The following is a 72,089-nucleotide window of genomic DNA, read 5'->3' as shown; positions in this document are numbered from 1 at the left end:
GATGAAAGAGAGAATTCCAAGCAGGCTCCACACTGTCAGCATGGAGCCTGACGCAGGGCTCAAACTCACGAACCGTGAGATCATGACCTGAGCCAAGATCAAGAGTTAGACGCTTAACCAACTGATCCACCAGGTGCCCCCATCATCGTTTTTAGAATGAACCTTTTTAGTTTACATGTGGCACCAAGAGCACTAAATGCCCTGAAACCTGAATGATAGACCTCACCTCACTTCTTTGTATTCAGATTCTCCTTGGTCTTAGACTAGATTATAGTGAATCTTCCCCATCTTCCTTGGACTTGGTTTTTAATTCGCAGTTCTAATGGAGAAGAAGCTGACTCTGTTGGCCATGGTCTTCTTCCTCAGCTCCTAACTTTGTTTTGGTCTGGCTTCATTCCTTCTCAGTGAAGAGAGTGCCCAACGTACCATGTCATCAATGAACTCATCTTTGAGACTTACTAATATTACTTGTCCTGTGAAGTCTGTGCTTCCTCATTAGCAAAAACTTGGTGGCTTCATTTCATGTGCTTCATATATCTATTCTGCATTTATTATATTGTATTATAATTACCTGTGAACTTCACAGGGCGGTGACTAGGTATACTTGAAAATTGAATGATTTTAGTGAAACAGTCCTATTTTCATTCCTTCTTATCTATTAGAGTATGCGGCAAGACGGAGGAACTCAAAAAGTTTCTTGAGTGGGTGAAATATTTAGTTCAGTGCCCTACACTTCCAGATGAGAAAACTGACTCTCAAAGAAGTTTAATGACTTAAACAGACCCTCAGTGAAATCTTTGAGGACAAAGACCATGTCTGATTTATCTTTGCACTTCCGATGCCCAGCCCAGCTTCTGGCACACATTAGACAGTCAATGTATATGCGTCATATTGAGTTAGAAAAGAATCCTGGAGACCACAAATCTAGTTAGTGGCAAGGTTAGGGCTGTAAACAAGTATCCTGACTTTTAAACCCTTGGCCTATAGTCAGATTAAATAAAAGCAAAGATGCTCAAGGTATATGTATATTTATATGTATATGTATATGTATATGTATATGTATATGTATACACACACACACACATTTTTTTTTAAAGGTGACATGACAACATCTCTTAAATTTTAGTCTTGGCAGATAGCTCTTATCTATTTTTCCTTTTTACCGGATATCCTTCTTTATTGTCCTGTCCAAATCATGCAACACTTAAAATATGTGGTTGGCTTAACACTGAGAAAACCATTTCCTTTCTTTCTGATAAATATTCCAGATTTTGAAAAATATCAAGCCTACAAGGAGATTTATTCAAGAGAGGGCATATACAAAGAGTAAAGGTTTCTCATGTCTCCTGGATGATTATTTCTGAAAGCACTAGATGTACACAGTTGCTGAGAAATGCCTCAGGTGAGCAGAGTTAAACGCCATGGTGAGAGGTGCTGGCCTAGCAATGAACCATCAAAAACCAAGGATGGATTATTTTGCTATATCTCCTCCTGTACACCAGAGGGCTCTGTGCAAATTGTGGCTGCCTGTTTTCTTCCTGTAGATCCAAGGGCTAGTTAAGAGACTGTCAGTCTTTTCCTGTAAAGGGCCAGTAACTGTCTTAGGCTTTGCCAGCCACGTGATCTAGGTTGCACTGCTCAACTCTGCTGTGTGAAAATAGCCATAGGCCATGTGTAAATGAATAAGCATGGCTGTGTTCTAATAAAATCTTATCTGACCTTTGATTTTACACTATTTTTATGTATCACAAAACAGTATTAGAAAAATCTTAAAACCATTTAAAAATGTGAGAGTCATTCTTATCTCACAGACTATATAAAAATAAGACAGATTTGATTGGGGGCTGTATTTGATGATCTCAGGCCCAGTTGATGATGATAATGATAATAATAATAATAATAATAATAATAATAATAATAATAATAGTAGTAACAAGTATTTCCAGTGTCTGATAGCTATTATGTGGCAAGCACTATATACATTTTACCACCCGTTTAAAAAAATAAACTTTTGTCTCTTGGAATCACCCATTTTTCAGATGAGGAGACAAAGCCTCAGAGAGGTTAGTTTGTTCAATGTCACAAATTTAGTAAGTAGAAGAACTAAGAATGAAGTCCATATCTGTTAGTCTTAGAATGGTGGTCCTCACCACTCTTCCATCTTGCCCCTTAATTTAAAATAGGCAGTTTTAGACAGCTCTTTTGCTGATGAAATTGTAGTTCAGATTTGCAGGCTTCGCTGGGGAGAGCACCCTGTGGGGAATTAAGATGCCTGAGTCTTGGTACGAGCTGCGCCCATAACTCCTCATAACCTTGATGAAACTTCAAATTTCTGAGTCTTAGTTTCTTCATTTGTAAGACACAGAGGTTGGTGAATGGCAGTGATGATTTTGTCCCGCAGGGGTTTTTGGTACTGTCTAGATACATTTTTGCCTCTATTTTGCCCCACATGACTGTGGGGTATGTTATCGGTGTCTAGTGGGTAGAGACAAGGGATGCTGCTAAACATCTTCTAATGCACAAGACGGCGCCCGCAACAAACAATTATCCAATCCAAAATGTCAGTAGTGCTGCGATTGAGAAACCCTGGACTGGGGGACAAATACAGCTCCTTCTGTTTCTGAGAATCTAATTTTTTATTCATTTCACTGAAATATGTTAAAGTCCACGTCACTTATCTCTGGATACAGATTCTTCTTTTGTAAAGCAAGAGGATTAAACCGTATGATCTCCAAGAGTCTTCGTAGGTTTAAAATGCTCAAGCCTGTGATTAACCAGGGAATTTTAAAAATAAATGTTATGCTATTAAATCCAAGATAATACAGAGCATTTTATATTTTCGTCTCGATCAGCAGTGCTGTCCCACTCCCTCATCCCTACAGGGCAAAGGTTGCAAGCTTGCAGCTATGGACTGAACCCAGCCTGCAGATGTATTTTCTTTGGCCCTACAGAGTATATTAGAGCTTTGCAAATTAGTGGCCAACCTTTAAGACTGGATATTTCCAGTAAACATCCACATTTCTGGCTTCTCTTAAAAAATCAGAAGGCAGAGCAACACTGGGCTTGATTTTTGCGTTTTAATGGTGACCTGAAGCTGAGTAGAAGCTGAGTCCCTTTAGATGGGGCTGAGTTTTCCAGCTCACCAGAGTTCCCACCTCACAGGTTTGAATTATACCTGGCCACCTTCCTTTACTAACATGATCTCTCTCCCTCCCTGCCCGGCCCCCGTAGGTAGGTGAGTTTGCTACTCCTGCCCTCGAATTCTCATTCCTTGATGGAATATGCCCAGAAATGTACAGGGTTGGCCACTTAGAATTGCTGATTCTTAGAATAAGTAAGATATGTGTTAAGTCCTGAGATTGGGTCTAAATAAAAGCAGTTGAGAGCAGAGTGGGAAGAAAAGTCTTTGCAGCAGCTTATGAAAAAAAGTATTAAGAGTTTTAATGGACAGTATGAGGCAATGGTGTTCTGTGCTTGCCAAGAGGCTAATGTGATCCCTGGCTGTGTTGTTAGGAGTGCAGCGTTCTGACGGGGAACAGGGTAGTCCTACTCTCCTCTCTGCTGCTCAGACGCCTCTGAATCATCATGTTCATTTCTTGGCACTAGGCTCTTAACGTGTGATCGTAACAAGGAGCTGAGCTGTGAATTGGTGGAATGACTCGGAATGTCCTTCTCTGGGTGAGATTTGCGAGAGCTCAGGCCATCGGTTCTGGAAAAAAGAGGACTCGGGAGGCACAGCACGGATCTTTTCAAATGTGGCATAGTGGTCCTGAGGAAGAGGGTCAGATCAGCTCCATGACCTTCAACGGATGCCTCAAACCCCCCTCTGAGCTCCAATTTTCTCACTTCTGTAATAAATGGATTTTATCTGTAAGCTTCCTCCCCATCCTCAAGAAATCCTTTCTACAAAGGAAAGTTCATCTTGAAACAAAATATGTAACTAGGTAAAATAAATCTGTTCAAATTTGATTTGATCATTCAGCTGAAACTAAATCACATCAGTGCTCTGGTGGGGTGAGTGCCGAATGTGTCCAGGGCCCCATCTCTTCAGCTCTTCCCTTCAGCCCTCTAAGGCAGCACCCGAGAGCACCTTAGAGAGCCTCTGGGACCCCATGGCCTGCCATATGACCAAACCTGATCTAGGTTTCTAAGATCCCTGCTAATTTTAAAACCTTCGATTTTCTGTAGCCTATGTTTCCCGGATGTGAAACCTCAGGGAAAGCTTTTGAGATTAGCTGGCGAATAAGATGGGCCATCAAAGGCAGGGATGGTGCAGAGATGGCCCCTGGGGTAAGAACAAGAGCCATGGAGAAGTGTACATTTGAAGTGAGTCAGGACCTCATGACAATTGTCTAAGTAAGAAATGTAGACGGCAGCTTGGCCTTTGTGTCTTTAGGAACTTTGGAAGGCTGTCTCTTGTAGACATTATGGCTTTCTCTTTAACATCCAGTTTGCCTCTTCATTCCATCTCCATTTTATAGTGATGCAGTTTGAAGATTATCCCAATGCTGGAAGTGGGCCCTGGTTGTATTAAGTGGTGGTGATCCCTCCTTCTTGCCAGTGATTGGTCCGGGAACCCGGGCTTCAGCCAATCAGTGTGCATAACGTCCCTTTAATGGGGACTGTTGAGGAATGGACACATTGCCCAAGTTGGGCAATGAGAACTGCAGGGGGGTGTGTGCTGAGGGGCCCTTTAGGAAAATTTATGAGAGAAAATCTAATGGAGAAAGTTTATTTCTTCATCTGGATATCTGGATGTGGTCATATGTGGGTGAGAGACTTAGAATTACTGAAGTCACTTCACTATCAGCCTGAGTATAAAATTGGCTCATGGGGTGCCTGGTTGGCTCAGTCGGTTAAGCTGTTGACTTGGCTCAGGTCACGATCTCACTGCTCTTGAGTTTGAGCCCCACATGGGGCTCTGTGTTGACAGCTCGGAGCCTGGAGCCTGCTTCGAATTCTGTGTCTCCCTCTTTCTCTGCCCCTCCCCTGCTCATACTCTGTCTCTCTCTCTCAAAAATAAAAAAACGTTAACAAAAAAAAATTGGCTCATAGAGGAAGGCTTAGCCAGGAGAACTTGAGGGCCGTGGAGCTGAAGTCACACAAATGAGTCAAAATCTGAAACTTGCCGACCTTTTGGACTTTTAAGTGTGTGAGCCAATGCCTTCCCTTCTTTTCTTAGTATTTTAGCTAGTTGCATCTGGGTTGTCTACTTCTTAAAACTTAATTAATCCCAACTGAGGGATCATCCAAACCAGAGGGTTTCCTTGCAGTGATGGGGAAGCATGTTGAAGAGTAGATCAGACACATTTTATGTCCTACCTAAGATTTTCGTGACTTCCCCGTCTCCTGAACCTCTGATTACCTGCTCCATTCCAACTGCGGCAGCTGTCTGACTCTGTGCTGACCCATGGAGTTAAACTACTCGAGGTCAACCAACAACAGGCCTGAAAGCATTTGTGTCTCATGGCACTTCTGGGCTCAGATGAAGACCAAGCTGTAGGTGTGAAACCTGGCTTCCTGAGCAGCGGCTGCAGGGGCTGAGTAATGCAATCCGGGAGTGTGGAGGAGCTCAGTCCCTGAAAGGCAAACTCAGAGCAGTCGAACTCGGGAGATGTGAAGGATCTGGCAAATAGATTTCCTCTCCCTTCTTCCCTGCAGTAGACTGAACCAAGGAGCATCCCCCCTCTGAATAGCCTAGAGACATCTCATGTAGCTGCCTCTTACAGGCACCTTGCTGGAATGCATCATCACCTTGCATTATTTTCCATTTTTCTGCCTCACCTCTCTTTTTGCTCACTTTGCATTCACACTAATCCTTGCCTCAGGCTCCATTTCTAGGAAAAGTAGCTAAGATGGAATGGAAAAACCCAAAGAAGAAATAATTGGTGGAGAGTTTAGGGTATTGCCTGGTATGAGTTTCATATTTAGGAAATCTGATCTTTTATGCTTTTATGAAGATCAACAATCCAAGTGGAATGCACCTCATACAGTATAGTGGTTAAGAGCTCAGACATATATTGTGTGTTGAAGCTCCAACTCTTCCCTCTGACACTTAAGTGATCTTGTTCAAATTATTTAACTCATTTGGGCTTCACTTTTCTCTTTTGTAAAGAACGAGGATCTTATCTACCTCACAGGGCTATCGTGAAGATTAAAGAAGATAATGCATACAGAAATGCTTATCACAGAGTTTTCAAACCTCAACACTATAGACATTTTGGGCCATATAATTTATTGTTGTGGGAAGCTCTCCTGTGCACTGTCTCATGTTTACCAACATCCCTGGCTTCAGACCATGACATGCAAGTAACCCCCACCCAATTGTAACAATTAAAAATGTAGAAATCAGATCTAAAGGAAGGGGTGAGCTCTTGCAAAACCATCAGAAGAATGACCTAGCCAAAACAAAATTGTGAGATGTCTTACAGCACTGTCATTTTAACCCACTGAATCATGGATGATTTGTTATGCAGCAATAGCAAACTGAAACAAATTGGTAACTAGATGTGTGATGCTACCATAAGAAAAACCTCAACTCTGTGGCATTGGCTTTGGACCTAGATGGTGGGTAGAGACTGGAAAGCGAAGAGAGGGTAGAGGAGCAGAAAGAAAATGATTATTGAAGACAAAGAAAGAAAAGACCATTCTTGGTGTATGCTGGCAGAATTGTAGGAACTTGGAAGAAAAGTGCAATATGCCTCATAAACTTGTTGGATCTGGCTAAGGAGATACTAAGTCAGAAGGATAAAATCACCAAATAATGTCTTCAACTGCATATACTAACGTATGGCAAGGGAGATGACCTAATGAGATAACTGTAGCATTTGCAAGCAGAATTTGGAGAAAATATAAAAGAACAAGTGGGGGGGGGGGGCGCATGTGCCTGGGTAGCTAGTTGGTTAAATATCCGACTTTGACTCAGGTCATGATCTCACAGTTTGTGGGTTCGAGCCCCGCATTGGGCTCTGTGCTGACAGCTCAGAGCCTGGAGCTTGCTTCAGATTCTGTGTCTCCCTCTCTCCTGTGTCTGCCCCTCCCATGCTCCTGCTCTGTCTCTCAAAAATAAATGAAAATTTTAAAAAAAAATTAAAAAAAGAAGAACAAGGACTTGTAGATTGGAGAGTAAAACTGCTTTGTATTTTCTGCATCTGCAGCTGGCAAAAGATTACCAAAGTGAAAAATGGCTTCTAGGCAAAGAGAAAATATATGGCTGTAATACCTTTTGTTAAGATCTCGTAAGATTTAAGGTGCCCAGAAAGCACCTTTTACTACAAAATGGGGCTTCTAATAGTCTCAGTGGCATGGTCTCAAAGAAGTGAATGTTTCTAAAATATAAAGAGGTTGCAAAAAGAATGATGGATTTGGCTTTGGGGGGCATGGAGGGAATGCTGAGGAGATAATGGGAAACCCACAAAGATTTTAAGAGAATTATCATGTCAGTAGCATTGGTCACTTGAACTTTGCTAACTTGAACTGAAAGAGATAGAGTTGGTTCAGATTAGAAGAAGCTTGTGGAAAGCAGCACAAGATCCCGAGGAAGTTACTCAGATATAAGTACAAACCATTTCTTCTTTAAAGAGAAGAGCCTTTTAGAAAGTTAGAACAAGAGCTCGGAAGGTAGAGTGAAGAGCTGAGGGGAGCAGTGAGACAACTCTCAGGTAGGAGAACGTGTTCCTAATCCAGGAATACTTCCAATCACCAGGGTAGGGAGCCGACAACTTGTGACATCTGGATTTCACAATTGCATAAAGGACTTCTGTGTTTGTGCCCCTGATCCATTCCGAATGCGATTGTCTATTGTCGATCATTTCCCCATCTCAGTGTTGTATGTTGAGTGTGCCTGGGAAGATGTATTGTCTTTTTAGTTCCCCTGTCTTTGGAGTTGCCGGTGTTGGACAGTTGCTGCACCTGAAAGCCACACGTATGGAGACTCATTCACATCCAGATTGAAGCAGATTGAAATTCTGGACTTCAAGTTTAAATTGGTGTGGTGCCAGCCTCCAAAATGGCCCCCCTCCCGTACTGAATGGAGCTAGCCTGAGTAATAGACCAAAGATTACAGAAATAACTGCACATACCTTTAGGGGTGCCTGGGTGGCTCAGTCAGTTAAGCGTCTAACTTCGGCTCAGGTCAGGATCTCACGGTCCGTGAGTTCAAGCCCCGTGTTCGGCTCTGTGCTGACAGCTCGGAGCCTGGAGCCTGCTTCGGATTCTGTGTCTCCCTGTATCTCTGCCCCTCCCCCATTTATGCTCTGTCTCTCTCTGTCTCAAAAATAAATCAACATTACATATACCTTCCAAGGCAAGGTCACAAAGGGCACCTCAGTTTTTTCCTTACTCTCTCTTGCATCACTTGCTCTGGGGAAAGCCGACATCCATCCTGTGAGAACACTTAATCAACCTTATGAGGAAGTCTGTGTAGTGAGGAACTGAAGCCTCTCGTGCACAGGCGTGTGAGCAAGCCATCTTGAAAGTGGATCCTCTGATCCCCTTCAAGTTTTCAAATGACTACCGCTCTGGTTGACATTTTAGCTAATGAGAGACCACATGAGAGACCCTGAGACAAAAGTGTCCAGCTAACCTCCTGAATTTTTGACTCCCAGAATTGTGCAAGATATTGAATGCTTGTTTTTGCTTTAAGCAGCTGAGTTTGTGGATAACTTGTGAAGCAATAGATAACTAAAACAATTAGGATGAGACTCTTAGAGGTCTTAGTTTGGAAGTAACAGCATTTTGTGTGTAGGGGGAATATGAATAACTTGTGGCAAGAGGGAAGACTCTAATAGATTGTTGAATGGCCACAAATTCTTCCCATCCCAGTGTACCTGCTTCTTTTGCAACATACCTTTGCTGTTCCTCCCATCTCATGCTCGTGTGTGTGTGTGTGTGTATTTCAAGAAAGATGTATTATATATAGATATAGATATATAATGCTCTTGAATCTGGGTATTCTAGTGACTTGATTTTATCAGTAGAATATGGCAGAAGTGAAGTTACATGACTTTTGAAGCTAAACCTTATAAGACCTTTTAGAATGCTACCTTGAAATGTCATCTAGGGAAAGTCCGTCTAGTCTTCTAGAGGATGAGAGGCCATGTGGAGGAGAACTGAGACCCAGCCCATAGCCAACACCAGCTGCCAGCCTTGTAAGCGAGGCCATCTTGGACCTTCCAGCCCAGCCAGACCCCTAGCTAAATGCAGCTGTGTGAGCAAACCTGTGCATATCCATCTGAGGAACCCTCAAGCCCACCTACCAAAGTAGTTGCCATTGTTTCGGGGCTGTAAGTTAAGCAGCAAAAGATAACTGAAACAAACTTTATTCAGTGGGATTTGTTATAGAGTATAGTTGAACTCACTGATTCGCAACGATATCAAAAGCTGAGTTTCAAGAAATAGTTGTCAGTGACTTCCTGGAATGACTTCCTGTGTTGAGGAAGATTCTAAAGTTGTGTAGGTGCTCATTTGAAAGATAATTGTTATTAATTAGTAGTGTCTTCCATAGGCAAGGATAAGGCAGAATAATGGCATCTATGCTCTGTGTAGGCACAGCTTTAAAAGTGAGAGTAACTGACCTTATCTCTTTGGAAGCTGCTGCATGCTTTGTGTTGATCTGGACACAAAGAAAAACATTTCTAAATCTCTATAAGTTATACATTTTACAGGACAATTTATTTAGAGTTGAGTTGATAAAATCCTGAACTACACTCACAAATGTTTGTATTTGCTTTTCTTCTCTTACATACACACCTTTATACTTGGATTAAAGTAGACCATCACAGAAGCATGTATAATATTTGATTTGATTCTCACAACAATCCTAGTGTGTAAGAAGGGGGGGGGTCTTTTTTAAATCTTCATTTTATATACGAGGGCCATTCATATAATGTTCTTCAACTAAGGATGTACATTTAATGTAAAGGGATTTACTCCCATGCATTCAGTCTTTGAATCTGGTTCCCTTTCCGCTCTAACATACGAGGCGTCTAGATGATTGTTAAGGTCCTTTCGGATCTAACCTTCAGTGACTTGAACGGACCCAGTGTGTATACCATGCTATAATTCATCTGGTGGGAAACTGAATGCCAAGATCGTGCTAGCTTTAACAAGCGGTTACTGAGTTGCTTGGTTGCCTGGCCAGTTTGGTGGTGGGAGATCCTGTTTCAAGATCTGTCCGGGGAGGCAAACAAACCAAGCTCTAAACCCTGTTGACACATGTGTCCTGGGTGACTCAGATTCTGACAGAAAGATAATCGCCTGAGTCCAGTTACATTATGACTGGAGCAGTGTTCCACTTGACGTGGAATTCCTTGGAGAGGAACAATGTGGTTAGTTAAATTGTGGACACCATCTTTATGATGCAGATCAGGAGGGCTGTAGGCTCAAGGCAGTCACTTTGGGGAATGGGTGGTTTCAAAACACCCTGCCTGAGTCAGATCTAAGGGCGATGGAAGATGCAGACCAGGGCAAATTATATCATGTGTTCCGTGAAGTGAAAAGCAAAAGGATACGTAGACCACCTTTACGTTCTTCCCTCTGCCACATCTCCAAATATGTACTTGTAGATATAACTTATTTTCCACCTTACAGGGCTCTTGCCATTCTCTGAACGTAAGTTCTCCCATAAAGTATTTCATAGTCTAGATAAGAAATATAATAATGGCGCTGCCATTCGGTAGCCATACCCAAGGTAAATCACTTATTTTCTGAGCCTCAATTACCTCATCAGCTCGATGGTGATGATAATATCGTTTATTTTACAAGGTTTTGGTGAACAATAAAATATTTAACAAATACATTTAACAAATGTATAGCATGTAATAACACGCTGTAAATATTCACTGCTTAAAATGAAATTACTTGCAAAATCTAACATCTGTGAAAGATAGTACTAGGACCGTGCTCCGGTGAATGAACTGTACCTATTGAGTCCCAATTATGTGTGAAGTGCTTTGCTAAGTTTTTTCACGCACGTTTGTCACATGCAACCCTCATAAAACCTCCAGGACACAAATATTTTTCAAATCAAGGTTCAGAGAAGGTAAATAACATGGGTAAACCCATGATGATGTGTCATTTTGAAGAATACCTTAATGACCACAAGAAAAATAATTTTTTTATGCAAGACGCAGCGCGCACACAATTGATAAGTTCTACTTCATTGCAATTAGATACTTCTATTGATCAAAAGATGCCATATACAGAGCTCAAATTAAAACCCAAGACTGGGCGAAAATGTTTGGAGTGCATACACATGACAAAGGATTAAGATCCAGAATATGTATCTTTTTTTTTTTTTTAATTTTTTTTTAATTTTTTTTTTCAACGTTTATTTATTTTTGGCACAGAGAGAGACAGAGCATGAACGGGGGAGGGGCAGAGAGAGAGGGAGACAGACACAGAATCGGAAACAGGCTCCAGCCTCTGAGTCATCAGCCCAGAGCCCGACGCGGGGCTCGAACTCACGGACCGCGAGATCGTGACCTGGCTGAAGTCGGATGCTTAACCGACTGCGCCACCCAGGCGCCCCAGAATATGTATCTTTTAAAACTCCTGTGAATTCATAAGAGGAAGATGAACAACTTAGGGGGCAAATGGGCAACATTTTAAATAGGAATTTTATAGAAAACACACATGTCCCATAAAGTTATGCGAAGATGTTCAAGCTCACTGGCAGTTAAGGAACACACACTAAAACCAAAAGGAATATGTTTCCACGCTCACCAGATTCACAGCGGTAAGAGGTTTGACAATGTAAGTGTTTCCCAGGATGTGGGGAAAGGAAACCATCATACTGTGGGAGAGACTGTGAGCTAATGTGAAGTAGTCTGGCATTGCTTAGAACAGGAGTATGTCTGTGCCCTATGACTCAGCAATTCCGATCCTAGACATATTTCATTGTCAAACTCCTGCCCAAGTGCACGTGGAAACGTGGTCAAAATGTGCATAACAACATTATTCAGAACAGCATCCCTACCAACAGTCCAACAATCCAAATGACCACCTATGAGAGAGAGAGATGAAAAACAATCATCGTATATTCTGTGTTTACAATATGTTCTGTGACAATGAAAATAATCTACAGCTCCATCACCAACATGGATAAACTCAAAAAAAAAAAAAAAAAGAAAAAGAAAAATAACATTGACCTAAAAAAGCCAGTCACACAGGAATACATTCTATATGACTCATTTACATAAAGGGCAAACCAGGCAAATAGAATATTGTGCAGAGAGGAAGCAACAACAAAGGGAAAGTAATTGACATAATATTTACTGCAAGGATTCCCTCAGTGGGAGAGGGACACGATATCGGAGAGGGTCAAATGGCAGGTTTCAAAGACCATGCACTCTTTTGTATGGGTGATATGCTTCAAAAGTAAAAAAAAAAAAAGGTTAAACAAAACAAACGTCCTTCCGCCTTCCTCCCCCCCACTCCTATTGCTTAGTGACAGAAGTAAGAAACAGAGTGAGGCTTATGTATAAATTGAAGACATATATGCTTCCCAACCAACACTGTGTATTTTACAAGTATCCACGAATATTTAAGGATATAATTCAAACTCATTCACCTTGGTACCGGTGGAAAAAAGGGAATAGGACTTAGACTGGGGATAAGAATGGAATGAGGCAAGAAAAAAGTATCACGTGTAAATTAATTTGGTAGAGTTACGTAGGGTTATTCATTCACTCCCAGCCTTATTCCCAAAAGGATTGGAGGAGGCAGAAGGACTCTTGGACTTCTCAGATCTATATTCCACTTTTTAAGCCACTTGATTTTCTGGATTCCAAGGAGGTCAACGGGAGCTTTTTATCATAAAGGGATCTAAATGATTTTGACCAGGAGCCATTCATTTTCTGCAGGCTAAAGCCGAGTCTTAGGGAGTGGCAGACTTTGGAATTAGAGGGAGAAGCTGAGGACACTACGTGTGTCGCGCATGACTCAGGCATTTCCACGCCTCATTCCAGTCCTGCAAGGTCCCCTTGTTTGTCCTCACCCTGTGCGAACTGAGGGGAAGGAGAAAGCAGGTGCCCCCTTTCCCAGGCTAACACTATACCTTTGATCATGCAGAATGGAGTTTCTTGCCAAGCCAGATAGGATAGCAGCCTTGGGGCTTCCAGAGCTGATGGTTTACTCCAGACCCTGGCCTTTATCCCAAGGCCTCCTTAGGAGACCTCCTTAGACGCATCGCACAAAGCATAAGCGGTTTGGGATGGCCCAGACTTCAGGATCCGCCCCCCAGCCCAAATCCTTGCTATGCAGACAATTGGGAGGAAGGAAGGACTGAAGGACTGAGGATTCCAGAAAACAGGCAAAATCAGTGGTGTCGAAAAGTACGAGCAGACGAGTTTACCATCAGGAGGGAAAGGAGAAATCTCATTCTTGTTATTTCCAAGACAGAGAGAATAAATGTAGGACCTGGCATATATACAGCAAGATAACTTTATAGATGGCGAAGGGAGAGAACTCATGCATAAAGCCTTCCATATATATGTGTGTGTGTGTATGTGTGTGTGTGTGTATATATATATATATATATATATATATATATTTTTTTTTTTTTTTTTTTTTTTTTTTCCAAAGACAAAATCGGAGTTAGGTGCAAAGCTTTGTGTTAAGTACGAAAGGAGATAAAAAGCCTAGGCTGCAGACCCTGCCTGCCAAAAATTGGCAGTCTACTTCCAGCATTCATTTGACACTTACGTATAGGGCAGCTTACACATGTCCAATGATTACTTAACAGGTATTCAAAAGAGGGGAAGAGAAAGGCAGCGTTGCCGGTCACATTCAGCCCATACCGCATTGGTGCTCTGCGCAGGGCTGGCCTCCTGCTGCAGACACTGTTGTAGTGAACGGCTCAGACTCACCTCCGGGGCAGAGTTCCTGCCTTCCAGCTCCTTACCCCAAGGCCTTCTAGAGCTGGGGAGCTTGTTCAGCCCGCTGGCAAGCACAGCCTGGGAGTGGTGCCACACTCCCATCCCCTACCTGGATGGACCCGAATTACAATGCCAGTAGCTATAATTCTTTGCCTGTGGGCTTTCTCCCACAGCCAGACCCCACTCTGGGTCCATGCTGGGAATGCTGGAAGGGCTTTAAATTCTTTCCTCAACCTAAGGGGCAGGCTTCAAACCTCAAAAACTGGCTGATGGAAGGGGTGGAGAAAGCCCCTCCAGTGCCCTCTCCTCTCTGCAGGGATCATTCGGAGGCACGCTTTTACACTGGCACCTAGAGATGCGCTTGCTCACTGACACACCTGTATTGGCCTCCTTCCCTCCCAGGGTCAATTTCCTGCTCTCCTACAGGTGCTTCCTTGTGTCACTTCTCACAGGACTTAGACTTGAACCCTTGTCTCAGCATCTGCTTCTAGGAGAACTTCGATACGCAGACAGTGCTCTCAGTAACCCTCATCTGGGGCTGGAGCCTAGGGTAGGGAGGTAGGGGAGAAGCACCCCAGTCTTTCCTCCAACTGATGGACAGTTCTGTGGTGCACTTCTCAGGAGGGGGCACCGGTGACCTTGACAGTGCGCCTTATGCTGGTTTTTCCCTCTCCATTTCACTCACCACCCTCCTCACTCTTGCTTTCTGGGATCGATCTCAAAAATAAATTACCAGCATCCAAGTCTCTGACTTGGGCTTTTGTTTTCTGAGGAAACCAACCTAAGGTAGAAAGCTTTCTGGGAGAGAAGGTGTGAAATGAACTGGAACATTCACTACGGGTTAAGGGAATGTGCCGAGAGGACGCCAGGCCAGGAAAAGGAAATGACCAAAGGCAGAGAGGTGGAACTGGCTAGAACATTTTCTGCTGGCTCTCATGGAAGGTTCTTGGTGGTAGGAGAACACCATAAAGGGAGCCTTGTTCCCTTTCTTGGCCTCTGGAGAAGGAGCTGCCTCATTCCAATAAGCAGGCACTGAGAACGCAGATGAACACCCTGCCCGTGTTTACACCCTACGACCGAAAGTCCCCCAGACCTCCCCATTGTCTGTCCTCAAAGCTGTCCAGTCCCTTGTTTTGTAGCTTCATACGTTTTCCTCTTTTCTTTACCAGGCCTACTCACTCAGCTGCCCAGTGTAGACTCACTCTCCTGCCTGTGTGAAGAACAAGGCTCTTGGGATCGTGACTAGTTAGGGAAGGGCACCCATGATTGGTCTGTAAGCTGTATCTCTGCTGCCGGGTTCTCCCTCTGAGGAGTGGGGCTAATTAGGAGGGTCTGCTGAGGGTCACAGAGCTCGTGGGTTGGCTAGCGGAAATGAGAGCTAGCCAGAAGAGCCTCCTGGGATGCTGGACACGTAGCCCACGGGAGGTCAGGAGGAGTCTGTGCAGGATGTTGGAATTGGTGTGGTCATTGTTTAACACAGACCAGAATCTTGAGTAAGCCACATTCTCAAATAAGGAAGCGTCTCTGCGCCGTGTTCCCTTCCGCGCACCCGCCCACCCCCCTCCGCTGTTGGCGTGCAGAGGAAGGTAAGTAATATTCCTAAAACTGATTGCGCTTGGCTTTTTGCTTCAGAGCCTGTCTCGGGCATTACAGCCTCCACCATCCTGCTTTTCCTTATCACCTGGTCCTGCTCAGTGAAGCAGGAGCTCTGGGAAGGTTTGCTCTGCCTTGTCTTGCTTAGGAAATCACTGGGGGTTTTCCCTGAACATTTGTTCATTGTTAGGGGCTTCCTCCCGCCAGCCTTCCTAGATGGCTGGCTCTTGTCCATGTACTGGGAGATGGTCCAGGATGACTTGAGGGAAAAGAGAAACGGCTGCAGCCCATACGAGGCGGAGGGAGGGGAGGGCCTGGGTTACAGCACCCGTGAGGTGCTGTCAGGGAGGGGGAAAGGCCACAGGACCCCAAAGGTGAGGAGATGGGCTCGACGCCCTCTGTGTCCTTCCTCCTCCCCTCTCTGGGCTTCAACTTTCCATCTACAAAATGCAGTGGATCTCAAAGGGCTCTTCCATGAACGTACAGTTGTGCTTTGTTGGGGGACCCGTTCCAGAATGCTGCTGCCATTCACATTGATTTTGAAAAGTCTATCCCCATAAAATACATTCTTCATTCAGGTCGTAAATATCCCCGGCCTGGATGAAGGCAACAGCTTTTCGATTGGTCTCCCTGCCTTCCGTGTGCCTCCAGTTTTTTTCTTGCCTTCTGCTGGGATGACATTTCTAAATTAGAATTCCGATCGTGGCTTCTTCCCAGCAATCCGAAGGAAAAAGCCTGAGTGGATGACACATACAGGCCCTTCAAAATCTGAATTTTCATCCCCAGCTCCCACGCCTTTCTTCTGTGGCTATATGGTTCAGCCCATCTAAACACCTCACTTTCCCCTGAATGTAAAATTTTACATTCTGCCTCTCTGACCCTCATATGAAAGAGAAGTACCAAAATAATGCACTTTTTAGGGCCAGGTTTTCTTGGTTTTTCTAGGTTTCCAGTGACCACACCAGACCTAGCTCTGCCATTTACTGCCTTTGTGAATTTGAACATGCTGGATTCCTTCTCTGAACTCGTTCCACCGTTTCTAAAATGCGATCTAAGTGAGACTTAGTGATGAGGGCTAGATCCCCAGCCTAGTTTTTGGCTCCTAACAGGTAGTCAGTACATCTCTAAAATTATTATTATTATAATTATTATCCTCTTTTTGGTAAATTCCTACTTTTTAAAACCCAACTCCAGTGTTACCTCCGTGTGAGGCTTCTCCAAGTCCCAGAGAGCAGGGCTTGCTTTTTCTTAGAGCTTTCTCCCAAGTTCTCAGAGGGCTCACTCACCACCTTGTGTGCACACCACCTGATTGTCTATTTACATGTTTGTTTTGCCCACCAGTTGGCGGGCTCCTTGCAGAAAAGAAGGCCTGTCCTGGGATAGGTGCTCAGGGAATGTTAAATGAATGAACAAATGACTGTTTTTGTTCTTGGGTAGAAAGAACTTTCATTAAAAACCCAGAGGAAGGAAAAGGTCAGAATGTGTAGGCTTGTTTAGTCTGCTCTGCCCGATTAGCTAGGCACACCCACCCTCTCTTGATCCCCCTGCTGGTCTGCCCTTTGGCAAATGTTGGAAGGTCATGTGGCATCCTGTCTCCTTATCTAGGCGGGTATGATGTGGCTAGGGAAGCCTCCACACCCTCTATCCAAATAGACTGGCTAGCTCTAGCCATTGGGAGTGCTTGAAAAACAAATTCAGTGTTTGTCCTTGGGAGATCTGCAAGGGCCACAATATAACAATCAGATAAATAAATACAACAACAACATACAACAACATAAGTGCAGACAACCAAAGCTTGTCAAAAGTGCCTGGTAAATCTTGTTCCCATGTAACACCCTGCGAGGATAGCAGGGCACAAAGGGATGTACAGCAAGCCCTAAAGTCTTCGGAAATGAGGTCTTCCTTCAAGCTGTAACTGATGTGTTTGCAAGTGAAGGAAAGTGTCCTGGAGGAGTAAAGAGAGCAAGGATTTTAATGCTGGAGACATCAAAGTTTGAACACTGATCGGTTGGGTGAAACTTAGTCTTTCTGAGCTTAATTATGTATTTCTTCATTAAAGAATTCTTGTAGGCTGATGGAATGGTGAAATGAACAAGATAAGTCCTTTTGTCATCTTCTAAATATTCAATGGTTTACATTTTCTCAGTACTTTAAAAATGACAATGCTCTTTCAAAAACACTTTGAGAGGGTAGTGGAGTGATTATTATTAATGTTGGATATTTCCCCTTGCCCCTCTGGGGTCTACTCCCGTCCTTTACTGCCCTGCTCTGTGCCCCAGGAAACTGATCTCTAAAGACGTAGGGGGCTCCCATGACTTCTGGCTTCCCATAAATCATAGAGTCCATATCCTGGCTCCAGCCTGAGCCAGTCATTGGACTATAGGCTTATGCGCTCATGACTTTACTTCCGTGAGCCTCTACTTTCTAAATAGATAGATAGAGATAGAGCCTCTGTCTATCTAAAAATATATAAAAGATAAATAGATAGAAAGACAGACAGATAGGAAGGGGAAATATCACTTATTCTGTTCATCTCAGGGGGCTGTGGTTAAAACAAGATCATTGCTAATTATTAGGAAATGCTTGCTTAAATCTACATTTTCTTATTTCTTACTTTCTAATGCTAAAAGGTACTATCCTTAGGAATAATTCAGTCATTCAGAGATTCATTCAGCCAATCTTGCATGCACTCTTTGATTTGCCCAACATTAATTATGCATCGGCTATATCAGAGGCTGATAAATTTTTTCTCTAATGGGCCAGATAGGAAATATTTTGGGATCATGGTCCATATAGTCTTGGTTGCAACTACTCAACTCTGACATTATAGTATGAAAGCAGCCATAGATGATAGGTAAACTACCAGAAGTTGCCTTGTTTCAATAAAACTTTATTTACCAAAAACAATTGGCAAGCCAGATTTGGGCCACAGGCTGTAGTTTGCCAACCCATGTGCTATAGGCCAACGATGGTGTTAGGCCCTGGAGACAAAGAAGAGCTCAAGATGCTCACGCACAATATTGTGGGAAGGAAATGAACAAATGAGATCAAGTTGGATTGGCGCCCTGTTAGAAGTCTTCACAGAGTTTAGTGGGGGTGCAAAAGGAAGAAAGGTACTCCTTCAGGTGTGAAGAGAGAGGAGGGGAGGGTAAGGAGGGGAGGGGCTAAGATTGCATGTACAGGCAGTGAGAAACTAGAGTATGAGGTGGGTTTCTGGGGACATGGCATGCTAAGGAGTTTGGATTCATTCTCTGGGCCATGGAGAAGCACATTAGTGGATGGACATAAAGCACATGGGTTCTGGTGTAATTGCTGATTTGCCCATTTAGTAGTTTCATGGCATGTTTTTCCTCTGGAAATGTGAACATCAGTATTTCCTTCATAGGGTTGATGTGAAGCGACAATGGGACAATGAATGTAAAGGCTTTAGCACAATACCTGACAGGTAGCAAGTGCTTAACAGATGGAGGAATACACTGATAGGTGTTTGTTATAGAAAGATTACTTTGATATGGTGGATGTATCAGAAGGACCTAAAATTGGAGGCAGGAAAACTGATCAGGAAATGAGGACAGCAATCCGTGGGGGAGAGAGTGAAAACCGGAACTCAGGCAGAGGCAGATGAGATGGAGAGAGGCATAAACAGGTCTTCAGGGCTAATTTGATGTTACAGTGAGGGACAGACAGGTCAAAATTCTATCCAGAATTTTAGATATCTAGTCATGCCATTTCCAAGTTAAGGAACACAGGAGGAAAACCTGATTTGGGGATGGGGGAAGATACTAAATTTCTTTTTGGGCACATTGGTTAAGTGGAAATGTCCACTAGTTCGTTAACTTCACACTTCAGGTTGGAGTTTCATAATTGGAAATCATCCTCAATAAAAGAATCATCAGCATGAATCCCAGGAGCAGATGAAATTATTCAGAATATATTCATAGCTAAAAAAAAAAAAAAAAAAAAGGAAAAGTCAAATTAGCCTTGGGAAACCTGGCACTTCCGGAGAGACGGATATGAAGAATCCAGTATATAGGTATCTCCAAGAAGGAAATATACATATAACCAAGAAAGAAATATGTACGTGTGCATATATATCAGCAAGAAGGAAATGTCAGTGTGAGTCAGGGGACTCAGTGAGGAGTCACATCTTAGAAGCTGATGAGAGGGAGAGTTAGAAGAAGAAGCCATGATAGTCTTAAGATGTAGCAATGTGGTCATCCAAGTTGATGTCTGAGAATCACTGGCCATCAGGCAACGTGAAATTAGGCACTGATTGGTAACTTCAACCAAGATAGATTCAGTAGAGCAGTGAAGGATTGTTATTGATTGAGGACCGAATGGGGATTGGGGAGTTGAGGGCAGTGGTTATGGATTACTCCTCGGGAGAATTTGATTGTGAGGAGAAAGGGAGATGGGCCTGGGTGCAAGAAGAAGAAATAGGGGCAGCTTTCGTTTAACCTTTTAGAGTTTAAATATCCAGGAGAGAGAATATCTCTAGAAGAGTTAGATGAAGATCAACTGGGGAAAGAGATGGAGGTATTTACCTGGCATCGGAGAAGGATGTCGGTCGGTCTGGCACAGGATCCCAGGAGGTTATGTCTGGATTTAGATGTAGATGTTTAAGTTTGTGGTTTTGGAAAGAGAATTGTCAAGGGCTTATCTGATAGCCTCAGTTTTCTCTCTGAAAAGTCAACCAGTTTATCCGCTCCGAGAAGGGGAGCAGCAGTTAGGAAGGTGGCTTGACCAGAGTGGAATGTTTGCTCTGGCAATAAGGCCCAGTGAGCTTGGAGACCATAAATTTGGGGTGGCAGCAATCCATCTACTTGTGTCATTTCTTCCAACAGTGCTCAGCAATGAGGGACGGAGAAGGGGAAAAGGCAGGTGCTTAGGCCGAGGATCTGAGTCCAGTGTGCTGGAGGAGTGAGAGATTGACAGCAAGAAGGCATTTCCTACGAGACGATTATAGTGATGGACCATGTAGTTTCAGGGAACAGGGAAGGAAGTGAAAGCAGGAAGAGGCTGATAGTGAAAATAAAAGACCGAAGAACTGGAGGGTTGTGATGAGGTCAAAAAATATGTGTGGTAGGCTTAAGGAAGGGAAAACTGGACTGATAGGAAGCGAGAGTCAGAGATTTGTATATTAAAGTTTAAGATGTCAAGGGTGGAACGCTTCCTTTTAATGATAAGCTCCAGGATGTAGCCATAAAAATACGCTAGTAAATTGGGGCTATAGAAGTTGGTCAGAAGTGATAAATAGTAACATATAGTCACATCTGTGATATTTAACAGATTGCAAATCACTTTCAAAACTATTATCCCACTTGACCTCATTCTCCGAGATGGAATTATCTCAATTATTATCTTAATTTTACACATGAAACAATTGAGGCTTGAGGATAGTAAGTATCTTACCAGGCTGGTTAAGGGATGGAAATTCCAACTGGGATGAAATCGCTAGCATCTGGACCAAAGGTGAAAAAAAAAATCCAATTATCTTCACCGATTGGGACACTTGGGTGCTATATACACTGAACGAATATTCTAGATGGGATAGGGTTCACAAAAAGTAACCCAGCCACAACCAAAGGAAAAGTTGGTGAACTCAGAGTCATGGAGGGGTTTTGTTTTGTTTTCCCTAAACGAAATGTTCTTTACCTGTTCCATCACATCCGATAATTTCACAAGGATTGGGTGATCATGTTCCTGGCTTCTACTCATCCACCACAGCGGTGCTCCCAGAAGTCCTGCTTCTCATTCCTGCTGGAGACTGCGGTCTTCCTGGAGCCCCCTTTGGGCTCTCTGCCTGGGTGAAGATGGATGGAGATCTGATCCCGCAGCTGTGGGTGAAGGAGGGTCCAGGAAACAGGCGCCCAGCATGGTAATTCATCCAAATTGCAAAACAGAGGCGGAGTCTGGGGGAGCTGGATGCGACCCAAGCAGGGTAAGGGGGAGAGATACCCTTCCATTTCCAGCTCAGATTTCTCCTTTGCCTCCTTTGCTTCATGCTGGCCTATTCCAGTCCCAAACTGGGTGTCAGGTTCCTTGTCAGTTCCTGACAGTGTGCTGGTTCCTCAACCAGATCCTGCATCTTGGCCAATAAAAGTGATTAACTCCCACCCAATCCCCATCCCACCTTTTCACGTTCTGCTCATCAGGAAATACTGCATCAACCAAACCACCGTGGAGTTTGGAAGGACCAAACTGAAGCCTACTTTATTTCTGCCACCGTTTTGCTCTTGTGACCTTGTGAGCGTCATTTCCTTTCCCTCGGCCTCATCTTCTCATCTGTGGAATTAGTTGGTTGAACTACTCCTAATGGCAAATAGGTCTCTTCATAAACACTAACTCAGGACCGCCAGGAATGGCTTCTTGGGTCTCTGTGTTGAGAAGGATTCTGAGGTGTGCTGAGGTTTGGGAGGACTAGTGCTCCCCCGTGCCCTTAAGTTAGTGGTTCTCAAACTGTGGTGGGCATCTTATTTACTTAGAGAGGTTGTTAAAACACATAGCACTGGGTCCCACACACAGAATTTCTGTATCAGTAGGCCCGGGGTATGACCCAAGAATTTGCATTCCTAGCAAGTTCCCAGGTGAAGTCAATGCCGTGGGTCCAGGGGCCCCATTTTAGAGTGACCACTGTAGTTTTTAATTTCTTATGGCCTAGTTTGGTTTCCTTGGAACAATGTAAGCTTCATCACTAGCTGGTTGACAGAAATGCACAGACATAGGGCCCCAAGCTTCTTTAAGGGAGGTTAAGGGAGGTAAGAGAATTATTAAATAGTACAAGTTGTACATCTGGTCTTAAAAAAAAAAAAGAGCAGTCAAGCTGTAAGCATGAAATTCTATGTTTTTCTAGTTCATATTTAACTGGTAAGGGGAGACAGAGGAATATGGGCTTTGGAATCAGATACCACTAGAGTTTAAATTGTGGTTTGACCTTGGACCAGTTACCAAACTTTTCAGCTTTACTTTATGTAGTGAATTCACTACCTCTTCTATTTTGTTCACTCTTCCATTCCTCACACCTTATAGCTGGCAGTCAAAACTATTCTTTGAAGGAATAGGCAATGGTTTGCAATAGACAAATCTACAGATCTTCTACAGAAATTATTTTCTCTTTTTGCCTCTTCAGGGTGTAGAGGTTAACCAGTTAATTTTAAATGGGGTTTAAAAAATTTCATCTTTAAGTGTGGAGAACTGGACTCTATATGCTTCTACATTACTCAGCTTATCACAGACTCAGCTTTTATTTAAAAAAAAATGCAACTTTATTTCCTGCAGTGACTCTAATCTTGCTCACGACCCTCACCCTTGTGCTTGGCAATGAGGAGTGTGGGAGAGGGACTACCAGTGAAAGTGCTCTCTGTTTCACCTCTTCTGAGCGACTTGGCCTCTTATTCATACATGTTTAGTCTTCCAGAACTCCCTCTGCCTTCCTCCTCTCTCAGATGGCTCTCTAGGTAATGAGGGGACTGTGGCCTGGAAAGAGCCCTTCGCTGGAGCCTGTGACTCAGTGGTTGGTCCTAGCTTTGCCTCTTCAGTGGTGTTCACTGAGGTAGAACTTGTTCAGTCTGGCTCTTTGGAGGATCTGTCAGGCACCACTCCAGAATCCTCTGCTCTCACTGTTTACCTCTGATCACTCAGGTCAAGTTGTCTGTGGCCTTTTTGTCCTTTGTCTGTGACCCTGGAGCTCTCTCAGGACTCCAGTATCCCCTAACGTGAATAAGGGGAATTTCTGGACTCCTGTCCACAGCGTAGCCAGGGTACTTATGCTTCTCTAAGGTACAGCCACACTCGAAAAAGTCAGTAGAGTTTATTGGAAAGAACTTGGAAGTAAGTTCTAGAAGACTTGTGTTCAAGTTTTCATTACCTCCTTCTAGCTGTGGGACTTTGAAGTTCATTACTTAGCTCGCTGCACTTCCATTTCATCTCTACCAAGAGGATTATATGGTCGTATTAAAGAAAGAACTGATATGTTGATTAGAAATGTAATTTGTAGGGGTGCCTGGGTGGCCCAGTTGGTTGGGCATCTGACTTCGGCTCAGGTCATGATCTCACCCTTTCTGGGTTCAAGCCCCGTGTCAGGCTCTTTGCTGACAGCTCAGAACCTGGAGCCTGCTTCGGATTCTGGGTCTCCTTCTCTCTCTGCCCCTCCCCCTCTCTTGCTGTCTCTCTCTCAAAAATAAATAAACATTAAAAAAAATGTTATTTGTAAAAATTGTTGGTCAGAGCAGAACTTTATCCCGTTCTTTGGCAGATATATATATATATTTTTTTTGAGAAGTGACTATGTGGATTAATTCTGGGGAAATATAGGGTACTTGGATGCTGACTATATCCCGGCCTTGTTTATAGCCTGGGGAGGGGGTGGGGCCCTGACCCACAAACTGATCACAGCAGGAAATCATGGGGGACTGCGGGGGTGTGGAGCATGGACCTGAGGGCCCGTGTGGCCTGGCATGTTGCTTCAGCTCTCAGAGGTTCTGTGGCCTCATATATAATGGGAATAATACCAGCATTGGGAGCCTTCTGTGTGCATGCGGGTGTACATAAAGATTAAATGAAATGTAAGAAAAGCATGTTGTTACTAGTAAGGAGGGAATCATGTAGCCATTATAATTAGAATGCTACTTACAGTAAACACATTTATCCTTCTCTTCATGGACCCACCATCGTCTTAGAGTTGGAAAAAGGGAAATGATCTTCAACCAAAAGTCAAAATGAATTTACTCAGCTTTTAAAAGATGAATCCATAAAACCAAATATTTTTGGCTCTAATTTTGAAAAACAAAGCCCCCTAAATTTAAGGACTCAGTAGGGAGATCTGGAGTCGTGGGGAGGGCTCTCAAGGTTCCTAGAATAGAGAACTTAATATAGCAAGCAGGGAATATAGAATATCAGCTTGGCAATAGAACAGATATCTCATTTCATGCAGAACTGTCCACCCCCCAAATCTTGACCATACCCTGCAGATGTCGTCTTTTATTTGCCAAGTTCCTCTATCCCATTTTATGTGGGCCATGTAATAATATGGCAGCAGCATATTTGGTGGAGCAGGTATGGTATTTAACACACACAAGATACACACAGGATATTATCACTGTGGAACCAGGAATGAATGTGAAAGACCTGCTGAGCACATCTGAACCTTCAGGACTGAGAGGTTTTCCAAGCTGGAAGAAGTGGGTACTTAGGACATCAGGAGATCTAGCCTGGAAGCCATCTGAGTGTGGTGATCTTAGGTTCAGAGACAGTCCTAGTGGGAGAAGGCAGGGAAAGGGGGTGCAGTTTAGAGCTGGGCAAGTGTAAGCCTTTCTTATGCAGATGCGAGGCCAGGAGCAGCCCTTGTGAGGAGTGCCTACCCTGGGTGGCCACTGTACTGCGCTGTTCCGTTTAACCTGGAAGCAGTTCTGTGGGGTAGCTGTCTCTGCTTCTGTTTTCCAAGTGGGAACTGACAGGGAAGAGTAAGGTTGCTCAGGGCCACGCCCCTGACTCTGCAGAGAGTCAAGGTTCAAAGGCAGCCAGAGAATGCTGTGCTTATGGTGAACCGGTTCAACATCACAGAGGCATTTAGCAGTTACTGGGAGTGGCACCCTAGCCTATTTGACACCTTAAACAGATCATTTAAGACCCCCATTGCCCCAAAATGTCAAAATCATTTTCGGTAAGAAATATGAAACAAAACATATAATGATGTTGAGAACAGACATGCAGACAATGAAAATTTTTAAAATTAAATTTGGTATACGTTATCTCGGTGGGGAAAAGTAAAAACGAATATCCTAGCGTCAACAAAAATATTATACCTCTCAGTTTGTACTGTTTCAGTGTTTTAAATTTTAAATGCAAATAAAATCTCTAAGGGGTCACATACAATGATGAAATTGAATTGATTCAAATTTTGTGTTTTTGTCTTTACAATTACTGTGTTACTATTGCTTATTTTGAACCTAGAGTTTAAATGCATGGCTGGACCCAATGAGATTGGATTGATACCACGAGGAGAATGCACTTGCACCAAATACGTGTAGCTGAGTTTGGATGTGTTGGGGGTCAGCTGCTTTACGTACATTAGCTCAATTTAATCCTCAACCCAATGACATAGACAAAGTTATTATTATTACTCCTATATTACTGATGAGGAAGCCCAGAGTCAAATGACCGTCTAAAGCCACAGGGCTATTTCTTAGATGGGACCGAGCTACTGGCGTGGGCACCAGGGTCAGCTCCCTGAGCCACTCTGCCTCAGTCCTCCGGTTTCAGTTATATCTGCCAACACACTCAATGTTCCCATCACCCTACACTGAAGCCATGGGGCGAATATGTTGTTTTAATGATGAAAGCTCTCCAGGTAAATGTTAGGCTTTGCTGTTTCTTAGAGTGTTTGATTGACTTTGGTTTACTTAGAGGCCATGAAGGTGGAGGCTTGGGAAGATTGAAAACAGGGATTGGGGCAGATAAAAGCTTCCTTTTTCAGAAGAATCTGTCCCCTAATTAATTATGTAATGGATTAAGTAGCACTGATTCAAGATACACTATCCAAGGCACTGTGCTCAAACACTTGGAAAAAAGAGGTATCAGAAAGTATAGGGTAGGATACCCATTTAATTTTTGTGTTTTCTTCATTTTTTATTATTTTAATTCCATTATAGATAGCATACAGTGTTATGTTAGTTACAGGTGTACAATATAGTGATTCAACAATTCAATACATTAGTTAGTACTCATCATGGTAAGTATACTCTTGCTCCCATCACCTGTTTCATCCATACCCCGCCCCCCACACCTCACCTCCTGTAGCCATCAGTTTGTTCTCTATAGTTAAGACTATGTTTACTCTTAAACAAAGAGAACAAACTGAAGGTTGATGTAGGTCGGGGGGAGGTGGGGAAAATGGGTGATCGGCATTAAGGAGGGCACTTGTTGGGATGAGCACTGGGTGTTACATGTAAGTGATGAATCACTGGAATCTACTCCTAAAGCCAAGACTATACCGTATATTAATTAACTTGAAAATATTTTTTTTTAAAAGACTATGTGTTTTGGTTTGTCTCTTTTTCCTTTGTTCATTTGTTTTGTTTCTTAAACTCTACATATGAGTGACATCATATGGTATTTGTTTTTCTCTGACTTATTTCATTTAGTATTATACTCTCTAGATCCCTCCATGTTGTTGTAAATGAGAAGATATTATTCTTTTCTGTGGCTGAATAATATTCCATTTTATATACACACCACATTTTTTTTTCCCATTCCTCTATCAATGGACTTGGGTTGCTTCCATCCTTTGGCTATTGTAAATAATGGTGTGATAAGCATTGGGGTACATATATCTTTTGATTTAGTGTTTTCATATTCTTTGGGTAAATACCCAGTAGTAGAATTACTGGATCATACAGTAATTCTGTTTTCAACTTTTTGAGAAACTTCCATACTGTTTTTCATGGTGGCTGCAACAGTCTGCATTCCACCAACAGTTCACGAGGGTTCCTTGTCTCCACATCCTCGCCAATAGTTGTTTCTTGTGTTTTTGATTTTAACCATTCTGACAGGTGTGATGTGATATCTCATTCTGGCTTTGATTTGATTTTCCCTGATGATGAGTGGTGTTGAACATCTTTTCATGTGTCTGTTGGCCATCTATACGTCTTCTTTGGAGAAATGTCTGTTCATGTCTTCTGCCCATTTTTTAACTGGATTATTTGTGTGTTTTTGGTGTTGGGTTGTAGAAGTTCTTTATATATTTTGGATACTAACACTTAGTGGATTACCATGTTAAAACACCATCTGCTTCACCATGGATAGGACTTTCCTTAATTTAAAGTAAGTGGAGTTGGGGCACCTTGGTGACTCAGTTGGTTAAGTGTCCAACTCTTGATATTAGCTCAGGTCGTGATCTTGCAGTTGTGAGACTGAGCACCACATCGGGCTCCACACTAAGCCTAGAGCTGCTTGGAATTCCCTCTCTCCCTCTTCTTGTTCCCCTCCTCTCCTCTCTCTCTCTCAAAATAAATAAATAAATTTTGAAAAAGTAAGTGGGGTGGCCCAAAGCTGGGTGAAAACTCCCAATGCCGAAACTTAGATAGACAGTTAACTTTTGGCCAGAAATTTGGAAACAAATCAATGCACAACCCTAGGAGTAGATCTCTTCTGTTTTTGAGACCACAGCTGTGGTTGAAAGAGTAGTGGGGAGATTGCTGGTGGTAGCATAGTACATCCTCTCTGAAGAATTAGAGATAATGAGGGCCAATAGGAGGCCTCCTGGGGCCTGTAAGGTCCTGAGTTCTCTGTTTGCTCCATCAGGATCAGAGTGTGGGAGTAGGAGAAGGTCCCAGTCCAGCTTGCTTTATACTACACTTGGCCTGAGAGCCATGAATTATCAATTTGCTTTTTAGATAATGTGGTTAGAAGGTAATTCCACCAACACCTAAGAGGTCACAGAAAGGTTTCAAGGTCAATATATTTCTCATTGAGCAATACCAACAGAAGTTCTGCTTGGATTTTGAAGCACAGACATGTGTCCATATTCTGTTTCTGCCACTTGCCCTTCTAAGTCTTCTCTAAGTTTTTGTAATATGGAAAGAATAATAGCTTTGTGGTAATCCTCATTTGTAATATGGGAATAATAGTAAGAGCGTTACCCTCCTTAGGGTTAGGAATATTAAATGTGAAGGTAACAGTTAGAATGCATGTCTACAGTCTTTTACCTGGAACCTTTAGGTCTAGGTGTCTTAGAATTCAAACGCTTTTGGAATTTTTAATAAGATATGCTCAACTGGGTCTAGGAAACACCCTATAATGAGATACATTCTTCCCCCCCCCCCAAAGCAAAATGTTTGAATTGTTGCTCTATGTGGGATATATAAAGACAACAAATTGCCTCACATAAATTTAGGATGGGTTTTACTGCCAAATGAGTTTGCCACTTGCAAACAAAACAACCCCTTCCATTTTTCGAAGCTTCGTGAATTTCACAATTACAGTTGAGGCATTGTGGACGTAAGATAACAATGTCAAAGGCCTGGCTTCTCCTGAGTTGTCCTTCTGTGCTGGCTGGTAGCATCTGCCATGGCTCACTGCAGCTCTCCTGTGCGTTGGTTCCTGGTCTCCCCATTCCACATCCCAGGGACTGAGTACAGCCAGGTCCAGCCCCAGTCCTCCTATGGGAATTGTTTATTCCTTTGAAGTGACAACTAGGCCAGGCCAAGGGTTTCAGACGCTGAAGCTGCTGGGGTTCCCACACCTTGGCTTAAGTGAGTCATGCCCTGTGCATGAAGCCCAGTGCCCACTTTGCCAAGTGGATCTCTCACTAAGTCTCTCAAACCTTTTTTGAACAGTTGGCACCCAAAGTAGAAGTTGTCCCGTCTGCCCTGTGACCCTCAATTGTACCAGCATTACCTTACATCTGCCTTCCCCACTAATCTCTAAGTTCTGTGAGAGCAAATTAAGGTCCTTCTCAGATTGGTTCTTTTCCCATTATAGCATTCCCAGAGTCAGCAGGTAGCCACATATATTGAAAACATTAGTGGGTAGAAGTCATCATGCATATGGAGTAATTAGCACAGCCCCTGGCAAACCGTGTGCACTCCAAAATGGTAGATATTATTAACATATTCTTATTTTTGTTGTTATAAATCCCTAGTACTAGGAATGTGTTTTTCATATTATATCCTTCATCTTGACTCTACAATTCAGTAGAAGTTTCTTATAATAATGGAGCACAAAGCAGCTCTGCGTTTGCTAATGCTATACACGAGACAACAGGCTCAAATGGAGTCACTTATGTTGAGCCCTATGTCAGCAAATTGAGACTTAATTACGGTTTTGGCTCTCCTAGAAATGGAGTCTTAAACCAATCTGGAATCACCTGATCAGAATAGTTAGATAATTTGCCTGTTAGACCCCTGCCAGCCTCTAAAGGAAAGTAACCTTACCATAACCAATCCGCTTTTCCTTAGTATAACTTCCTTGTTCCTGCTCTCTTCTGCCTATAAAAGTCTTTCATTTTGTACAGCTCCTCAGCTCCTTTCTACCTGCTAGATTGGGTGCTGCCTGATTTATAAATCATTGAATAAAGCCAAGGAGATCTTTAAAATTGACTCCCTTAAATTAACAGTAAGAGCAGATCAGCTATTGCATGTTGGGTAACTTGAGGTGTGCAAGTTACTATAAGAAGAAAATTATTTCACTGCTCCATAGAAAGCAAGGAGGATACCAACTAAATGGTTTAATGCTGCCCCACATAAGTACGTATGTCTTTTCTTTGTTATGACATTTTACATTTTTCTCTGGAAGTTAAAAACTCACATTAAATGACTCAAGTTTTTTTTAAAAAAAATATTATTGGGAAATACTGAGAAAGCAGCTAGTTTTAGATCTCGTTGTTCACCAAGACCTCTTCCAAATAATCATGTGTCCAAGTTCTCCCCATGAAGTGTCTCAGTGTTAATTATGCTTAAAAATCTTTAGAACACAACATAAATTTAACTACGTTTAAAAAAAGAAAATCTTAAAGAAATATGCTACCATATATATTTTATCTTGGGATAAATGGGTTTCACATCATTTATGTTTTTTTATACTCTTCAAAAATTCTGAATTCCCTAAAATTAGCCTGTAATAGTAATCAGAAAATGTAGAGGGAATATTTTTAAATCTCCATATTATATTTTGAATATAATATTTGACCACAATTTTGTAAAAAAAAAAAAATATATATATATATATATATATGTATATATATATATATATATATACATATATATATATATATATGCGCCATAGAAACAGTCTGGAAGGAAATATAGTAAACTCTTAACACACATTATCCCTGGATATTAAGACTACATGCCACTTCCTCTATTTTTCTGAATTTAATCACTTCATAAGGTTTTTTTTTACTTTATAAATGACTTTTTACTTTATAATTTATAAATGATTTATAAATGATTTTTTACGTTAAAGGGAAATATGGATAGGACATGGGTTTTGCTTTGAAAAACTTGCAAAGATGTCTGGTGCAAAGTTAATGATTGGAAGTAGATTGCGGTCTTTAAATGTCCAGGCTGAGAAAACATTTCACTAGAAGTCAAAATGCTTTGGAAAAAAATCAGGTTTCCACTTTGAAAAATTTTAGTGAGATAAATTGTCACTTGTCTCGCAAAGATGATTTTAGAGTGGAAAGTGATTCTGCAGCCAGGAACTTGTGCACTGTGTCTAATTTCTTCTCCACCCTGCAAAGTCTACTTTATATATAAAAACCGTAAGAAACTGAACAACGCAAAAGATGTTTGCTGAACTTCCTTGAAGTGTAAAAGTAAAATGAATCATTATGCTTTAAAATACGGCAGTGTCAATTATGTTTTTTGAGAATTTTTATGTAGTAGGTCCTCAATAAAATTTGAAAACCACAAATTATTGTCCTCCGAAGTTTTATACTGGTGAGGATACAGATGTAGCATGTGACAGTTAAGGACAAAATTGACAGCTGTGTAACTATTATCGTATAAATGTTTTCCCTCTTTCCTTTGTCCATTTGAATCCTCTCCTGATTTCAAGACTTGATTTATATGCTACCTCTCTTCAAGGAGGCCCCCATGGCTGCTCTAGCTGAAAGCCTTCACTCCCTCCTATGACATCATTTAGCATTTCTTTCCCCTAGCTCTCTTTTGAAAATTAATTCTTTTTTTATTATACTATATATTTTCTCAAACAGTCCATTAAAATAGCTACACTCATTTCTATACAAGATTCGAATCCTCTTGTAAAATGACCTTAAGTCTTGGATTACCTTCTTTCTCACTTTTGTCCGTCCTCAGTCTGTCTATTCCTGATCTCCCCAACTATTCATACTGCTGCTGAATTCCCTCTTTATTTTCTCAGCTCTCTTATTTCTTTGCTCAGCCCCATCTTCTTGGCCACTACCTAAGCTGTTCTCCTTAACAATACTGGGTGGCTTCCTTGGCTACTACTCTGAGAATTTTTGAACTTCTGACCGTGTTTAGCTCCATTACCACTCAGTCCACTTTTGTGCTTGGGTGGGACTGAGGGTAATAGACCTTGGCTATGCCAGGACACTGCAAGCCTGGTGAGGTATGAGTCTGTGTTCTATAACACACACACACACACACACGGTATCAAAAAGACATCTGCACCTCTCATGTTTATTGCAGCATTATTCACAATAGCCAAGATATGCCAACAATCTAAGTATCCACTGGCAGATGAACAGATGAAGTCAATGTAGTATACATATACAATGGAATATTATTCAGCCTTAAAAAAGAAGGACACCCTGCCATTTGTGACAACACGGATGAATTTGAAGGTCATTATGCTAAGTAAAATAAGTCAGAGAAAGTCAACTACTGCGTGATCTCACTTACACGTAGAACCTAAAAACCCCTGAACTCCTAGAAACAGAGGACGGATGGGTGGTTGCCAGAGACAGGGTTTGGGGAAATGGGTGAAGGTTGTCAAAAGGTGCAAACCTCCAGATGCAAAATAAATAAGCCCTGCAGACATAATGTACAGCACGGTGACTGCAGTTAACAATACCGTGTCGTATATTTGAGAGTTGCTAAGTAGATCTTAAAAGTTCTCATCATGAGAAAAAAAATTATAACTATGGGAGGTGATGGATTGTCACGAAACTTCAGTTTAGTTTAAGGAAGCCTCAGTTTCCTCATCTGCATGGGAAATAAGATCCTCCACATTTGAGTGTAATAAGGATTAAATAAAATCATGTGCATCTAATACAGTACCTACCATGTGGTACGTACCTACTTTCTTCCAGTTCCTTTTCTCTGTTCCTTTGGGATTATATATAGCTCTGCTTTCCAAAATTTGGAACACCAATTCTATCCTCTGTTAATAAGCACGCTTGAAATAAAGATTCTGCGGTAAATAATTTTGGGGAACGTGGTGTTTATATGTTAATTTTGAAGGATTTCTCCTTGGAATATCTCTAGTGAAATGTGCCAGCCAAATTTTCCCAAATATATTTGACAGCAGATGTCTGCTTTTCACGAGATGTTTACAAAATCTTGGATTAGGGGATCACGTTGCCAATTTAACTCCTCTTTATGCAGACCTCAAAATAAAGCCTCTATTTTATTGACTGATATCCTAAGATAAATTGTTTTTTAAAAAACTGTATTTTTGCAACTGTATACCCGTATAAATCAAGATTTCTCAATACTGTGAAACCAAAACAAAATAGGAAATTAAATTGGATGCTGAAGATGAAATAAGATGACAGCTTGGGAATCGTAAAATGTAACTTCAGACATCGTGTGTTTAGGAAAACATCCTTATTGTTCTCAGTTAATGACTTCATCAAAGTTTAGTTGCACATCTGAACATAAACTGTATGAAAATTGTCAAATTTTAAAAAATGGAATTAAAATTCCACCTCCAGGACGGAGTAGTGTTCTGTTGCAAATAACAGAACTCTAACGAATGTATAAAACAGAAACCGAAAGCTTTGGAGACTGAACAAAAGCAGCACATTTTAGAAGAGAATTGAAACTTGAGATGAGGGAACCACATGGGAGGCATTCCTTGTTATTTGTGGCTGTATTTTGAAGGTACCCACAATCATGTATAGGTGGCACCAAGTGACAAAAGATTCTGATAGAAATCCCTGCCGTTGTTTTGACCAGATGAACCAGCTGAAAGGATTTAATAAAATTCAACATTCATTTGTAGTAAAAACTCAGAAAACTAGGAATGGGAAGAATCATCATTGACTTGATAAAGAGCATCTTCAAAAACATGCACATAAGATCATAATTAAGATTGAATGCCTTGTCCCTAAAATCAAGAACAGGGCAACAATGTCCACTCTTACTGGATTTATTCAACATTGTGTTTGAGGTTCTGGCCAGGACAATTAGGCAAGAAAATAAAGATTGGTAATAATATAGGATAGATATATATAGATTAATGGAATAGAACCGAGGGTGCAGAAATAAACTCTTAAATTTATGGTCAATTGAATTTTGAGAAGAGTGCCAAAACCATTCAATGGGGAAAGGAGAGTTAATTCCCCAAGTGGGACAACTGGATAGCTACATGTAAAAGAATGGAGTTGGACATCTTCTTCATACTATATGCAAAAATTAACTCAAAATGGATCATAGACCTAAAAACAAGCACTAAAACTATAAAACGCTTAGATGAAAATATAGAAATAAAGCTTCATGACATTGATTGGACAAATTGTAGGGAGAATTTCAATGTTTTCCTTACTAAGTTTACTCAGGAATTATTTATATACATTACCCTGCGTCTCTTTAAACTTTGTCATCTAATGAATGCCGAAAATTGTATAAACCTATGAAACCACAACCATGAAGATACAGAACATTTTCGTCATCCCCCAAAGATTCCTCATTCTTCTCTGCTGTTCATCCCTTCTTCTACCCCTCCACCGTAGGCACCCATTGATATTATTTTTGTCCCTATGGATTGATTTGAAATTTATATAAATGGAATCATACAATATGCATTCTATTGTGTCTGTAGTTTCATTCACTTAGCATATTGATTTTGAGATTCACCCATGTCGTTTTGTATATCAGCAATTCACTCCTTTTTAATTACTTGAGTAAAGGAGCACCTGCGTGGCTCAGTCTGTTAATTGTCTGACTTCAGCTCAGTCATGATCTTGCAGTTGGTAAGTTTGAGGCCCACATCGGCCTGGAGCCTGCTTCAGAGTCAGTGTCTCCCTCTCTCTGTCCCTCCCCCTCTTGCACTCTTTGTCTCTCAAAAATAAATAAACATTAAAAAATTTTTTTTAATTACTTGAGTAAATACTTAGGAGTGGAATGGCTGGAGATTATGGAAGGTGTTAAACATTTTAGGAAATTGCTCAATACTTTAACAAGGTAGAATTATTATTTTGCATTTCCACTCGCAATGTTAGAGAATTCTCCTTTCTCATCTCCCCACCACCACTTGACATTGGCAGTCTATAACTGTAGCCATTCAGATTCATGAGGAGTGGCATCTCATTGTGTTTTTAATTTACACTTCCCTGGTGACTAATAGATGTTGAGTATCTTTTCATGCACGTAATGTTGATTCTTCTTTCTCTGTGAAATGTCTGTTCAGATCTTCTGCTGATATTTTATTGCATTAGTTTGCTTCCATATCAAAGTGCCACAGACTGGGTGGCTTCAGCAACAACAACATTTTTTTTTCCCCCTCACAGTTCTAGGGGCTAGAAGTCCAAGATCAGGTTGTTGGTAAGGTTGTTTCTCCTCAGGCCTCTCTTCCTGGCTTGTAGAGGAGCATCCTTTTCCAGTGTCTTTGCTTGGTTGGTCCTCTGTGTTTTTATTTATCTGCTCTTCCTACAAGGAGTTTAGGAATTCAACATGGGAATTTGGGGAGGGGGACACAGTTCATCTCATAAGGGTCCTCTCTTTGACCCTCCCCCTGAATTTATGTTCTTTTTGCAGGCAAAATAAATTCTCCAAAAGTGTGATGGCTGTGGATTACTTGCATATAAAGCTGACTGCTGTCAGAGAAAAGGAGACTGACAAAGTTTTTGATATAATTCTGCTGCCAATTGAAACACAACAGGGGCGCCTGGGTGGCGCAGTCGGTTAAGCGTCCGACTTCAGCCAGGTCACGATCTCGCGGTCCGGGAGTTCGAGCCCCGCGTCAGGCTCTGGGCTGATGGCTCAGAGCCTGGAGCCTGTTTCCGATTCTGTGTCTCCCTCTCTCTCTGCCCCTCCCCCGTTCATGCTCTGTCTCTCTCTGTCCCAAAAATAAATAAACGTTGAAAAAAAAAATTAAAAAAAGAAACACAACAAAAAACAGGCAAAAATAACCCCAAGCAACAACAACAACAACAACAACAACAACAACAACAACAAACTTGCCTGTGTTAAAAGGGATTCTGACTATCTGAACTTCAAATAATCCCTGAGATCGCCAAGTTCTTTGGGGCAGACAGTAGACTGATAAAAACAGCTTAGGCTCCTTGCCCCCTCACCAACCTCAGAACATATTGCCCAGCACCTACTTCAGATGTGGCCCAAAAGAATAACGGAAAGGAAATGATCGGCAGGGGTCCGAGCTAAGGACAATGGAGAACAAAGTACAAGGGATCTACTTCTCAGGTGTGGAGTCAGGTTATAGTTTAGGCACATTCCCCACTTGTAAGCAGGGACCTTCAAGACTTCTGCCCAGTAGGATTTCAGATTTGCTATGGGACACTGTCTGCCCTGTGTCTCCTGTAATTTCCCTTTCTAAGTGGGATTATGTATTGTGGTTTGTCTATCCTATTGTATATTGGGTGTGTGGAGGATAGGTAATTTGTCTTTATAGTACAGAGGTCTGTGGATCAAGAGAAGCCACATCTGGACCTAATAAAGACACCATCTTTCACCTCTGATGAAGAGATCGCTGCACATTACCCAGTGTTATGGGCTGACCTGTGTCCTTTTAAAAGTCGTATGTTGCGATCCTAACCCCCAGTACCTCAGAATGTGACTGTATTTGGAGATGAGTTCTTTAAAGGGGTAATTCAGGCAAAATGCGATGGTATAGATAGGCCCTAATCCAGGATGACTGGCATCCTTATAAGAAGAGATTAGGACACAGACTGGCAAAAGGGGAGCCCTGTGATGACGCAGGGAGAAGACCGCCATCAACAAGCCAAAGAGAGAGGCCTTGGGAGAAACTCACCCTACCATCACCTTGATCTGGACTTGTAGCCTCCAGAGCTGTGCAAAAAATACATTTCTATGGTTCACACCATGTAGTCTTGTTGTTTGTTATGGTCGCCCTAGCTAACTAGGCACGTGCAGATGCACTGAACTTTGCTTGCTGCATTGTTTAGACAGACTTTTGGGGTGACCCTTTGAAAAAGTGTGTGTGTGTGTGTACACAAAGAAGAGGAAAATAAAATTTTGGGCAGGCATGTTAGTCATTAGGGCTATTTATTGATATTTCTGGTGCTTCTCTGTATTCATCGTCTTTTTCTATGTTATACTGGTAACAAAATGGCCCCACGCTGTCAGTGGTTTACAGCCACCATTTATTTCTCGTGTACGTTACCTGTGGGCTATAGGTAGAACGTGGCTCCACTCCAGGCATCGTCCTCATTCCAGAACTCATGCTGCAGGCACAGCTCCTATTTGGGACGCGTCATTCTTGTGACAAAGAGAAAACAGCAACAACAAAAACATGCGGGTGGCTGTAAATCTTGTGCTCCAATGGGACACGTATGACTTCCGCTTCTGTTTCATTGGCTAAGCCTCGTATCAAGGAAGGGGGGGAAGAACACTTGACCTGCGGTCAGATGACAGTGGGTGGGGACGTGTAATCCTTTTACAGGAGGGGGGCATGTAATTGGTACCAGCAGTACAATCCAAGCACACAGCTTAATCGCACATCAAACCCTTTGAAGTTTACTGCTTACGCAGATTAGATGTGAGTGAATGCTGTGGGTGTCGCTTCCAGGAAGAAACCTTTAAAGACCATTGCATGACTCAGCACTTCCCTTTCTCCCCGTTGTGGGGGGAAAGTCAGGGGATGCTCAGTTTACTTGGACCTGTGATGGAAAGGGTGAAGCAGAGAGCTCTGGGCCAGCTCCTGATAGCCATGCAGTGTGAGTAAGAAATTCGTCTTTGTTTCCCTCAGCTACTGAGCTTTTAGCGTTGTTGTCACAGCACAAAATAACTCATTCATTCTGACAAAGGTACCGAAAGAAGTTTGGAAGAGGCAGCCTTTAAGATGCGCGGTGTGCATAGTAGGTGCTTCGCGATATACGACAATGTATCTCTCATGTTCGTTTTATAACTACAGCTGCTCTCCTTTCTGCAAATGACCCTGACGGTTGTGCTCATCACTTCCTTCTTGGTGCTACCTTTAAGGTAGATGATACCTGAGGAGGTTGTTTGCTTATACGGCTTTTGGGGGGAACTTCCCCTTTTCTTTCCCTTTGAGTGGTTGCCGGAGCAGATCCATGTAATACAGTGTTATTGGAATGAGAGGGGTACACAAAAGTGGGGCCGGTGCTTCCCTACCAGGGAATTCCTTCTGGAGCCAAGAGAGATGAATAAGGTTGTCTGTGTGGGTGCTTGGACTGTACAGGTCAAACTTGGGCCTTGCTGTGGGCCAGCATTCACCTTAGTTGTAGTGGGGTCGTCTGCAGTACAGGACGCTGTAGGTCCAGGGAGGACAGAGTTGATGCACGACAGGGATAGAACCAGAAAGTCAGAAGTATTTAGTTGCCGAATTCACTTTTGCGTCACGTCTGGGGTGGCCAAAGGTGTATACCAGGCATCCGTGAGGTATGAACCATAGGCCAAATCTGGCCTGCTGCTTGTTTTTGTAAATAAAGTTTTATTGGAACACAGCCGAGCCCGTTCATTTACCTATGGCTGTTTTTGTGTTATAGTGGCAGAGTTGAGTAGTGGCAACAGAGACTTTATAGCTTGTAAAGCCTAAAATATTTACTCTCCGTCCCTCTGCAGAAAAAGTTTGCCGACCCTTGGTATGTATTATCTCATCCTTTGAGAAATATGTATTTCCAGGAGTGCCTGGGTGGCTTAGGCAGTTAAGCATCTGACTTGGGCTCAGGTCATGATCTCACAGCTCGTGGGTTCGAGCCCCACATCGGGCTCTGTGCTGACAGCTCGGAGCCTGGAGCCTGCTTCCTATTCTGTGTCTCCCTCTCTCTCTCCGCCCCCCCTCAAAAATAAATAAACATTTTTAAAAAATTTAAAAAGAGAAATATGTATTTTCAAAATTTATATGTGAGATATATAAATTCATAAATTAACATCTCATACGTAAGTGCTAACAACATATATTCATAAATCAATGCAATTTTCCTGCGTGGCAGTGCAGAGTCAAAAAGATTAGCACATCGGCTATATCTCAATTAAACAAAAAAGATTGGAAAGCACTGCTACGGGTGACATTGAGTCCCCAGAAATATTCGATCAAGGCAATGACATAACCAGATCAGCAGGACAGCTCTAGTGTCAACTTCATTGCTTGTGCAGAAGCAGCAGGCACATTAATAAACCTGATTATGAGCGTTTTGCAATTCATAACCCGAAACCCCAATAACAACCAAATCCTAAAACTGGGTGGAAGAATGGCAGAAGGGACAGAGGGGAGGGGATGCATGCGTGTGACTCCAGTGTGGCCTTTCACCTGCAGATGACAGACTCCAGGTTTGGGGAACAGATTGTTTGGCTACAAGAAACCATCAATAATGATTTCCGTGATCATCTCATCTTGGCCCAGACTCCATTCCAACCAAGTTATTAATACACACATTATTCTTCTTAAAGAAATAGAGAAATGCATTCCAGATTGCCGAAGGAAGGAATTCCCCATGATTTATACTGAAATGTTCCTAGAACTTTTTTTTGCCCCAAACATCCATCTTTGAGAAATACTAAAGGCAAATATTTCATGAATCCAGAGGTGCTTCTGGTCAGCATCTGGAGATGATCTTGAGAATACAAATCTGTTATCATTTTTCACCATGGGCCTCAGCTGTCAGAACATGTAATACACATAACCAGCTAGAGGGCTGGAGGGAAGCAAAAAGTGTTCAGTTAACCACTGTAGCAGGAGGCAACAGAAATGAGGGTGTATTTGCCCATACTTCCCCCATATCCACATTTTGTGTCTCTGTTGTATCCCTTTTCCTAACAACTGTTTCCTAACAAAGGTCTAGGTAAAGACCTTGCAGTGGCTGATACTTTACAAGGGCATAATGTCTTATCACATGGTCACATGGAGGGACAAGGTGGTGCAGTAGAGGAAATGTAGGCTACGGAGCCATCAGATCTGAGTTTGAGTCTTGGTTTTGCCACTTAATACCAGAGTGACCTTCAAGTTTCTTAACCTTGATGAATACCGTTTCCACGTCAGTAAAATGGGCTTGTCTATAAAGTGACAACGTAGGTGAAATTATTGGCACAGCTTTTGGCATAGCCTAAACAATTAGAGGTTGTAATTTTTATTTCAAAGCCACGCTCACGTTCCCACTATCCATTCACCAGGTGGTTCAATGAACGAGACAGAAAATATCAATTATTGATGAGAATATGGAGCACTTGGAGTTCTTATACACTGCTAGCTGGAGTACCAAATGAGTACAAGCTACTCTGCCAGTACCCTGCAAGCTGAACCTAATCAACGAGTTGGCAAGTCTACTCCTAGGTATGTGCCCAGAGTAAATGCTCTCAGATGTTCAGCAAAAACACCAACCGGAATGTTCAAAGCAGCACTATTTATAATAGCATCCAACTGGAAACTGCTCAAATGCCCATCGCTAGAATAGCCCAGAGCTCAGCAAAACTTTTCTGTGAAAGGCCAGGGCATCAATATTCGGACTCCGCAGGCCAAGAGGCAAAAATCACCTTATAATTATTTCATTTCTTTTTGGAGTGCCCCCAAAACAGTGCAAAGCAGTAGAGTGATGATAAGGTCTCTGTTGCAACTGCCTACCTGTATTGGTAGTGGGAAAGCAGCCCTAGCTTTTAGGTAAAAGACTGAGCATGGTTTGTCCCAATCAAATGTTATCTATGGACAAAAATTTAAATTTCATGTGGTTTTTATGTGTCCTGCAATATTATTCTTTGTATTTATTATTTCTTTTCTCTTTTTTTGCATTTTTAGCACACTCATTTTTTTAAATTTTTTTTATTGAGGTGTGATTAACGTAGAAGGTTATATTACAGAATATATATTTATTCTCTGTACTTAACTTTTTTTGTTATTTGTTCATTTGTTTTGGTCTTCAGATTCCACTATAAGTGAAATCATATGGTGTTTGTCTTTCTGTGTCTGACTTATCTCACTGAGCATAACGCCCTGTAGGTCCATCCATGTTGTCACACGTGGTATGATCTCATTCTTTTTTATGGCTGAGTAATATTCCAGTGTGTGTGTGTGTGTGTGTGTGTGTGTGTGTGTGTGTGTGCACGTATGTGTGCCCGTCCATGGGTGTGCGTGACACATCTTCTTTATCCATTCATCAATTATGGATACTTGGGTTGCTTCCATATCTTGGCTGTTGTAAATAATGCTACTGATTTTTTTTTTTTAAGCCTTCAAAAATGCACAAATCATTCTTACCGTGCAGGCTGTATAGAAATAGGAGGTGGGCCAAATTTGAATGTAGGTTGCCAACCTCTGGTACAGTGGGTAAATAAATTATATAGTCACACAGTGGAATAGACGACAGGTAGACGCAACAGTATGGATGAATGTCATGAACATAAGATCAAACGAAATAAACCAGTTGCAGAAAGTATAAGATTACATTTATATAAACTACAAAAGCAGGTGAAATGAACGTATGATCGTGTAAGTCCGCGTGGTGTTCACTCCGTGAGGGCTGGTGACAGAGAGTTGGAACAAAGGAGATTTGGGGGTGAATAGTAATGGCTGCTTCTTCATTGGGTTTGTTCAGTGTATAAAATTCCACTAGCCACACACTTCTGTTGCACTTTTCTGTATGTAGATTATACTTTAACACTGAAAAAGACCCAATAAGTGCTCTTTCTTTATTTCAGGCCTTCTTTACCTCATACCTAACCAATTTATAGATTTCTAGGTGTTCTCCTCCACTTTAGTTACCTTGCTTATTACTCCGGAGAATCTGAAACACCCATTTATCCTTTGGGATAGTGGAAAGAACAGCCGAGGTATAGACAAGAGCCCTGTACTTAGAAATGAAGAGCAGAATTTAACTCCACTGTGTACTTATTGTGCAACTAGGGGAAAAGCACTCAATCTTTTTGAATTTTATTTTGTCATCTGGTAAATGGGAAAATAATTCTTTTTCTGTGCATTTGGAGTAAAGACTATCCTTGATAATGAGGAACTGCTCTGTTTTAGCTCTACACTTCTGTATAAACTATCACTGCCTGTGGCGTTCATAACCACCCACAATGATCAAGTTTAACCACATCCGTCTTCTTCCTTCTCTGCCTCCTAGTTTTCCTCTTGGGGAGACAGTATGCATAATGGTGAGGCACATAGATGCTCAGTTCAAACTGTGACTCCGTCACTTGTCTCACAGCTTCTCTGTGCCTCATTGGTAAATGAGCCTCGTTGGTAAAATATCTACTTCATACTGTTCCTCTAGAGGTTGTGGCAGTCAGCCTCCAAGACAGTCTAGTCTGGGTGTCCCCTGTCTCCTGTGTCCATGCCCTGGTGGAAGGCTCTTCTACACTATAGGAGGGTTGGGCTGTGTGGTCGTCTCATATGGCATAAAGGAAGGCGTTGCACTTCTGAAATTGAATTATGAAAGACTATGGCTTCTATCTTCGGTGAACTCTCTGTCTTGGATCATTCACTTCAGGGGAAGCCTGCTGCCAGGTCACGTAGCCCCGTGGAGACGCCTGCATGGTGAGGAACTGAGGCCTGCCCAAAACCACAGGAATGATCTTGGATGTGGATCTTCCAGCCCCAGGTAAGTTTGGAAATGACTGCAACCCTGGCTCTCAGCTTCTCTGCAACCTCCTGAAAGACCCTGAGTCGAAATGATCCAGCAACCTGCTCCCAGATGCTTGAGCCTCAGAAACTGATAGTCCGTGCCCTTAAAACAGTGAACAGTGCCGGGTGCATGCTAAGCATGCAATAAATATTGACTGTCTTTATCATCTGCTTCCTTAAAACTGGCGCTTCCACATCTATAAAGCTCATTGCTGATGTCCGTGTTTTGTGCTTTGGAACAGTCAGTGCCGATGGATCGAGCACGGACAGTTTACCTTCCTTTCTGTGGCCCCTTTAAATGCCAAACATTAGTAGGCGGTATCTGTCTGAAGAGCAGCAACAGTGTGGCGGGGCGTCCCTATGGGCACAGCTCCCCGCCCAGCTTTTTCTCAAGGGATCATTACAGGCTTTGTCTCTTAAAGCCTCAGTGCTGCCCTCTGGTCTTTGTGGCATACCCTATCTTCAGGTCTCTTTCTTGCTTTCTCAGTCTCCTCAGATGTGTTGATGATTCAGATTCTCCTTCTTTGGAATGTGGACTTTTGTTCCCTTTTTTGCCATAGTCGCCATAGTTGCAGGGCAACCAATGAGTTGACTGGTGTTTCTAGAAGCAGAGGCGGAGATGGGGTTAGGAGTATAAAAGCTTTACTGAGGGTTATGTCTGTGAGAGGTAATAGGAAGAGAAGCAGGGTTGGGTAGGGAAAGCCTCAGACTGTGATGTAGACGTGACACCTGGGAAAGGAAAGAAGGGAAGAAACAAGACCAGGCTGGGAGAGCTGTAGATCCAGATCGGAAAAGTCACAGATCCAATGCGAGCTGCAGGGCAAAGAGCCTGAAAGAGGAGTCCCAGTCCAGGCTGACATGGCCAGGCCCTGGTACCTTTGCCATGCTCAGCCAGCAGTGAGGGCTCCCTGGAAATGATAGGACTTCAGCTTAAAAGCTTAGATGGGGGGCGCCTGGGTGGCGCAGCCGGTTAAGCGTCCGACTTCAGCCAGGTCACGATCTCGCGGTCCGGGAGTTCGAGCCTTGTGTCAGGCTCTGGGCTGATGGCTCAGAGCCTGGAGCCTGTTTCCAATTCTGTGTCTCCCTCTCTCTCTGCCCCTCCCCCGTTCATGCTCTGTCTCTCTCTGTCCCAAAAATAAATAAACGTTGAAAAAAAAATTAAAAAAAACAAAAACAAAAACAAAAACAAAAAAGCTAAGATGGATCCTAAAGGCGCTAATGGCTGGAGCCTGTCGGCTCACTGCTCCTGACAGCTGAATGGCAGGTTCTTTCTTGAAGGGAAGTCCGAGAGGTGCACTTGCATGGCTGCTGTAGCCATCTTCATTCCCATGGGCCAGGCCTGGCCTCCTGGATCCCCATCCTGTGTCAAACACCTGAGCCTCCAGATTGCTTGGAAAGGAGATCAACTGGCCCTGAATACAGTGTCAATACGAAAAAAAAACAAGGGGCTCATAGGAGTGAGGTGAGAATTAATGATCTCTCGGGCAACATAAAAGGACCCACTGGGGTTTGGTAGAAATCAATTGTCGTTTTCACGGAGCATATACTAAAAGCTCTGGACTGTGTAAGTATTTCCTGTAGGAAACCCCAAACAATAGAATCATAAAGTTGGAAGGTACTTGAATACCCAGGTAATTCTCCCTTTCACGAGCAAGAATTCCTTGTAGAGCATTCCATATAGGTTCAATATCCTCTTGCATATGTCCAGTGATGGTGAGCTTATCTCTTTAGTCGTCTCTTTTGTTGCTGAACTGCTCTCGTTGGCAGAATCTTCCCTCTTCTGTAGAATTCCGAATGCTCTCGCCATCTTTAAGTTTTGAAGTCACTTTAATAAGACTACCTCCTCTCTCCTTTATTAATCCTTTAGATATTTGAAGACAGTTGTCATTGTTTCTGAAATACCATGAGAGAAAAGAAGCTACTGGAGCCTCTGATTCCCCAGCTGTAAAACAATGGGGTCCGACTGTTCTCGATCACTAGGGTTTCGTTATGACCTAAAAGTCTATGAAGCCATGAAAACTTCATGGAACAATTCTCAAATAAAAGAGAAATCCACATAAATTAAAAGATGATGTGCTCTCTCTGAAGTGTTTGTTGTACATTTCCTCTGGAGTACGTTGGGACTCAGGAATAGTGGGACCATCCGTTGAGCCATTGCTCATTTATGTTGAAATAAAACAGGCTCTGGCTAATTAGAAGCATGCTTCTCAAGATGAAACAATACAAGCTTTCCAACATTTCCCCACCATTAGCAATTCCTGATGTTGACTGGGCATGTTAATATAACCCCCACTCTACATCAGGAAAAAAAATAAAGCAGGCATGATGATTCACAGCACAAGAAAGAATTCTTTATACTTACACTCAGCCAGCTCACACGAATGCACTAGGCACTCACTGTGCACTGGTATCCGTGGTAAGTTTCTGCACATATATTATATTTTTTTTTCTGCACATAAATTATTTTATTGTATCCTCACAAGAATATTACGAGGTAGATTTTTATCAATTCCACATTCCAGATGAAAAAAATCTGAGCCTCAGAGTAGTCAAGTGACTGTTCAAGGTTGCCTAGATGGTAAGTGGATGAAGTAGGACCGTCGGGCATGAAGTCCAGTGCTCTGCCCACTCTCCCAGCTACGGGGAAACTTCTTGATGAAAGACCATGCCTGTGTAGGTGGAATATGCAGCTGTTTTAATGTCGGTTGCCCCAGAGGCATACCCTGAAATTAGGGTTTAGGTGAAAGTGGTTTATTATCAGAGGATAAAGAGATACCAAAAGAGGATGGTAAAGGGAGTCAGAGAAGAAAAGGCAGCCAATCAATTGTGCATTATCGAACCAGCTATCACCATGGGCTGGTGGAACTAATCTCTGCTGGGGAAATTCTGAGAGCCCTTGTAGGATACAGGACACAGAGTTAACCCTCCCAAGGGGGGAGGGCCTGGAGTTTTTATAAACCAGCTCTGTCAGTCATTGGTTGAGGTCTTCTCCTAGCAGAGAGTAATTTCTTGGCACTGACTACCTGCCAAGCAGGTAGACAAAACATGCTTTAGAAGCCTGAGAAAGACCTCAAGTGGAGAAATTTGGGAGCTGGCAATTAGAGGTTGGGTTAGAGTACACTGAAGTAACGGGCAAGAGGATATGGCAGAGCCCTGATAGCACGCGGTATAACAAATAAGTGCCAATACTTCGTAATCTGTCAGTAAACATATCTTGACCACCTACTGTGTGGAATGGCACAAGGGTGAACCACAGATATGGACCTGCTTTCATGTGGCTTAGCATCCGAGGAGGAAGGCAGAAATAAGTTATTCTAAATAAATAAATAATTAAAGTGTGCTAACTCTTGGGCAGGAGAAGCTATAAGCCCCGCTTTAGCGAAGTCTTACTACAAAAAAACAAAAAAAATTAAAAGAACCCACAAAACACCTCCCTCATTCAGGGTTACTCTTTGTCTCCTTTTACCTCTGACCCTATTTCTTTTCTCCTTATTCAAGCCAAATTCCCTAAAACAGTGTGTTTAGAGTCTGTCTTCTCCCATGAACTATGAGATCCTCTGGGGATAGACCATTTAAAAAAATTTTTTAATTGTATTATGTAGTATTCAATGTATAAAAAAGAATATATGGATTTGGGCACCAGCCAAGATGGAGTAAGTTCACTCTAGCCTCTCTTTTTCACTGATTACAGCTAATAACTTGTGACAGATTAAAAAAACAGGATTTAAAGACTCTGAACATTAATAACAGCAGGCCGATTGGGAGGGAGGTCCATTGTTGACTAATGACCTATAATTGGGGTGTGGTTAGGGTTTTTCCCTCTTATCTCTCCCAGTTTTGACCTAAAGGTAGGTCAGAGTTCCATACTGCAGAGTAGGGACTTATACCAAAATTCTGAAAAGATTCCCCTGTGTTATAACCAAAGGACTGAGAGTAGGGGCCTCCAATGAGCTGGAGAGTATAGGAGAATAGTCCTACTTTTTTTTTTTTTTTTTTTTTTTGGCTTTTTTCTTTCATACTTGTTCTTCCCTGAGGCAGGCTTCATTTGGGCAGCTGCATGATAGCAGTGGTGGTCATGGTGTGGACATCTGAGTACCCTTGTCTTTCTGGCCAAATAAACTGGAAAAAGGACCCCCCTGGCCCAAAGAACATAGAGGAAATCCTAGTTCTTTCCCTCCTCTTTTCTCAAAGCACCTTGTCATGAGGGTAGGCCCATCTCTATAGAACTTCTCAATAGCACAAGGAGAACCCTGATTTTCTAGCCAGTGGACTCAGAAAAGGAGTCCTCTGGTTTCCATGGAAACCAAAGAGTGTGTGGGAGATCATGGAAGGAAGAGTTCTGGAAAAGGGGATCCGTGAGTCTGTGTATAAACTGACACAAATCGCTAACTCACCCCTGAGATGCAATGAAACAGCAAAGGCTTTGAAAACAGAACTGATGTTGAAACCACCACCCACGGATGGTGAGCTAGAACGTGTGGTGCGACCTGATTCCCTCCTAAAACAACAAATTGACATTCATTAGAGGATTTTAGCAAGACCTAGAACCTCACAACAAAATACTCAAAATGTCTAGGACTTAATAAAAAATTACTTTACATATAAAGGACCAGGAAACTCTGGCCCACTTTTAAGGGAAAAGACAATAGTCACCAACCCAGAGATAACCCTGATATTGGAATTATTAAACAGAGAATTTAAGGCACCTGATGAGAGCTGTGCTCTATGAGGTAAAAGTGAATACTTTGGAAATAAGTGGTAAGGTAGAAGCTTTTAACAGACAAATGGAAATGATAATTGAGAAGCAGATCAAACTGAAATGCTCAGTAACTGAATTACATTATTCACTGTATAGTCTCAATTTCACAGTGGAAGGAACAGAGGAAAGAGGGAAAAGGTAGAAAAAAATTAAGAGTCTCAGGAACATTTTGGAGACAAAGAATATGTATAATATAGTTAGAAGCAAAACAATAAAATGAATACCTAAGCACCCACAACCAACTTTAAGAACTAGAATGGCATCAATTCTAGAATTCTAGTATTCTCTTCTTATCGTTCCTTTATTCCCATTCTTCCATCACATATGTATATATTCTCTAAATAATTTATTTCAAAATCATTTTTGTTATATTACAGAGTTTAATGATTTGAAACTTGCTTTACAGTGTAATGTCTAAGATTCATCTGTGTCATAATCTGTAGCAATAGTTAATTTTCATTGTTCTGTAATATGTGTGTAACTGCCACAGTTTGCATGCCCTTTTCCTATAGATTAGAATTGTGTTACTCATTTACTCACTTATTTATTTTTCCATTACAAGCATGGCTGCTATGATTATTCTTCTGCCTGTTTTCTTGTACCCATTTACATCTCTAGGAGTGGAACTACTTCTGGACCATAGGCTATGCGGATATTTGATTTTATAAAACAATGTCAACTACTTGTCATAACAATTTACATTCTCTTTCGTATCCTCACCAACAGATAGCAAACTTAATGATTTTTTTGTTAGTGTGGTAAGTGAATATCTTATCACAATTTGCATTTTGTGGACTTCTAAAAAGTTGAATCTCTTTTCAAATATTTTTTTTGCCGTGTAAGTGTGACTTTTTGTGTGTGTGAAATGCCAATTCATAACTTTTGCCCACTTTTTCTTTTGGGTTATTTGGTTTTCCTAATTAATTCTAGAGGTTATTTTTGTATTCTATACACTAATATTTTGTCACTTAAAAGTTTTACAAATACGATCTCCCAGTTTGTGGCTTGTTTTTTCACTTTCTTTATGGTATCTTGATAGAATGAAGTCTCTGATTTCAATACAGTTGGATATACCAGTTTTTTTTCTTTCATATTAGCATTTTTTGGTGTCTTATTTAAGAAATGGTTTTTACTCCATGCTTGTAAAGCTAGTCTCCTCTACAATCCAGTACAAAGTTTTGCCTGTCATATACATCTTTAATCCATTTGGAATTGACTTTTTGGTACAGTATGTAGGAAGGATCCTATGTCATTTTTGCCTGTTTGGATATTGAATTGTCCTGGCACCATTGAACGAATAAATACTCTTTTCTCAAGTAGGTTGTGATGCCCCTCTGTCAGATATCAATTTTTCATATATGTGCAGCCCTGTTCTGTGAATCTCTTTTCTTATCCTATGATTGGTTTGTCTGCATCTATACCAATACTGTACTGTCTTCGTTAACAAGCTTTATAGTAAATCTTTATATCTGATAGAAGACATCCTTTCACTTTGGAAGTGTTTGGCTATTTCTTGGCCTTTGCTCTTTCACATACATTTTATTTTTGTTTATTTTTTTATTGTATTCAGAAACACATTTTTTTGAAAAAAGATACTCTATGCATTTCAAGCTTCTACTTCCTTTTTTTTTTTTTTAAGAATCAGGGAGTCAGCTTCCTCAGAATATTCTAATGGGATTTTAACTGCAAGTGTCTTAAATCTATAGATCAATTTGGAGATAATTAACATATTTAAAATAATCTCTCTTTATGACTATGTTGTATCTTTCCATTAATTCAAATCTCCATTTAAATTATATTTCCAAGATCCTTAGCATTTTCTTATTGTTATATGTGAGTCTTTTGTATATTCTGGAGGTTGAAAGGGATGAAATGAAATTGTATATATTGATCTTAGAAGCAGCCACATTTTAAAATTATCTTACTAAGAATTGGTCCATAGGTTCTTTTAGGTTTTCCAGAGATAGTTATATAATTTTCTAATATGACGGTCATTTTTCTTTTTATTCCCCTAGACCTAATTATTTTTGTGTCTTACCCACGTCTGATGTCTCTAAGGAGCCAGGTTTTGCTCCTTTGAGAACTGCGGACTATTTAGCGCCTCAGGCTAAGAGAAAGAACAAGAGAAAAATCATAGGATCTGCACATGTCTTTTTCATCCAGGGGAATGATAAGATTACTTTCACTTAGAATATTTTGAAAGGATGATGGAAAACAGAGTTATGTTTTAATTACTTTCCAAATCATGCTCATTGAACATATTAATTGCGCTCATCTTATGTCAAATCAAGGGTTATTAGATATCATTATTTCCATTTTCCAGATGAAAACATTGAAACTAAAGAATGAAACGTGCTGGTCAAAGTCACAGCTCTCTGAAGTATTAGAGCTGCAACTTGAACCCAGTCTGTCTGGATAATTCCAGTAAGCCAGGCTCAGTCAAAACTTGAGGTGAGTAGAAGGAGAGGCAAAGAATGCCCCTGAATTTCTAGTTAGAACCATAGAGTGCCCTGGGGCATGGTTAGCGGGATCGAGAAAGTCATGGAAGGTTTGTGGGGGGGCTGGAGTAAATGAGCTTGATTCCTGAGTCATTTTCCTTTCAAGCGGAGACCCATTTCTCCCTCATGGTCCAGTTCACAGGTGATTCAATTTTTTGTTGTTGCTGTTAATATATGGAGAAGATCATTTTGTTAGAAATGTACTTAGCAGTTTGAGAGAAGTGCACACTGTCCTCTTTATGCTACTTTGTGGCTTGACCCTGTGGCTGGCTGTTCATAAATGCCCCTTTCAGCCAGCCAACAACAGCCGCTGTGAGTCCTCAGCTACACCTAGTCCATCCTAGTCCAAGGTCCACAGCTATGGAATTCACTATCAGAGCAAATTTAAATGAATCCAAACCTCCATTTAGGATGCCCTGACATATTTCTTGCTTTGGGGGGAAGTGGTGGAGGGAAGCCCTATTAACAGCTCTATCAAAAAAACAAAAAAAAAGACTTTTTTCCTTAAGTCTCCCCTAAAGCTATTTCATCCAGAAATCTGGGACCTCCCCAGGAGTATAAATCTGTAACAGCGGTCTTTTTAAGACTCTTATTTAATCAGAACCATCCTTCCATAATGCAAGGGGCACGAGCTCTATCAGTCAACATCCCAGCTAGAAACAGATGACACTCTCCAACTGAATGATTTGAGGATGGTTTTCAAAAAGAAATATTCATGATGGTATAGTCAAGGGATGCTGGAGTACCCCGGGGCTAGTAACAGGAACTGATTAGAGGCTTATGCTATGAAGCTTGAGAAGAAGAAGCTTAGTTGTCAGAACCTAGAGAGGAACATCTTAGTAGAGGATCCCTGACAGGACCTGTGGCTTTCAGATCAAGGACATAGCCAACCTGACATGATCTGTCATGAAAATAGCCTAAAGAATAAATACCTAATCTCACCTTCCTTCTGTCTTCTGCTCTCTTGTCTCCCTTGGGCTGAACCCATGGAAGCCATTGATCATGGGAACTTGTTGGTGGGTTAATAAAGCCAGTGTCCAGGAGCACAGTGCAGGTTGGAGAATGGTGGAAAGTAAATATAATGGTCCAGTTGGAAGAAATTTGGCAATGGCCACCACCTTTGCCCTTCACCACCCCCTCTTGTCTTTGTCCAGGTGAAAGATTGATTCCCTCAACACAGATGGCACAAAAATCCCATCAAGTACCATAATGTCCCATGGGGGTCTCAGTTTGATGAAATTCCTATCTGAAGCCTGAAGGAATTCTGGCCATCACCAGGTTTTTAAGGAAAGACTGTGGGTAGAAATAAAGGGGGGGGGGCGGGGGACAAGAAAAATATTAATTAAGGAAAACATGCAGATATAACCTCAGCTTTCATATAAGTCTTATGAGGCCTATGTCAATAATTGTAGCTGCCTTCTTCCACTGCCATTTGCATTTCCATTACTCGCTGCCAATTCCTCAGCTGGGTGACATTGTTTATCTACTGAAGTAACCCAAATCTTTATTCTTATGAGATGTAAGTCCTAGAAAATCCTGTTTTGGATTGCCCTTGTTTTCCACTGAACAGAACTGTTGGAGAATAAGATGTACCCCAATGAATCCCCTACAGACACAGTTCTATTTACCACCATTGTGTAATAGCATCTCAATTTCCCTCTGGTAATTGGACTTAGATATCCTTGCTGGGGCAATGATACCCTTCTTTAACTATTGGTTCAGCAACATGAGTAGCCCCGAAAATATGAGGAAGTGGTAGTCTCAGTACTGTCTAATTCAACGTTAATAGAACTTTACTCTGATGAAAGTGTTGCTCCCTTAGGACAGTAGTAACCCCAAACCTATTGAACCCAGGATAATGGTTTCGCAAGCAAAAATTTCTCCATAGGAGGTTGTGTCCAACATAGTATCAAAAGTGAGCCCTTGTTAGGCCATTTCATCATTCTCTCAAGCCAATTATATATGAATAATGGGACACATGGTAAGACTAGTAAAGTCTGTAAATGGAAACCCTGTGTTATACTTCCTTTGTTATAAAATGTTTTCACTAATTGGAAGCAATGATACGTAGGACGTTGTAGCAATGGGTAAAGTATTCTGTAAGGCCACAAAAGGTAGAACTGTCTTAAGGATGTAAGCAGGGAAGGAAAATCTTTCTCTAGGAATTGTGTCTATTCTTGTTAGAATAAATACTGCTCCCTCCATGATGAAATGATGGATTCAAGGTCATCAACCAGCTACTGGATAACCAGCTGATCCCCAGAAATAGTGCTGTGTCAGGAGCTCAGAAATGGCTCTGCTTTTTCCAGGCTGGGTGCTCACCAGTGACAGATTAGATTTAGTCAAAACATTTTGTATCCAGAGATAATGCACATTCTAAAAATATCATTCTCCATGTGAAAAAACTAAAGCACACACACACGCACACACACACATGCACACACACACACACACACACACACACACACATACATACTATGGGATTAAAACAATAGCAAATTCAAATGAATCCAAGTAAAGCCCAGGTTGGTTTGTAGGGCTTTTTATTCCATCACAGATTTTCCTAGCATCAACTATGTGCTGATGGCTCTTTGTAGAGCAGGGGATACAGAAGTGAAAATTGTAACTTCTAGGGCCTAAAATACCAAAGCAGTTTCTAAAATGTAAAAGTCGCCATAAATGAAACATGTGCAAACACAAGAAAGAAATTGATTATTCCTGATGGTGTAAGGGAAGACATTAGCCTCAGACCCAAATGTTGAATAATGGCAAGATGTTCTAAAAGGTAAGGAAAAGTACGGTATTTCAGGAAGAGGGAAGCACTTTTGCAGTGTCACTGAGGCATAAGCATGAGACACCTCCCACCCTGATAATGCCAAAGCTTTCAGTTTGGTTGTGCCATTGGAACACGTGACCATACAAAAAGCAGTTGGGGAAGTATGGCTCAATTTATGAAGGCCTTGATGATGGAAGGCCTGTTCTGTGGAAGGCCTTGCAAACTGGGAAGTACTTCTGTCTTTGCCCAGGAGCAGGAAAGCACTGAAGGGTTTACAGCAAGGCAGTAACATGATCCATATTGTATGTTAGAAAGCACACCTGTAGAGGGATAATGATACGGGGCTAATAGGAGCTTATTAATTCAAGAGAGGGAAGCAATGATGCTGACCTGATTAGAGTGTTTACAAGGTTTTTGTAAACGAGACATAGAGACGTAAGAGATACTTAGGAGATGATACCCTTATGACTTGGGAACAGATTGGATGAAAGATAAGTGAAAAACAGCAATTGATTAATTAATTAATTAATTATTTTATTTATATTGAGCTGTACCTGACACACAATGTTACATTAGTTTTCGGTGTACAACATAGTGATTCCACAACTTTATATGTTACACTGCGCTCACTACAAGTGTGGCTTCCCTCAGTCATCATATAACACTACTGTAATCCCATTGACTATATTCCCTTTGTTATACCCTTCTTCCCCGTGACGTTTTCATTCCATAACTGGAAGCCAGTACCTTCTACTCTCCTCCACCCACTTTGCAAGAAAGGAAGACTTTTAAGTGTCTCCTGTGGTTAGGACTTAAATGGCTGGTTTGGTGATGATGCCATTCGCACAAGACACAGGAAATAAAAGTTGGGGAAAAGAAATTTAGTTTAAATAAGCAGAATTAAGTTCCTGTAAGAGATGGAGATTCTGTCTTGTATAGTTTGGTAAGTATTTTTTAATTTAATTTATTTTTTTAAGTTTATTTATTTATTTTGAGAGAAAAAGAAAGAGCACAAGCAGGGGAGGGGCAGAGACAGAGAGAGAATCCCAAGCAGGCTTCACACGGTCAATGCAGAGCTCAATGTGGGGCTTGAACTCATGAACTGTGAGATCATGACGTGAGCCGAAATCAAGAGTTGGATGCCCAACCAGCTGAGCCACCCAGGCGCCCCTAAAGGAGTTTGAAGTAGAGCTGTGTGTCTGGAATATAGAATCAAGTTCAGAATAGAAACCATAGGTTATAAAGTTAAGAGCATTTTGGTAGTAGTTGAAATGATGAATGAGGATGAAATATTTTAGTAACAGTGTGCAGAGTAGAAAATCCTGTGTCTCCCCCTCTATGCTCTAAGCTCCATGGGACAGAATTGTCTACAAATTTCTGGTTACCTAGAACAATGCTTGATACAAAGAAAATACTCAAAAATATCCTTAAGTGAGGAGTGAGAAAGGAATAAACTGAACAAGAATGAAGTGGATGAAATAGAGGGAACACCAATATTTAAGAGAAGAACAAGGGAAACAGTGAGAAGCTCTGAGAAAAAGTGGCCAAAGAGATAGAAAAACAAAACAAGAGGTGCCTGGGTGGCTCAGTCGGTTAAGCTTCCAACTTCGGCTCAGGTCATGATCTCGTGGTTCATGGATTTGAGCCCTGCGTCAGGCTCTGTGCTGACAGCTCAGAGCCTCGAGCCTGCTTCAGATTCTGGGTCTCCCTCGCTCTTTGCCCCTTCCCCACTTGCACTCTGTCTCTGTCTCAAAAATAAAATAAAAACATTAAAAACAATTTTTTTAAAAAAAAGAAAAAACAAAAGGAAGAATAGTACTTTACAAGTCCAAGCCCAAGTAGGACAGTGAAAAGAAAGGAATGGCCAAGAAGGTCAAATGCTGCCAAGATGTCAAATAAGATAAAGGCAGGAATATGCACAGTGGAACTGGTGTTCAAGAGAGAAAAAGAAGGGCCAGCTTGCAGTGGATTTAAAAGTGGATAGGAACACAAAAATAATTTCAAAATAGATGAAAGACCTAAATGTGAGACAGGAAACCATCAAAATCCTAGAGGAGAAAATAGGCAACAACGTCTTTGACCTTGACCGCAGTAACTTCTTGCATGACATGTCTCTTCGAAGGCAGGGGAAACAAAAGCAAAAATGACTATTGGGACCTCATCAAGATAAAACCTTCTGCACAGTGATGGAAATAATCAACAAAACCAAAAGGCAACCAATGGGATGGGAGAAGATGACATATTGGATAAAGGGTTAGTATCCAAAATCTATAAAGAATGTATCAAACTCAACACCCAAAAAGCCCAAATAATCCAGTGACGAAATGGCCAGAAGACATGAATAGACACATTTCCAAAGAAGGTATCCATATGTCTAACAGACACATGCTAAGCTGCTCAATATCACTCATCATCAGAGAAATACAAATCAAAACCACAATGAGATATAATGTCACACCTGTCAGAATGGCTAAAATCAACAACTCAGGAAACAGAGTTGGGGAGAATGGGGAGAAAGGGGAGCCTCTTGCACTGTTGATGGGGATGCTAACTGGTGCAACCACTTTGGAAAACAGTGTGGAGTTTCCTCAAAAAATTAAAACTAGAACTACCCTACAGCCCAGCAATTACACTACTAGGTATTTATCCAAAGGATACAAAAATGCTGATTTGAAGGGGCACATGCACCCCAGTGTTTATAGCAGTGCCATCAACAATAACCAAATTATGGGAAGGGTCCAAATGTCCATCAACTGATGAGTAGATTAAGAAGGTGCGGTATAATATACAATGGAATACTACTTGGCAATCAAAAAAATATGAAATCTTGTCATTTGCAACAAAGTGGATGGAGTTAGAGTGTATTATGCTAAGCAAAATAAGTCAGGCAGAGAAAGACAAATATCATATGATTTCACTCATATGTGGAATTTAAGAAACACAACAGATGAACATCAGGGAAGGGAAGGAAAAATAAAATAAAAACAGAGAGGGAGGCAAACCATAAGATACTCTTAAATCCAGAACAAAGTGAGGGTTGCTGGAGAGGAAGTGGGTGGAGGGATGGGTTAAATGGGTAATGGTCATTAAGGAGGGCACTTGTTGGAATGAGCATTGAGTATTATATGTAAGTGATGAATCACTAAATTCTACTCCTGAAACCAATACTACACTGTATGTTCACTAACTTGAATTTAAGAAAATAAATTTAAAAAAATGAATGAGGGATGAGAAAATGGAGCCAGAGAAAGAAAGAAAAATTCTTGAGAAAATTAGATGAAAGAAAGAAAGAAAAGAAAGAAAAATAGATAAAAGACAAAGGAAGATTCAGGAACAGGATTTAATTTTTCATTATTTTTTTGTTGGTCCTCGTCTTCAAAAAAAAAATGTGATTTCTTTTGGGTGCATAAGACTGATGAGGGTTCTGTGCCACAGGAGGAAGGGAAAGGTTGTACCTTAAACAGGAGGTTATTGATGAAGCAAGATTTCAGGAGAGACTTAACCAGACGTTGGAGGAAATGGTTGTAATTTTCCATTTTAGCGGCAGCTGGAAGGACCTTCATAGTCACCTTCATTTTGGATTTTGGAAAGACCTGGCTCGAGATTCCTCTTGTCTCTCTGGACTTTTCCGTGGGTTTCTATGCCCGGTTTCCATCAGCTGCTGCAGCTCAGGATGTATGCTGGCTGGAGTAGGGAAGAAAGGAAATTGAGGAAGACTTTGGTGAAAGGGATCCAGCATCTGCTTGCCTCTGGGAGCTGACTCAGATGCTCAGCATCTCCCCACACCCAGTTTGTTGTGCTCGGGTTTTGTGCTTTCCTGTGGAGTCCTCTTTATTTTTCCCCCTGAATCAGAGTGGGTTGGGAAATATAAACACAGGAATCATGACAAACTTGTCCATGTGGGAAAGAAAAGATGTCACTGCAGTTTTAGTGGAGCGTCTGGGTAGCAGTTACAGCAGAGAAAGAACGAGAAGGCTTCATTAGGACAAAAACCTTTACTTCTTTTTTTCTTTTTTTCAGTAAACAAATGTTCTTTGGTCTTAGGTGGAAATTCAGAGATGAAAAGGCCAAGTTTCCTGTCCTCAAGAAATTGCTGGTGTGATCAGGTCGAGTTGTAAAAATATGATCCACCAAGAACCAAGATGCCCTGGAGGGGAAGCCAATTTGCAGGTAAGTTATGTGCATCCCCTCCCACCCCAGCTTGAGAACTGAGGATCCGGGGACAAATGACGAGAGAAGTCTGTTTGGCGGAAGGAAGTTTCAGCACGCATAGAGTGGGGTGACTGATTTTTCGACAGCAGCTGAAATAAAAAGAATAGAAGAAAAAAAGCAGAAGTGAAAAAGACTCTTACTTCTTCATTCAATATTTATGGGCCTCCTACTATGGGCCAGGCATGGGTGAAAAGCTTTGCATGACATGTATGGGGAGGGAGTGATATCTCCCTTGTGCAAACTCAGAAAAATCTCGCAGTATCTGGCCCACTGATCCTCATCCTGGGATCCCTAGACCTCCAGAAGTCCAAGAAGGGAGTCGTGATGGATCCGTGGTTATTTTAAATGTCTAAACCTGAACTGAAGGTATTTCAGTATGACCGAGTATGGAGGGGAGGGTGGGAGTGGCTGTTACAAGATGTGAAAGAGGCCATTCCCCTTCTGAAGAATGAAATACTTCCAGTTCTCCAAGATGTCACGCTCTGGGTGTGTGACACGCATTACATCCCTTGTGCCTTCTTCCTAGGCAATTCTGAGTCCTTTAAGACTTGGAGCAGGTGCCATGTTATCAGGCCTGGGCAAGATCATGTTTCTCTTCCATATCCCATACACCTAGCGTTTTCCCTGTCAAAACCTTGATCGCTCCCAGTATATCGGAACTGTTCCCATTGGTGTTCCCCATAAGACTGCAAGACCCCCAGCCATGGGATTATCTGTGACTCATGGCCCAAACTCCAGCATCCAGCATATGTTCCACCTAACATAATGCCCAGCTCATGGAGGTGCTTTATAAACACGTGTTTCATGAAGTTATAAGCCAGAGAAAGAGCAAGAGGGTTTCATCTGCCTAAAAATTTTACTTCTGCCTTTTTCCTTTCTTTTAGTTTCCTTTCAGCTGCTGTAAAAGACCCAGCCACCTCACCTCACACTTTGTGTGTTCAAACTTCGTTTTCCAGCACATACTTCTCCTTCAGTTTTGTCTTAGAACCCTTAGTTCTCAGAGCTGGGGGACCATGTAATTCATCCTGCAAAATATCTTCCTCTTCAGAAGAACTTGGCCTGACACTGCACGGGGCAGTGGAAAGAGTGCCAGCCAGAGGACCCAAGAGTTGCTTTCTGGATCTGGCTCTGCCACTGATTCATTCAGTGGCCTCTACTACTTACTTGCCTTCTTGGAGCTTTACCTCTTTTGTAAAAAGAAGGAGTGAGTCGCCAGTCAGAGTGGCCAAAATGAACAAATCAGGAGACTATAGATGCTGGAGAGGATGTGGAGAAACGGGAACCCTCTTGCACTGTTGGTGGGAATGCAAATTGGTGCAGCCGCTCTGGAAAGCAGTGTGGAGGTTCCTCAGAAAATTAAAAATAGACCTACCCTATGACCCAGCAATAGCACTGCTAGGAATTTATCCAAGGGATACAGGAGTACTGATGCATAGGGGCACTTGTACCCCAATGTTCATAGCAGCACTCTCAACAATAGCCAAATTATGGAAAGAGCCTAAATGTCCATCAACTGATGAATGGATAAAGAAATTGTGGTATATATACACAATGGAGTACTATGTGGCAATGAGAAAAAATGAAACATGGCCTTTTGTAGCAACATGGATGGAACTGGAGAGTGTAATGCTAAGTGAAATAAGCCATACAGAGAAAGACAGATACCATATGGTTTCACTCTTATGTGGATCCTGAGAAACTTAACAGGAACCCATGGGGGAGGGGAAGGAAAAAAAAAAAAAAGAGGTTAGAGTGGGAGAGAGCCAAAGCATAAGAGACTGTTAAAAACTGAGAACAAACTGAGGGTTGATGGGGGGTGGGAGGGAGGGGAGGGTGGGTGATGGGTATTGAGGAGGGCACCTTTTGGGATGAGCACTGGGTGTTGTATGGAAACCAATTTGTCAATAAATTTCATAAAAAAAAAAAAAAAAAAAGAAGGAGTGAGCGGGGATTGGATACCAGGTGGGAAGTAGCATAGTATGGGGAAACAGACAGGAACATTGTGGAATCACATACATCTGGGGTAGGATCCCCCTACCCCACGTGTCCTCTTTGTCGGTAACTTTCCTGAATCAACGCCTCCTGTGTGAAAAGGGAATGAGGATCCCTGGCTCTTTAAGCCATCGTGAGACTATGCGGGCAAATGTACAAAGTGCCTGTCATATGGTAGCTAATGAACAAATCACATTAAGCTTCTTCACCTCCAGGGGTCTTCCCATTTTCATATTTTCGTATTCTAGATTTATATACACAATCAATCTCAGTCAACATTTTGCCTCCCCTCATATAGTTATGAAAATACTTTATCCGTTTAACCTTTTCTTATTCGTTCACTTAAAAATACTTATTCCAGGGATGCCTGGGTAGCTCAGTCATTTGAGTGCGGGACACTTGATTTTGGCTCAGGTCATGATCCCCGGGTCGTGAGATTAAGCCCCATGTTGGGCTCTGCCCAGAGTGTGGAGCCTGCTTAAGATTCTCTCTCTTTCCGCTACTCAAGTGTGCACATGCACATGCATTCTCTGTCTCATCTCTCAAACCAGGAAACTCTTAACTATAGAGAAAAAGCTGAAGGTTCCTGGAGGGGATGTGTGGGTGGGGATGGGTATGATAGGAGATGGGGATTACGGAGTGCACTTGTTGTGATGAGTACCGGGTGTTGTACGAAATTGTTGAATCACTATATTATACACCTGAAGCTAATGTAACACTGTATGTTAACGAACTGGAGTTTAAATAAAAACTGGAGGAGAAAAAATTTAAAAAGATAAAAATACTCCATTTATTCATTCAATATTTTAATAACTCACTTGGGAAAAAAAAATCCTACCTCTGCTCTCTAAGTATTGGCTAAGTGATCCTAGAGTAGTGGTCCTCAAAATTTTTGGTCTCAAGAACCCATTACACTATAGAAAATTGTCAAGGAACCCCAAGAACTTTTGTTTACATAGGATGTATTTATTGAGATTAGACATTAGAACTGAGTGGGGTGCCTGGAAGGCCCAGTAAGTTAAGTGTCTGACTTCCCCTCAAGTCATGATCTTGTGGTTCATGAGTTCGAGCCCTTGCTGACAGCTCAGAACCTGGAGCCTGCTTCGGATTCTGTGTCTCCCTCCTCTCTGCCCCACCCCTGCTTGTGTGTGCACTCACTCTCTCTCAAAAATAAACATCTAAAAAAGAGAAATTAGAACTGGGTAATTATGAGACGATTTATTAATTTATTTTAAAATGACAGTATTCCATTTCATGTTTATAGAAATGGCATTTTAATGAAGAATAATTATATTTTATAAAATAAAAATAATTAGTCAAAAGGGTGGCATTGTTTTATATTTTTCAAATCTCATTAATATCTTTTTTTAATATGAAATTTATTGTCAGATTGGTTTCCATACAACAGCCAGTGCTCATCCCAACAGGTGCCCTCCTCAATGCCCATCACCCACCCTCCCTTCCCTCCCACTCCCCATCCACCCTCAGTTTATTCTCAGTTTTTAAGAGCCTCTTATGGTTTGGCTCTCCCCTTTCTAACTTTTTTTCATTAATATCTTATTTAATAGAAGACTGGATTCTCACATCTGCTCTGAAGTCAGATTCTGTGCAGTGTAATGTTTTGTCAAAGTCTGTGCAGAGAACCCGGTCTCACACAGATAGGTAAAGTATAGGAGTCATTTTAATAATCTTATCAGACAATTGTGGATGTTCTTCTTTGATACTACACCAAAACTTGACAAGTGATAATTTCTTAAATGTTAGTTACAGTGTGAAATCTGAAACCATATCAGTGAGCTTTTCACATTCTACTGCACTGAAATCCACTGGTCTACCTTTCCTTTGAGTGGATTTTTTTTCTTTTTTTACCCACGCATAACATTTTAACATCATGCACTGGTCATATGGAAAATATCAATTCACTGAATTATGCAGATCTTCAGAATGTTGACTCATTTCATTATACAATACAAAAAATCACATTCCTTATTATCACCACCAATCTCATCAGAATGTGAGTATTAGAATGTTGTCAAGCTCGTGAATGGCAGATACACATTTTCCAAAATTTAAATTCTTGCTTGAAAGCTTGAGTTTAACCATTGGCAACAAATGCCATGAGTTGTTTTTCTGGAAATGGCAGGCTCTTTTTATTCAATTTTAAGAAAATGTATGACATATGCCCATGTCTAAATAGCCATAGTTTGTCAGTCTCTCTTACAAGTAATACAAATATTTTTTATTGCTCCCTCTTAAAGCATGTTTGAGTGCAACTGAGTTTTATTTTTGTCTTTTAACTGTGAGTGCACGGTGTTAAAGAATACAACTATTAATACAGTTTGGTGCCACTGCCTTGACTCGTGCTAAAGCATCAGCTGTTTACTCACGATGGCTTCTCGCCATCAGTCAACACAGTGTCAGCACAAATGTCAACACAGTAAAAGAAGCAATACTTCTTTCTATTATTATGAAAATAGTTTTTACCTCAGAGACCCCCTGAAAGAATCTTGGGTATTCCCAGGGTCCATAGACCACATTTGGGAAACATTGCTAGTATTTTTTTATTTTAAAAGGTGAGCTAGCCTCAAATGTGGACTAGACATCAAGCATAATTTGAAAGCATTTCTCACTTTTCTTTGATAATGACCATGGCTTCTTTTCCAGATGACATCTGCCTAGTATGTAATTGGTGACTACATCCAAGTAAACATGTGGAAAATGAGAGCAAGTGGGTGTGTGGGCTCAGAGGGAATTGCTTGTTTGGAGGATGATGGGAGAGCACAGTTCTGGAAGGAGTTCAGTTCTATGAGTGTATATTTCTGGTCTTCAAAAGATTACCACATACATGCTGTCATACAATTTATAATGTGCCTGAGGGAGGTAGCTTAATGTAGAGAAGGAACATGGGCTTTGCACTCAGCCAGTCTTGGGTTCCTATACCAGCTCTGTTGCTACTGTCTATGTGATCTCTACCAATTAACTTTACCCTGCTAAGCCTTGATTATCCCATCTGGAAAATGAAATTACTGCTTAGAATAGTGTGATGTTAGGCATTTAAAGGATGGGACATTGAGTGGATGCTCTGATGTACCATACTGACCCCCCTTCAGGAATACACTTGTTACTGCAGGGAGTGCTGCTGAAGACAGCCCTCAGTGTCAGTCTTGGTGAAAAAAGAAAACTGCTTTGCCCAATGTCACAACACCTCTTAACGGGCAGCCTGCTTCCAATGACTGATCAATAGCCTGGCTACCTCATCTCAACTTGGTACATTTCTGAAAGGCCATCTCAGCTCCAGTACTCCTCATGGGGTCAGCTGATGTCTTTGTTGGACTGTATTAGAGCTCAGTTTCTCACTCTGCCCAACCCTGTGTCCCTCCCCTTCCCTTCCACAGGTGTCATCCTAAGTCTCCTGAATAGAGTCCTGTATGCTAATCTTCAATTCAGATTCTGGTTTCTGGTGAGCGCCACCTGATGCCGATGTTCTATTAATGTTGTAATTATTATTCATGATCCTCCACTCCCTATGATGGTGTGTGGGCTCTGGTAGCTAGGGACCCTTTGTGTGCTGATCCCTGGTGGTTGTAAGAGGAGGGTTTTGAAACTGGAGCCAGGAGAAGGCTGAATTCATCTTCACCAATTAGGAGGGAGTGAATATAGTTTGTGGGAAGGAAGAAATGGAGTTGTAATGGGAGGAGAGATGGGGAGGCTGGGAGAGAAAAAGACAACAAGAACCACCCCCCCTTGGAATAAGACTAAGAGGAGACTGGGGGGGTTGGACATGTCTGGTGAGGATTTTTATATAATAGATTCTGGAACCACCATGTTTGGGTACAAGTCCCTGCTCTGACATTTACTTTCTCTTTGAGCAAGTTGTGTTATACCTTTATGCCTCATTTTTCTCATCTGTAAAGTAAGAATATTAAGAATACCTACTTCAAAGAGTTGTTTTGAAGATTCAGTGAGCTCATTGGAAATAAAAAATGAGAACTAATTTTTTCCATATTTTTATCACTATCCAATGGGAACTTAGAGAAGCATGCAAAATTACAGTAATAATGATGTAGATGTACATAACCTCAATAGTTTCATTGAAGACAGAGTCTCTAAGACTGTGTAGGAGAAAGAAGTGAAGTCTTTGCAGAAGAAGGAACATTTGAGAGATTGTAGAATCAGTAGAAGCTTGCCAAAGAAGACAAGTATGGCAGGGCAGACAGGATAACACCTGCAAAGGCTTAGAGGTATGATAATTCTGGAGACCATGGGGATTTCTACTGTTACTGATTTGCTCTGATGGAAAGCTACAGTCTGCAGGAGGAAGTGAGTGGCTGGAGATGACATGGAGAATTGTGCAGCCCCCAACCAGCTCCACTGGATCCTATATGTCAGCTGGGATTTCATCCTGTGGGTGCAAAGTAGCACAATTACAAATATATTTGAGCAAGAATGTTTTACTAAAGTATTGTTTGTAACAGCCAAAGACTAAGTGTAAATTTAGTATTTTTAAGTATGGGATTGATTACATTTAATTATGGGAATTTAAATGGAATACTATGCGATCATGAGAAAGAATGAAGCAGAAAGATATATGTGCAGACATGGGACAGTCTCCCCTTTCTACTTACAGGAGACCAAAGGATGATGTAGAGCACAGCATAGAGTGTCCGTTCATCTGTATAAACACATGGTGTACATGGAATGTCTTTGGCAGAATACTCAGAAATCAGTAACAGTAATTGCCTTTGGAGATGGGAACATGCTGAATGGTCTGGAGTGGAAGAATATTATGGAATGAATGCTTGTGTACCCCCAAAGTTCTTATGTTGAAGTCCTAACCCCAAAGTGGCTATATTTAGAAGTGGGACCTCCAAAGAAGAAATGAAGGTTAAATGAGCTCATAAAGATAAGATCCTTATCCAATAGGATTAAGGTCCTTTTAAGACGAGACATCAGAGAACTCTCTCTCACTCCGCCCAGGCACCGAGAAAAGGCTCTGTGAGGGCATAATGAGAAGGCGGCTATCTAGAAGCCAGGGGGAGAGCTCTCACCAGAAACCGAATTGGCAGGAACCTTGATATTGGACTTCTATCTTCCAAGACTGTGAGAAAATAGATTTCTGTTGTTTAGGCCACCCGATCTGTGGTATCTTGTTATGGCAGCCAAAGCAGACTAATGGAAAGAGAGACTTACTTTTAATTGTAATTCTTTCCTTTATATTATAGATAGTTTTAAATTATTTGTGTTCCCAGGTTTCACCAGCTTATGAAAGAGCCACTAAATTGAGAGAGTTAGGAAGCACCTACCCTTTCCTTCACGAGAATTTCAAAGGTCCCAGTTCTCTCCTTTCAAGCCTCTTCCCCTGTCTTGACAGTGGGCTGGAGGTCATGTCTTCCCCAGAGTACTGCTGTTGCAGACATCTCTCTGATGCCTACAAGACTCCAGAAGTAGATGCTGCTGTTCCTTCATAATTTGATCTTGGGCATCAGTGTTGCCCCGTTTGCCTTAGCTTCGCCCCAGGTTGGCCTGGGTAGCACAGGAGCAGCAGCAAAACAGTAAAGAGTACTGATTTCAGAGTTAGCCAAGCTCATGATTGAGACCTTGGCTCTGAACCTTATTAGTGGACTTGCATAGCCATCTATGAAACTTCTCTGAGCCTCTGTTTTTTCATTTGAAAAAGGAGAGACCCATTATGAAGATTAGTAATGAAGCATAGAGTGCGCCCAGCACCTAGTAGACACCCATTGTGGCAGCTGTTATTACAAATGTCAGGGTTATTTTTCTTGTCTCCTTTGCAGCTCTTGAAAGTGACTTTGCCAACCCAAGAAACACCAATGTTCATTCTGTCCCTGATTAGTAGGATTGCTTCCTTGCTTCCCCTGTATCCAGACTATAACTTCTTACTCTTCCTGTTTTGTTATGGCTTCTAATTTTGAGGAATTTGGGGTACATTTTTTCTGGGCTGGTTGGAGGACATTTATATAGGAGTACCAGTAGCCACAGATAACTTTTTGCTGACCATAACCACCAGACACTGATTTTCTTTTAACTTACAGTTATGTCCTGTTCAACCTACAGTTTGGGGGCAACCTTTGAATGGACTACCTTTGAGAACTTAATACTCACTAACTTGGAGGAAGCATATTCCACAATTTTTTACTTGTCTCTCAGGCAGATAGTTTAACGAAATAAGAAGAATGTTGGCTTTGAGGTCAAATGTTCCTGCATTGATCTTGATTTTGTCTCTGCTAGTTGGGTGAACTTGGGCAAGTTATTTATCTGGTTCTGTCATCTGTCCAATGGAGGTAGTTCCTCTCTCGCAGAGTGGTTGGGAGAACTCAATGAATTATTAAATGCCAAGTATACTTATACAATGCTTAATATGTATTATAGAACTAGTAAATGTTAGTTCCCCTTTTATCTACTTGCAAATAAGAACACTGTTGGCTTTCAGAGGTGTGCTAGAACATCTAAGTCAGCATGGGGATTGAAGTTGGTCTCCTCCACCTCCAAATTAAAATTAAGTTGGGTACAGATTCTTTAAAATTTTTTTAAAAATTTTTATTATTTTTTTAATATAATTTATCGTCAGATTGGCTTCCATACAACACCCAGTGCTCGTCCCAACAAGTGCCCTCCTCAATGCCCATCCCCCACTTTCCCCTCTCCCCCACCTCCCATCAACCCTCAGTTTGTTCTGTGTAGTTAAGAGTCTCTTATGATTTGCCTCCCTCCCTCTGTTTGTAACTTTTTTCCCCCTTCTCTTCCCCCATGGTCTTCTGTTAAGTTTCTCAAGATCCACATATGAGTGAAAACACATGGTATGTGTCTTTCTCTGACTGACTTATTTCAGTTAACATAATACCTTCCAGTTCCATCCACGTTGCTTTAAATCGCAGGATTTCATTCTTTCTCATTGCCAAGTAGTATTCCATTGTATGGAAAGAGCCTAAATGTCCATCATCTGATGAATGGATAAAGAAGATGTGGTTTATATATACAATGGGTGCAGATTCTTAAATGTACCCAGTTCACACTGTAGATTAGAGAGCCACAGCTCATTTTAAGTGATAAACAGTAAGCCTTTGGAGTCAATTGTGTGAATAGCTTTCAACAATTTTACAAGGGTATCTGTTAAGAAATTCTAAACAGGAATTGTACGCACATCTTTAAAATTATCCATTCGCTCTGCCTCTTCAATGATTTAGAAATATTTTATTTTGTATTGACATATTTTTGTAAGCTATCCCAAATTCGTTGTGGCAAGAGTAGCAGTATAGAACACATAAACCAAACAATGAAATGAAGTACAATAAATGAAAGAGCCAAAGAAAGGATTTGTCCAGGGCAACTTTCTGCCTCGATGTGTGTTTTGCATCTTAATTATCCTGAAAGCTTTGAGAGAAACATGCCATTTTAATGACCAAACACTACTTGACCTTTCTTTTTTTTTTTTTTCTACCCACAAAGAAAACATCTAAAGAACAAAACTTTCTGATATGGAACAAATTCTTATTTTTCTCTGGCACATCATTTATGGTCTTGTCAAAGACAGAGGAAGAAAGGCTTGCTGAGGGTCATGGGAGCGTGTGGTGCTTGAGAGGCACCTGGCATTCCTGGCTCTGTCTCCTACTGTGGCATAGAGCTGTGTGGAGAGCTGGACGTTTTCAATCACACACTCGCTTAGTCTGTAACATTAACCCTATGAGCCTTCTCCACTCCTCCCATAATATTTGCTGTGTATCTCCTTCCCCAACCCTGGGCTGATAGAACAAACTAGTAGAATCAGTTGACACAACCTCTATCAGAAGCAACGGAGCTCGTCTTATCCAGAGCCAATAACATACAACATACAAGATGGCTGAACTCCAAGGTTGCTGCACATTAACATACAAGAGGGAAATTATCAGTGGAGAAATACAATCAAGCCATGTGGATGGGTGACAAGAAGTCCTTTGGCCAGAGGAACAGATTGCATACCAACGCTGCCCTGGCTCACTGCCCTGAAGAAATACATAGCAATCCACACTCGGGGAAAATTCCATGAAATAGCAGAGCAGAAACCTCCTGAAGCCAATGGCAGCACACTCCAAGAAAAACATCCAATGAACCAAACCCCAAACAACGCAGACCTCAGAAACGTAAATAAAAATTAACTGAAAAAGGAAACCTTCAGAGTCTTGGGAAGGAACACAACAGATTAAGTGACCACAAAACACTAAAACACCAACTAGTTATTTACCCACTGCTTTGTGGTAAATACAAGGCCCGTAGTCTCCAGGAGGTTATTTCTGGGCGCCAATGACTTAGCACATAGGCCAGCAAAGAGCATGGACTTTATTTTCCTTCCCAGGGCAAGTGGCATTTATAATGGTCCTGAGAACCAGAAGGAAGTTCCTTTGAACCTCTTAGTCTTATAGCTATTTATAAGGATGAGAGAGGAGCAGAGAGTGGGAAAAACATTGGGGTTAAAGTCAGAAGCCTTGGGTTTGTGTGCCCTGCCCCTTACTAACTCTCCTATCCTGGGCAAGCTACTAAACCATGCTGAGTTTCAGTCTCCTCATTTGGAGAGATGAATGGATAATAGTAATTTGTCCCTCACAAGGTTGATATGAATATTAAATGTAAAAAGGGATATAAAGAGAAATTCATAAGAGGCAAACTACACCAAGACAGCCAGTTGTTCCTATTACTGTTCTACTTCATTTATGTCGGATCATAGGAGAATTAGCATCTACCTACTTTGGGTGAATTTCTTGATAGCTGAGATGTGCCCCTTTGAGCATCTATTCCAACCAGTTTGGTTAAAATCTATAACCATTCACCTCTTTTAAAAGATTATAGAATGCAGATTAGAGTTTTCTTGATGACTTAAAATCAAAGTTATAAACACCTGCTGTTGTTCTAAGTAGCACTACCGTTCTGTGTGTTTGTTTTGGATTTTTTTTCCTTCTGGGAGTGGACGCATAGCCTCAACCACTGACCTGTCTTAATAGCTTCTCCTACCTCTATTCTGCTTGTCTATTTCCAATTTAGTCAAAACCAGATAACCAACCTCATTAAAAATGAGTGCTAACTCTGAATCAGGGAGTCTCTATTTAGAATCTTAGTAAGAAAATATGTGGTGTTCACGCGGGGACTTTGAAAGCACCACAGTGGAGCTCAAAGATCATTTTTCTGGCTTGAGATTAGAGAATGGCAGGTGTTCGACAAGCTGACCTCAGGGTGAACATGTGGTGCCTGCGTTAGGAATATTTTGGATGGATTTGGTCTGCTCACATCTCTCTCACATTTTGATGTAACTGTAAGTGTGATAATGGTCATTTTACAGTCAGTGAAGAGTGAAGGCTGAATCAGAAGGATTAACATGAGGGACAAGGAAGTGTCTTGAGGACTTGTGGAGCATGCCTGCGTGTGTCAAAATGTATATGATATCTTAGACTGTTTTGAATAAATTAAATTCCCTATTTAGGCCCAGAAACGTTCAGTTCAGCAAAATCAGTTATTGGATTGATTTCTTCTCTGGACTGACTCACTGTTTTATTAATTTTCCCTAAATAAATTGTTGTTTTAGCACCATCACCTCTCGCCATGATGGAATCATGATAGAATCACAGAGGTTTCCTAGTAGAGGAAACCTTCCAGGTCGTACAATCTTCTGGCTTCCATACACGACTCTGAAGACCCATGTTGGTCCTGACAAATTTTCACCAGTCTGTGGAATGATAAGAAAAAAATATGGAAAATAGGATAATGCAGCATTCTTTTCCTAAAATTAACTCATCCCATTTAAAGTGATGTCTTGTGTTCTGATGTCTTTCTCTTCCTTCTCTTCTGGTGTCCTTTACCCTTTTGTCTGAGATGATTGTAATGGTAAGTAGCTGTTAACCTGAAAAATGCCTATTCATCAAATAACAGAGTTGACCGTGCTATGTTAGGCTCCTGGTCTGTGGGTGTTTTGTGTGGTTGTTTGATCTCTGGATTTCAGAATGTGAGAACTACAGATCTAGACCAGCTCCTTCCATTTTCAGACGAGGGAACAGAGACTCTGAGAAAATTTACACAACTGAAGTTCACACAACGAGGAAGTTGGAAAGCTAAGACCAGAGCCTGGACTTGCTGCTCTGTCTCCTTCAGGGCTGTGTCCTTCCATAGCTAGAATGTCAGTATTATTACCAGTTCTGTGGGATGTCAGTATTATTACCGGTTCATGAGACTCTGGAAGAGGAAGGTAGTGGAGAAAAGGGAGCCTCTATTTCTTGACCATGATGATGTGCCTGACCCAATGATGCTTCATGTGTATTATTTCCTTTATTCCTCCAACAGCCCTAAAAAGAAGCTAAAATTGGACGCATATTATAATTCAATGCATTATTGAATGCATGTAACGAGGAAAACCACGTTCAGAAATGTGAGCCAATTTGACTCAGAATCCATCAAGCCATATTACCACCAACCTCCATGTCATCCGACAAGCATTTGAGTGGCTTCCCTGTACAAGGTAAGTCTAATGCTAATGTGAAAGATTTTAGCAAATTATAAAGTGATGAACGAAGATCTCGTAATTTTTTTACTATTCCTCTCAAACAGTCCTATGAGGCTGGTTATTATCATCTCCATTTTATAGATGAGAAATACGCAAAGAGCATGTAAACATTGCTGAGCTGAGGCTGGCTTCCTGACTCCTCATCCTGGCCTCTGTGTTCTACATTCACTATGTTAGGAATATCTTATTCTGGAGAAGAAACATGGTGCACCAGAAACACTTCAGTCCACAAAGGATTACGAGCCAATCGGCCATAATTGTTGCTTTGAAAAGGCAGGAGCAAAAGTAGAGTTGATGGAGATTCCAGGCGTGAAAGGGTCGTAAGTTCTGGGCTTTCCAATACTAAGCCATCCTCCTCCAGATGATTTTAATAATCTCCAGCACATGTGTTCTAACCCCTTGATGCTGTACAATATGTGTAACCAAATAAAAGATCGCTCCAGATTCGGAGATTTACTGTTTGTGATGGGAAAAGGCCAACCAGATGACATCATTTATATTCCAAATATGAGCTGCTGCCAAGGCTGGTGATGTTAAGCTGGAGAAATTGATCCTCAACGTTATTCTGTGAAGGAAAAAAGAGAAAAGATCTTGGCTGAGACAGTATCTTTTTGTTATTTATGTGAGTATGAAGACTAGTTTCATAAACTTCTGTTGTATCTAGGATTGCTTATGTCCGGTGTGTGGACTGTTTAGACACACAATGACGTCCATATAATTAAACTTACCAAGTTGGGTGATCAGAGTGACCACTTGGTTGTTGTTGTTGCCGGATGGATAACCGATGAGGGACTGACCTGAGGCTTGTCTGCTCCAGCAGACAGGGTATCTGAGCTGTGGTCACTTGTTCAAAAGCAAAGGTGCCCAGTTTGTCATGGTGGAGGGCAGTGGACTCTGCACCCATTCCCCAGATTCTTCCTCACATGTGATTCTTTTCTAGCATCCATATTCTCCACCACCATGAAACCCAGGGAAAGTTGACACCATTTTCAGTTTCAACGGTAGATCTTGATTAATCTAAATTAATAAACGCATGGCATTCTCCCCATGGCCGGTGATTCAGGAGTGACTTCTGAGTATAATCAGCTAAGTGAAAGGACTTAGGTTCCATGCTCGAGGAAGTGGGTTTTCCCTCTCTTTCTGGATAGATGATGGCAGAAGCACAGAGCCCCCCATTGCTAATGGCATCCATTTTACAATCGCAAGGCAGAGCAGGTTTAGAATGAAGTCAGTGTTGAGGATGGCTGAATGGAGAGACGGAAAAAACCAAAATGCTTGATTATATCATTCAGCCTCTGTGCTGTGCTTTCCCTGTCTCTGGGCTTCCTTTCATATACTATATCATTTCCTTATTATTTAAGCCAGTTTGAGTTTCTATTGCTTGCCCCTGAAGGCATCCTGATTGGGAGAGGTGCACATTTGCTTTCTGAGGTCCCATGCACATTTGAACCACATTTTCGTGGTGTTTTAAAGATAGAGCCTTGAATTTATGTCTAAGGACTTTATGCATCCAGCTGCCACCACACTCAAAGTGGTCTAAAACAGAAAGCACTCGCAACATTGCCTGGCTTCTTGATCTTGACCCTCCCAGCCTCATGTCCAACCCTTCCAGACTCATCTCTAGCCATGCTCATCAGCCCCTCTACAGTCTTTCAGTTATCCTAGTGTGCCATCCGGTCTCTCACCTCTAGCCTTGCTCACGCTTTTTCCACTGACTCTGTGGATCTGCTTGACTGCCTTTTCCCCATACTCCCGCTCCATCAAACCTTGACTTAGGCACCATTTACCCTGGGCAGGCTTCCCTTCATTGGTCCTTCTAATATTTCCTTAGCACCTTACTCATCCCCTATCAGAGCACTTTCTACTCTATATGGAAATGACCCTGTTGGACTGTGGGTCCAGTGAGGACAGGAAACATCTGTTCTGTTTACAGTTTTGTCCCCAGGGCTTAACACATAGTTGGTACTGCATAAAATATTTGTTGAAAGAATGATGAATTAATTACTTAAAGCTATTCAAACATTCTGCATTGCCTAGTGCCCAAGTGCCTTAATATGGCTTTCAATGATCTGGCCCTGACTTCCTGTCCAGACCCCTCTCCCGTTACTCACCACTAATTTTTTTTTTTATTTAAAGCGCACTGATTCACACGTCTTCTGCCCTTTCATGTCTTACTGCCCCTATGGGCATTTGTTACTTCCTGAAACTACCCATTGTTGTGGAGCTCTGCTTCTTTAGTTGGGAGATTGCTGTGAAATAGTGAAAGGAATTCAAACAAACAAACAACAACAACAACCCAACAACCCTGGATTCAAATTCTGCATAGCATCTTCTCATTCGTGTAGGGTTGGACAATGTACTTAATCTGTCATCTACAACATGGGGGCAAAATTGTGCCCAACCAGGTTGTTGTGAGGATAAATCAGGGAATGGATAAGAAGTCACCTGGCATAATACTTCTTGTGTTAAGTTCTTCGAATAACCCTGCATGCTGAATCATTGTTGAAGTCTGACTTCTGGTTTCAGAATCAACCACCAATTTGATTCTAGGTTGCTTTGAAAAAGTAAAATCAAAGAGTAAAAATTGACCATGGGTTCAGACTTCAGGAAGAAAAAAACGTTTGAGAGGGAGTAAAGTGGCATTGCGGGGTCTTTATTCTCTACTTTAAAGTCTGAAGAGTCTGGGGTTAGCAGGAGTACCGTTTGAGAAGTTATTTGGTTTGGCTAAAATGGTCACGTTGTCATGGGAGAACCTGAAATTACCAGGAAGTTTTTGAGTTCCCACAGTTTCAATTACAATTGCTGTGCCCACGGAGTGATCCTTCAAGGCCAAGTGGGAACACAGTGGCAGGTGTTCAGTGGTGCTTTTAAGATGCTGCTAGGTAAGAGTGAAGAACTAGGTAAAAGCCCATTAAAAGCTTTCCCAAATGGGAGGGAACCACATTGTCTAGATTCACAGAGTGAGCTGGACTTACAACTCTTTCCCATAGTACTGGGTTCTATTCTTTGACCAAGCTCCTAGTTTTTGATCCCTGGCTTCTGTTCTACGCCTCCTGTAGTTTGGGGCAACTTACCTATTCAACAACTAGCTTTCCCTAGAGATATTTTGGAAGAGTAGGGGGAGGAAGGAGCTAGCTTCCAGAAAGGGGTACAGAAATTAGATGCTGCATCTAAACAGAACCTTTCTTTCACTTAAATATCTTCATGGTTGAGCGGAAGGGAAAAAATGTGTGTTTTGGAACCAGAAAGCTGGTTTTGAATGTTGGCTCATCCATTAATTGACTATATGATTTGGGGCATGCTACTTGGCCTCTTTGAGCCTCAGCTTTTTCATCTGTGAAATGGGCCTAATATCTGTCTT

The 72,089-nt window shown here is 41.6% G+C and overlaps 2 long non-coding RNA genes across 2 annotated transcripts; both read left to right on the top strand.

Annotated features, from left to right (window-relative positions):
- Positions 1-39,532: 39,532 nt before the first annotated feature.
- Positions 39,533-50,510, top strand: LOC115522040. Its single transcript, XR_003971235.1, has 4 exons — positions 39,533-39,665; positions 41,815-41,925; positions 49,031-49,158; positions 50,360-50,510. It is a non-coding gene; the product is annotated as an uncharacterized LOC115522040 (long non-coding RNA).
- Positions 50,511-54,209: 3,699 nt separating this feature from the next.
- LOC115522041 lies at positions 54,210-68,677 on the top strand. Its single transcript, XR_003971236.1, has 3 exons — positions 54,210-54,234; positions 56,026-56,151; positions 68,509-68,677. It is a non-coding gene; the product is annotated as an uncharacterized LOC115522041 (long non-coding RNA).
- The last annotated feature ends 3,412 nt before the right edge of the window (positions 68,678-72,089 follow it).

The sequence above is a fragment of the Lynx canadensis genome, chromosome C1 (genome assembly GCF_007474595.2).
Source record: "Lynx canadensis isolate LIC74 chromosome C1, mLynCan4.pri.v2, whole genome shotgun sequence".
NCBI classification, from domain to species: domain Eukaryota; kingdom Metazoa; phylum Chordata; class Mammalia; order Carnivora; family Felidae; genus Lynx; species Lynx canadensis.
This window is presented reverse-complemented; position numbering and strand designations above follow the sequence as displayed.